Source organism: Capsella rubella, unplaced genomic scaffold (genome assembly GCF_000375325.1).
Source record: "Capsella rubella cultivar Monte Gargano unplaced genomic scaffold, Caprub1_0 scaffold_1, whole genome shotgun sequence".
In the NCBI taxonomy this organism is placed as follows: Eukaryota; Viridiplantae; Streptophyta; class Magnoliopsida; order Brassicales; family Brassicaceae; genus Capsella; species Capsella rubella.
The window spans coordinates 10,294,988-10,355,935 of NW_006238923.1; the positions used below are offsets into that span (position 1 = coordinate 10,294,988).

Sequence of the window (60,948 nt, forward strand, 5' to 3'; positions counted from 1 at the left end):
ATAGAGGCAGACTCAGCTATTACATAATTAAAGAATCAAAAAATTTAAAAATTTTCTTTTTTGGTTACTTTCTTCATAATCATCTCTGTACTTAAGATTTGTTTGATCATTCCAGGACTTTCTTGTGAGCTTAACTTTTGATGGGAAATAATGGATTACAGTTTCAGTTCAGAGAAACTTATTTCTTCCAGCACTCAGCACTGCATTTCTTGTAGCCTATTCAACTTGTTTTGTTTGGGAGCAAGACCATTTAGTAAATGAGCTCGTCTTTCACGGCCCAATGTAACCCAGACTATTGAGTTAGTGGGCCTTTTTCTTTTGGTTTCCGAAGCAACTTTTATTTCTGATGGAGTGATGTACAGTACCTTTTGTTACTTATTAAACAAATCGTGTTTGAAATATTAGATTAGTTTTCAGATGTATCTTTTAGTTGTATATATATATATTTAGTAAACTTTATCATTTGTAATTATCTAGAATTTGATGAATTCGACTAATGCCGCCTAAAGAAAATGAGCATTATTGTTTGGTTAATGTGATGCAGTATTAAGTTTATTTTCACTGTTAGCTATATATTATTAGTATCGTAATTTTTTTCTTTTTTACTATCTCTATTACTATTAGTTTACATTTTTCTCAAAAAAAGTCTTCTGCTTTAATTTGGATTCACAATGTGCAGCCACTTTATAATTCTTGTTTAGACATTTTATTTAAAAAACATGGATATATAATCATATACTGTATAACATAAAAACATCGATTATATTTTAAAATTTTATATATATATACAATATTTAAAAGGTTATTAATATATTGATGCGGTGAACCGGAAAATAATCTGATTTACTATCAGAATCGAATTTACAAACATTGTTTTTTTTTTATGATTTCACATATCAAGGTTAAAAACACGGTAGCTGTCCGAACAAAAAGCATGGTGATGATGTTAAGATAGTACATGTTTTAATCTAATGTTGGAATATAAACTAGATTTTGTAGACAATATATTCGCCCTGCCGTCCACGAATGATACATCTCCGACAGATATTTATCGGCCAAATTAAGCATATTCCTTATCAAAAAAATAATTTAAAAGAATAAGATGCCTCCGAAAAATCCGACAGAAATCTAGGGTTTCTTTCTCGATATCTAACACGAACATGCATATCCATTTGCATACGAGCGTACACGTAACGCGAGCATGTGCCCACTCAAGATTTTAATATCGACGTGTACATAAATTGTAGGCTGCATGAAAATCACGTGAAACTTATAAAATGGGACAGTGTGTTCCCATGACTTGATCAGCTTCTGCAAGTAGCATCAAAGGCTGCGTAGTCTTTCACAATTCATATAATCATAAACTCTAATTAATCATCAACGATGTTCATATGTTAAACTCAATATCTTGCACTTGAAATATGAACATGAACTCCATAGTGTTTGTCACTTTCCTCATCTTGTGGCCATTCTAGTATCCCTTTTCACCGGCTATGATATCTATGTATTGTGTCTAATAAACTTACACGTTTTTCGTTTCAGTTTTTGAGATATAACATTACTAACTTGGCAAAAAAATGTTTTGCAAAGTTTAAAATTACCAACATCCATACAATTAGCAACCAAATTTTATTTATTTGGATTATTTAAAACAAAAAAAGTCCTTCTTCTTCTCTTTGTTTGACATCAACAAACAAATCCTTTAAAAACTAAAAAACCTAGACGAAAAACTTGATCCATTCACATGGATTAGTCTTATGACATCCTGACTTTTCCTCCGTTCTAAGTCAAGTCAGTAGCTCAGATTGTTTTCATGTATAAGATTTATTGTGTCATACTATATTATGCTACAACTACCTGATAAGTACGTACAAAGTAGAAGTGAAGTAGCTAGTCGTCAAAATCCGTGCCGTCATATTTTGATTAGGCTTTTGAATGAGGTCATGAGCCACGTGATAGTATATGGGGTTAGGTTGGGTCGCATACAACCAAGGATTTTACAGATTTAATATGTAATTTTATATACTTAATTCTTACCAAATGAGAGCGTTTTATAAAATTAGAACACTGCAGTTCTTAATTAGACATGTATATATCTTTTACATTTAACATTTTTTTGGAGTTTTAATTCGTATAATGCATTCTCTCGGTTTTGTATTCAACCCATTTTCTTCATATTGTAAACAAATAATATCATCAAGATAGCAAGAGAACTGAACAAACCCGTTTAAATTCAATCAAATATAAATTTCAATGTACATATATATATATGTAAATGGGGATAAAATATATGTGGTATTTGTTTTTTGTTTTTAAATTTGCTGCCACCAAATAATTAAATATGTATATATATTTTTGGTTACGTTCTCAATAAAAATTATAAATTTTCCTGCGCCGTCTCAAATTGCAGAGTACACGAAATCTTATAGTCTACTATATGGATAGTGACGAATAACTCACAAGTACAGATACAATGTACACACACTAAAAATAGATTTTAGACAACCATATATAAATCCATTAACATACGATTTAGATTTATTTATTTAAATAAAAATAATTTCTTCTAAATTAACTTCCACAAGATTAATACTGGTAAACAATGAAATTATTCTGAATTTTAGTTTTAGGAAAAAAATTCATCTTAACTTTTTATTTGGATTTAAAAAGATTTGACAGTAGTTTAGAAAATACATAGTATTTGGAGAAGTTTAATAAGTTTTTATAGTATTAATTACCTTTTATATATAATTTTAATCTCTGTTTTCCATGTAATTAGAATACATAATAAGGCTTCATAGATTGCTGAGATAAATTTTATTTCTGTTTTGTTTTGTACATGTCAATAGTATATATGTATACAAGTTTCTGTCTTCATTTTAGTCGCACAAAAGGAAACCCTAAATGCGAGGATAGACATAGCAAATGCGGTAACCATTTGGCCAAAGAACTATGTCATTTCGGGATATATACTCTCTGGCCTCAGGCAAAGTCATTTGGGGATACTCTTTGTTAGAACTTAGATCTAACCGATCGAAAACAATAATAAGATAAAGAAATTTAGTACTTTAATTTCTTCTATAGAGAATTCGAACTGATTACAACTTTTCCTCTTTTGAAAGGCCAAAAAAAAACACCGGTTGAGCTACTATAGGGGTGAAACTGTGAAAGCATGCATCCAAATTCTGAATATTCTAAATTAATGTATTATATATACTGATCAAATTCAGCTGTTGAGATGCAATATTATCTTTGTATACCTAAAAATCTTATCATCAGGAAGGAAAAGAAAATATGAAGTTGAATAGTGTTACGTGTTTGTGTAGGCGCAATGGAATAGAAAAAGGGGGCAACGGAATCTTTGGTGGGTGTCGTTTTTGGAAATGCATGGGGAGAAAGGGAGAGAGAGAGCGACAAAAATCTTTGTCAAGAAAAACAATCTTTGTCCGAAAACTTAACCCAAAAAAAGGAGAGGATATATGAAAACCCACGTCATCCCATATTACTTCATCTCCATGCACCCTAGCTCTCCACGTACGTATCATTTAGATGCCGTCACCCGTCAGCTATTTTCTCATTTTACTTATAAATCGAAGTTATAAATCTTTATAAACGTTTTGTTCTTAAAGAAAATGACTTACTTCCCCGCACAGGTTTAGTGGTAAGGAAAATTTAGGGAAAAGTTGGACGAAACTAACTTAGATTACAACACAAAATTATTGTTGTGTACTTGTATGGGAAATCTATTAATTGGATTTTGGCTCAATTAATTTATTTGGTAGTCTAAAATGTATACCGTTTAATTATTCTTTGACATTAATTAGTTAGAGAGCATTTCAAACCCAAGAGAAACAATGTGATTTTGAAAAAAAAATCCACTCTTAAGTATTTTGCTGCACTTTTACTAGAGCTGATAGGATTAGGCGATAGAATTTATATAAAAAATGATTTACTTAATTAAAAATGTAGCATTTGAATATATAGTTAGGAATAACTAAAGTTAACGTAGAGAAAATTATGTAAAGCAACGATAAAAACAAAAAAAAAAAATATCTCATAACTATTTTGGATATTTATTTTTCAACTTTTGGATAATATTATACTTTATCCACAGAAGAGTCTTTTAATATGAATATTTGACACGTTTTTTTCTTTACTGATAGATAATTGGAACAGTTAAAAGTCTTTTGTTGTTCAATTTCTTTGAATTATAAACTTTAAACTCCACACACACATACATATATATATATATATAATCTTTATTGCTCAATAACTGTTTTCTTAATACTTTGCTTAAAACTTTAAGATTTGATCATATTTAGTCATTTTCTGGTTATTAATTCGATAGTTTTTTAAGCTGAAAGCTGTACGTCCGGTCACATTCTCACGTTATTCGACCTTTAGTGCAAGTTGGGGTTTCTCTTGCAGTTTGACTCATATATATATTTTTTTAAATGTACATATATATATATATATATATATATATATTTATAGGCACCCCACACAAAAATAACGGTCCATCGAATGGTCTATTTTCAAAAGGTAATTAATAATATTATTTCAGTATACATATTCATGCACATGCTTCATCAGTCCTCGCTCTGCTTTCCAACATTAGAGCAACCTCATTGCAGAGATTTAATTATGGTATCTTAAGAGTAGTTTATTAATTAATTGAATTAGTAGAGACTATAAGATATGATTGCTTGTTATATGTTTTTTTGGTTGATTAATGGTAGGTTCTTAAATATAGTATTTTAGGAAAAAAAATAATTATTAAAAACATAATAATATTATTGGATTATAAAAACTTTAAAATATACAAAACATAATAAGAATTTAATTATTAAAAACATAATAATATTATTGAATTATTAAAATTTTAAAACATACACGTATCTGTATCTTACCCTCTCTTCTATGAGAAATGAATTATTGTTTTTTTTTTATATTTCTTCTTCTAACCAATAGAAACGTGACATGTAGCTGTATCTTACCCTCTCTTCTATATCTTCTCCAAGATACGATATCTTGGTAATTAATTATGTTTTTGCTTTAAATTTTTTTGATTAATTAGCTAAGATATAACTTAAATCTCTGCAATGAGGTTGCTCTTATCATCACTACTACTTCCTTTTCGCGGTTGTTACATTTTTCGTATATGCGAATATATATATAAAAGCATTTTTATATATGGTTTTGTGACTCTACGACTACGACAGTGAAGTTTAAGTTTGTGACAGGAAAAAATCTAAATTTTTCTCAAGAGTCCAATGATTAAAGTTATCAAAGACACGTTGCCATCAGATTAATACGAACATATACAATTTAAACAAGTTGAAAAGAGCCACTCGATAAAAGAGTTTCTTTTTGGCCACGTATATATGTCTCTAATCCTCGGTATAACTAAGCTTTGTAACGCAAAAACAGTTTTTTCTTATTTGTTTTTTATTTTTTTTTGTGATAGGAACTAAAAAATATGGTGGTCTCAACTTTCAAGCAATAGGACTATATTTCTGACGACTGAGGCCTAATTATATCTAATGGTCAAAAACGAGTAAGGATTTGTCAGTGGTCTGAGTTCTTTTGCTTCACGTATCAATCGACAATTGGCAAGTTCCAGAGGTACGGGACACTTGAGGAGTAAGGACCATTAGACGCACAAATTGTTGAGTTGTCCATTTTCCATCCTTTTAAAATTTTTAATACTAGATTGGAAAGTAATCCGGTCAAAAAGCCTATGGGTCGTCGTTTTGGTTAACTGAGTTTGTCACATTTTTGTAAAGTAATATAATCGTCTTTACACTAATTAAGATAACTCATAACATTTAAATCTGAGGAAGATTAAGCACCCACCAAGTTCTTAAATAATCGTATTGGTTTTCATGTACCCGTCTTACGAGTGAGCAAATTAGATTACCCTACTAATTACTATATTAAGAGCGTACGTGTTTATATTTGTCTCATTACTGGTATAGAGTGTAGACATAACATAGCCTACCAAAGTATGAAGAGCTTAGATTGTGTTTGGTTCATATATCTTTCCTTAATTTCTTGTATGACCTAATTATAATGGTATATATATCTCATGTACTGGAATGCTATTTGCTTGGAAAAAATAGTTGAACACGATTTATAAACAATTGATAGGCTAGGAGGTTGTCATCCTCACAACTGATTTAACAAAACTTATGTATAATTATAGTTAGAGGCCACTACGCAAAGCATGACACATTAACATGTCATAATTTTTCAAAGATTCAACTATGCATAAACTCTACTAATTGGTTTTATATATATAACTAACATGTTTCTACTTATCAATTGCATATATAAATGAACTAATTTAAAGTTAATTATTTCAACTATATCCAACTTCCTTTAAACTCTGAACAAACATGTGTTAGTTGGGTTTGCAATAACGTCACTGATTGAAAGTTTTGGGACCCTATTCGTTGATTATAGAATTACATATAAGGGATATTCTTTGTTACACACAATAATAGTTATCTTTTCATTATGCTACTTTTTTGAGTCTTTTACGCATTTGAAGAAACTTGATTATGACCAGATGAGTTAGACAATCACAAAGCACGAAGGAGAATAATTAGTCGACATCAATTAAACTTTATATAATGCCACTAACCTGTGACGCCCAATGATCTATCATCTATACGACCATCTTTAACTTCTATAAGTGCCCATATCTTTTAAAATTCTCTATAGATACCCTCTTTACAAGTTTTTTTTAAAAAAATTATTTATATAATTCTGACTACCTAGGTATGCTTTTTCCTCTAATTTCGTTTGATCAAAAGGCAAGTGTCATACTTTGGTATATATACTTTGATACTTTGATCAAAACGTAGCTAGTATGTCTAGTTATATTTCCGATTCTTTTGAGCCTCTAAAATAGAAGTACGTACATACAAAGAAGAAGAAATAGTATAACTTATGTATTAAAAAAAAAAAGTCAAACTTGAATCCATGCAAATATGATATGCTCACCACCCTTAAAATATCAACTTAATTATTTTTCATTCCAAAGTTAATTACTACTTATAGCCTATGTTTCATTCGTTTAATATTACGTTTATTATGTAATGTGAGTAAATATATCGATGAAAATGTCAGCTGTATAGTTATTTCAATCATTTGTATCATTGGTTGACAAAAAACGAATTATTTGAACCATATCTAAGAACGACCCAACCCATTTAATTTCATTTTGTCGCATCCAACACACTTATTTGAGGGACCTTGATTAGTGATTGTCACTTATTATATTGTTTACAAATATATATGTGTTGGCACGTTTATATATATGTATAGTAGACTAGTAGTGACTATGTATTTTGTAATCATCACGTGCCTGGTCGGCTGATTATTCATTTTCCAAATGATTGAGCAAATTATGGGTAGTTGGATCTATTTGACAAGTAGTAGTATTTAGTTAAATTCACACTCGTTGTTTACACTTTACATCATGATCTAATTTAAATATCTCGTTTGATTACTACAACCAAAAGAACACGGCCAAGTACTATCAAAATTCTCTTCAGGATTTATGGAGAATATAGACCATAACTTACAGATTTTAAAAGTAATCCCGAAAGGAACTACATAATATATGCAATTAGTTATTTCATAAATTGACTAAGAATTTTTTTTTTAGCTTAGAAAACCCAATAAATTTTGACTTAAGAAAGACCACATTTTTTTTTCTTTTTTTAAAAAGACCACATTTTACTAAGCGGTGTGAATTGGGGCAACCTATCTATAAAACTAAAGAACTTACATTTGAACAGATAAGGTCATCATGTGCATGTACTCGTGTGACAAACTGACCATCATGAAAATATCATTCAAACAATGAACAAAAGAACGCAATAAAGTGATTAAAAACTTTCAAACTATCAATTTAATCTGATCGAGGCTCTAGAAATTGACCATTGTGTTTAATAATGAATTAAGCGTAATCTATTTTAAAAATTTTACATCATTTAGTTAAGAAAAACTAAAATTTATAGCCCAAAAATATGCATATATATGATCTCTTTATCTATGACTCTTCTCCGCATGCTCTACGGTTTTAACTTGTGGTCTTTTCCAAGCTTCGTTTTCTGATGTCAAATGTAATAGCTTCGCCAATGATTGATGTTCACTATTATTTCTTTCTTTTGCTTTACATATGTACCACACAAATTACAAAAATTATTAACTTAACCACACTCTCTAGTCTTCCTTAACTTGTAGTAGTATTGTTTGTATTACGTGTTAAATAGGGATCCAATAGTAAATGATAATGACTTAGAATCTTGCAAATCTATAGTTGAATTACGTACTTTAGCATTAGTTATAATAATGGTATTTAGTGAGATTCAAATAATGATGTCAGCAAGGTCTTAAGTTTAACATTTTACGGCCACTAAAAAGATCACATCAACAAACTATACAAATGGCGGCTAAGTATTGGACAAGATGTACCAGTACCACTCATGAGTGCCCCAAGTGAGGATTGATGATTTTTTTCTCCATTTCATCATTGAAAACTTAAGAGGAAAATATCTGATGTCAAACCAAACCAGCAGATTGGATGATAACGATCTTTTCTTTTTTAAAACATTTGCAAATTGTATGGGAAAAAAAGAGAGATTTGTGTATATCAACTTCCTTAAGATAATCATTGTTTGCTACATTTAAGACATGATAGAATTGATTAGAAGGTCAATGACCATCTCATGATATGTGATTATGGTTCAATTATTCAGCCAACCTTTTTTATAATTCTTTTTCTTTACGTCATCACAATTCACAGCTTCTTTCTAGCAGATGGCTTCCCTTTTAACTTTCCATAGTTTTATATCAAGAAAATTAAAAAGAATAAATGCCCTCATAGATAACCTTAAATGCCACCAAATGATTTGCTACATCATTATTGTAAAGAAAAGTCCAAGAAAACAAATCTAAATATATAGTATTATATTTTTTGTCAAGAAATAAATTCATTACTAATAGTTTCGAAGGCCAACAGTGCCTCTTTGGCTATAGAATCAGCGACTCACTCACTATAACATACTGATGTGAGATATCTTGCTGAATTATGAATGCAGTTAATGACTTTGATCTAGAATGTTCAAGATTTGAATTATAAATTTATAATTAGTTTACAATTGAAAATTAAAACTTACTTCATACATATCAGAAATTGCTAAAAGATAAATAAATTGACAACTTAGGATTACTAACTTTTTTTTTCCTCCCGAATGACTGATCTGTTGAACTCAAAAAATAAAATACATAGGCCGCTGGCCAAAAATATTGCGAAACAAATCGTGCAATCTTCTAGAAGCTCCTTTAACAAATAAAAATCGTCAAAAAGCTTATGAGTAGATTAAAGATTTTACAAATTGCAATACTAAACGCGTATGATGTATATACATATAGATAATGTAGCAAAGTTAGGACTTAGGAGAAGAACGGGCGTTCGTAATTTGTTTTTAATTATAGAAAGGAGAGTGCTATAAGAAATTACAAATTGTGTGCTAATGATTTGTAAAAGATGGGGTGCACCAATTATTTGCGATGCTACGAGAACGTGGACTTGAACAGAGTGAGGATAAGGATGTTTTTATTTATTTATGTATTTTAATCTTTTTATGATTTAAAATAAAAATAAAAATAAACGTGTAAGAAAGCTGGCCTTGGGCCTCTTTGATGTGTAGGCTTCTTTATTCTTCAACATCACCATCCTTACTCCTACGACTTCCCTCTCTGTGTAGGTAGGGAGGACGATATGTATCTTTTTTTCTTACTCATTCCTAAAACCATGAAGAAACAGTGGTGAAGATTTTATGAGTTAGACGTGTGATCTGGTCACTTTCATCGATAGATCTCTCTATACTAGTTTTTTTTTCCTTCCCAATTATTTTTAGACGTTGTTAAAAAATGTTTTTTTGAATTTTTACAATACTTTGGGTTTCCATTTATCATTTCCCAATACTTATCCAAAAAAAAAACAGAAGGGATAATGAGTAAAAAAAATAGATTCAAAAGATCTTGATTTATACAAATCTCAAGATCTTAGCTTTTTTGACCCAAAGATATAATCTAAACTTTTATAGGGTCACTGTGATCCTATCAAATGTATGATAAGTTCTTTACATGCATGTGCATAGGAGGGACCGAGTGGTTATTTGAACCAGAAAATTAGCTCACATAATTATCCTAAAATATATCTGTACAAAATCTGAAAGTAGTAGTCTCTAAAAAAAAAATCCTGAAAGAAGATAATGTTTCCACAATTCCACCCTTTTTCCGACTTAAAAAATCTAACCGAACCAAAGTAACCAAACCAAAACTTGAAGATGCGTATCCTTACATTTGCATATTATATGGTCTAGAGAGTACAATTATATGAAGTTTAAATTTAGGTTATAGAAAATATCTGAACCCTAAGCATCATATGGTAATACTACAATACTTGAATACGATCGCATCAAAACCAAAAACCTAGGAAAACACATGAGTTTATGACCTTAACCAATAACCACCATGCTCTTACTAGTTATATATTATTAAACAGAGTAGACAAAAAGTAAATTACTGCACGTCGGAGGGAATTAGCCTTGGTCTCCAAGTCTTGCCCACCGATTTTATGTCGACTTCCCACTGCTTTAACTTAAAAAAACTATAATATTTTTATAAAACCATATTAACATTTTGATAGACTCGTATTTCAATAAATAGTGTTTCCAATAATGTCAATGTTTTAATGAAGATTGGCAAGTTGCAATAGTTTTATTCTAATCCTGTGAAACTCACTCACCGTCTAGTTAACAATCCTGTTCAAGTTAGCCTCTATTTATAGAAGGACGTTAGAAAAGAAAACTATAAATAGAAGACTTGACGGTTGGGTCTTATCTTCAACAATATCTACTTCTGAATATATTTTCTGTAAAAGCATTTGGTCACTTTCGTTACTATATTATCGATATTCTGTTTCTGGTCACATTTCTTTTATTTTTTTCTTTACAAGAAAATATGAAGCTAGTCTAAGTAGCTATAGATGTCAATAAACGTAAAATAGTGTTTTGTCTAATAAGAATATATATATATACACTTAAAAAGGGTAGTTTTCATAATCGAAAGACTATATATGTTAAAGTCGATCACCGGAGAATCAAGATCGGAGAAGAAGAGAGAAAAACACCTTTTATTCATGTGTTAAAAGTTTGTTACAAATGCTTAACGATAACATTTCAGATTAACTAGCTTATATATGCTAATTATCTTTACAATATTAAACCAACATTAAACCGGTATTCAATCTCAATAACCGGAACCAAGTATCCTAATATCCTCCCCTCAAGTCTTTAGCTTCAATAAGTCTGAATTGTGAAGATAAAGACTTGACAATGACATCTGTTGTAGAAGATTGTAGAATGGACCTGGATGAAGTGGTTTTGTTAGAATATCTGCATGTTGATTCTCAGAAGTAACATGTAGAGTCTTGAGTTTGCCAGACTTTATCTGATCTCTAACAATGTGACAATCAATCTCAATGTGTTTAGTCCTCTCATGAAAAACTGGATTCATTGCAATGTGTAAAGCTGACTTGTTATCACAAAACAATTTGGCAGAACAAGTGACTGTCACATGTAGATCCTTGAGAAGCTGTTGTAACCAGATAAGCTCACAAGTAGCATTTGCCAAACTTCTATATTCTGACTCTGTACTACTTCTGCTTGCTACATTCTGCTTCTTAGACTTCCATGAAATGAGTGAAGTACCAAGATACATGCAATACCCTGTTATTGATCGCCGTGAATCCTTGCAATTTGCCCAATCTGCATCAGCAAAACCATTGAGACAAATCTCTGAAGTTGCAGAGTACATAAGTCCTAAACCCGGATTTCCTTTTAGATATCTGAGAACCTTGTGAGCTGCTTGAAGATGAACATCAGTAGGAGCAGAAATGAATTGACTCAACTGATGAACTGCAAAAGTGATATCTGGCCTTGTATTTGTAAGATATAACATCCGACCAATCAGTTCTCTGTAGGCTGTTGGATTCTGTAACAGAGTACCAAGATCTTTAGTCAAATGTAGATTAGGATCCATGGGAATTGAGCTTGGTTTACATCCCAATAAACCTGCATCCTCCAGCAAGTTCTGAGTATACTTTCTCTGACAAACAGAGATACCCGCAGATGATCTAGCTATTTCTAAGCCTAAGAAAAATCTGGCTGGTCCTAGATCCTTTATTTTGAACTCAGATCTCAGTAATTCTTTCAACTCCTCTACTGCCTTATCATTATTACTAGCTATCATTATATCATCCACATACACTAGGACTGCAATGAAAGCTACAGAGCTAACTTTGACAAAGAGAGTGTTGTCAGCATGTGACTGTATATAGTTAGCTCCTAACAAGACCGATGAAAATCGTTTATACCATTGTCGTGATGCTTGTTTTAGGCCATATAGGGATTTTCTGAGTCGACATACCGGATTAGAAGGCAAGACAGAATCTTTTGGTGGAGTGTAACCTTGAGGCAAACTCATGTATATCTCCTCATCAAGCTCTCCATGTAGAAAGGCATTTGAAACATCCATTTGAGTGAGACTCCATCCTTTTGCAGCAGCAAGAGCAAGTATATACCTGACACTGGTTAACTTTGCAACAGGTGAGAAAGTGTCAATATAGTCAAGCCCTTCCTGTTGTGTAAAACCCTGAGCAACAAGCCTAGCTTTATATCTTTCCACTGTGCCATCAGGATTGTACTTAATGGTAAATACCCACTTACAACCCACCACATTCTTCCCTGGTGGTAAAGATTCAATTTCCCAAGTTTGATTCTGTTCTAGTGCAGTCAATTCCTCATTAGCTGCACCTATCCATTTTTCTGATTTCATAGCTTGGCTAAATGTTTTTGGTTATGTTTCTGTATTATAAGAGCATATATAGGAAGTATATAAAGGGGAAAGTTTATCAAAGGATATATAAGAAGAGATAGGATATGGAGTAGTATGAGGTTTAGTATTTGGGATAGTTATATTTGTAGGTGATAGTAGAGAAGAAGGATGATCTGTAGGTGGAAGTGAAGAAGTAAAAGGAACCAGAGAACAATGATACTCAGTCAGATAGCTAGGTGCTTTAAAGTCGATCACCGGAGAATCAAGATCGGAGAAGAAGAGAAAAAAACACCTTTTATTCATGTGTTAAAAGTTTGTTACAAATGCTTAACGATAACATTTCAGATTAACTAGCTTATATATGCTAATTATCTTTACAATATTAAACCAACATTAAACCGGTATTCAATCTCAATAATCGGAACCAAGTATCCTAATAATATAGCTTTTTCTTACATAAAGCATAACTTTATATAAGAAGAAGATTGTGGAAATTGTTGAAAACATTTTTGAGTCAAATAAAATTAATTAAGAGGAAACTACGACCCGTGATTCTTTTCTACCTTTGTCAACAACCCATACGCGTGAATACGTGATTAGTCAATGTAAAATGCAAAAAGGTATGAAAGACGAAAAAACATATATATAAAAAAACAGGACCATACTAATACCATTTTCTCACTATACCAACTTCGATTTCATAAACCCATATAAGAAAATAAAAACAAAAACTCCACGCTGTATTTCCATGTGTGCGAGATACAAGAATAGACTCGACATGCAAAATATATAAAATCAATATGACTAAAGTAATCATCATATAATATTTGGAAAAAAAATCATAATAGTAGTAGTAATATTTTCTTTAAAAAAATCGTATTTTTTTTTTTCTCCGTCCTTCCCCACATACCACTCGCTATAAATGCCAAGCAAATTAGCTTTCCTCGATAGTTCCTAAATCATAACTACAACTCTTCTTCTTCTTCCTTCCTCTTCAACCATTTGCTTTCAACCTTCTACAACTTCTTTCTTCCTAACAAAGATTTTGCAACTTTTTAAGTGTGAAACAAACAAACAAAAACCAAACATGGTGGTTTTGCCACAGCCAGTCACTTTAGATAACCACATCTCCCTAATCCCATCATACAAACCTGTTCCGGTTCCGGTTCTAACTTCACATTCAATCCCCGTCGTGGACCTAACCGATCCGGAAGCTAAAACTAGGATAGTAAAAGCCTGTGAGGAGTTCGGGTTCTTCAAGGTTGTAAACCATGGCGTCCGATCCGAACTCATGACTCGGTTAGAGCAGGAGGCTATTGGCTTCTTTGCCTTGCCTCAGTCTCTTAAAAACCAAGCCGGTCCGCCTGAACCGTACGGTTATGGTAGTAAACGGATTGGACCAAACGGTGACGTTGGTTGGATTGAGTATCTCCTCCTCAATGCTAACCCTCAGCTCTCCTCTCCCAAAACCTCCGCCGTCTTCCGCCAAACCCCTCAAATTTTCCGGTAAAATCTCATAAAACAACAACATACTATATATATAAAAAGGTCTATTTTCTCCTAAAGATATCATCACTCCTTTTCTTGATACATTTCAAGAAACAGAGCACTCTGTTTTTTTTTTCACGTTTTAGATAAGTAGTAGTACAACTCCGTTGGAATCTAAACGTTTTGAGTGGTGTTTGAACGAACAGAGAGGCGGTGGAAGAGTACATGAAGGAGATAAAAGAAGTGTCGTGCAAGCTGTTGGAGATGATGGCAGAAGGATTAGGGATAGAGCCAAGGGACACTCTAAGTAAAATGCTGAGAGAGGAGAAGAGTGACTCGTGCCTGAGACTAAACCATTACCCGACGGCGGAGGAAGAGGCGGAGAAGATGGTGAAGGTGGGTTTTGGGGAACACACAGACCCACAGATAATCTCAGTGCTAAGATCCAATAACACGGCGGGTCTTCAAATCTGTGTGAAAGATGGAAGTTGGGTCGCTGTCCCTCCTGATCACTCTTCTTTCTTCATTAATGTTGGAGATGCTCTTCAGGTCCCTTTTCTTCTCCTTTATTCTTTTTTATTTATTATGTAGACAAATCTTCATTTACTAAAGTTTTATAAGTTTTTCTTATGTATTTAGGATTTGATTTTATTTCAATTTGTTTTTCTTTTGTTAATGAAAGATTTGATGGTTTGTGTTTTGAAACATTCCCTGCTGTTTTATTTGGCTGGTCAATTTTTTTTTCTTTTTCTTAAAGAATATACTTTTTTTTATCTTATCATATATACTTTTATTTATCAAATTAGGTAAATAGTTTTTGATAAAATTTACTAGTTTTTTTGGTTGCTATATATCAAGGCCAAGTGATTGAGATCGGTGTGGAGGGTCGACCAAAATTCTCACATGGGGATTTCTTCTTCTTCTCCTCTCTTCTTCTTTATTTATATATTTATATTTGAAAATAAAAGAGATGGTTTCAAAATCTTTTTTTTCTTGTGTGTACGTCTAGAAAATCTATGTTAGCCACTGAGCCTCACGTGACAATTACTGTTACACGATTGACATGTATGCAATATAGTACTTTTTTATAAGTGGCATTTCAAAAGCTACCAAAAAGTATAATATAGAATGTCTTTTATCCTAAATTTCAAAAGTCGTCCCCATTTAACAATACTTGGTGATTGCAGGTTATGACTAACGGGAGGTTCAAGAGTGTTAAACACAGGGTCTTAGCCGATACAAGGAGATCAAGGGTTTCAATGATCTATTTCGGTGGACCGCCATTGAGCCAGAAGATCGCACCATTGTCATGCCTAGTCCCCGAGCAAGAGGATTGGCTTTACAAAGAGTTCACTTGGTCTCAATACAAATCTTCTGCTTACAAGTCTAAGCTTGGTGATTATAGACTTGGTCTCTTTGAGAAACAACCTCTTCTCACTCATAAAACTATTGTATGAGAGAGTAGCCATGATGATCCTTTGTATCATAGAAAGAAAAAAAAAAAGAAAAGTCATAATCACAAAAAGATGGAAATGGATAGCGTTTTGGATTAGTTTTTTTTTTTTCTTCTTAAATCTTATTTGGTATGTTTTTCAGTTAGGTACAAAAGCATTAGGCTTTGCTCTTAGAGTTTGACCCAACCAAACCTAACTTTTGTATCTTCTCTTTTTTTTTTCTTTTTACCATAATTTGTTTGCCTTTCTTGGAAATATCAATCAGTGTTTATTTTTGTGTTATTGATTTTTTTCTTTCCATTTCCCAAATCAATTTCGTTGGTTTAAAACAGAAGTGTTAAAAAACTACTAGTGTGTTTTAACATAAAAGTTTTTTCACTTTATGTCCTCAGTATGTCCTCATGCAAACCAGTTATCGTTATTTCTCTCTCTCTTTCTCCTATTTTAGTGGACTCCTGGCCGTTAGACTAGAGCTATGTACTAAACCATTCTCTTGCAAATAGATTTATGATGACCCAAGGAGTTGATATACGATATTGCTATCTGTAATTGTTGACATTGTTCTGGGAAAAGGACTCAATATTTTCTTTTTACTATCAAATCGCTTGTGCATAATTTTGTTAATATGTTATATGTAACCACTTGGCGAGTGATCTTCATAATCGTCAAGTTTCAACTATTAAGATTTTTCTTTTTCAAGGAAGGACTTTACTGATTAAGAAATATTTATTAAAAAAAGAACAAAATTGGGAAATAGACTCGGACACTCGGTTTACTATAGGAAATCACTCTACAAAATAAGTAAAATACTTTTCTCCTCATCTCGTTCCCAACACCTTCAGTTCAAGTGCCAACGAAGAAAAGAAACACTAAAGCATTCTTTTAAAATTCATTGACTTGAGTGTGAACATATTATTATTAAGTTGAACATTTCGAGACATTATTTAAAGATCTAGAAAGACGATTAAGGTTGAAACATTTTATTTAAGAAAATAACGATTGAAAAAGTTGACATGAAAAAAGGAGAAAAACTGTTTTAATTAAACTAAAAAAAAAGAAATAAGCATTGGGGAAAATAAAAGTGGAGACCACAGAGGAAAAAGGAGAGACAGGTGCTACGTGCTACGATTCTTACAGCTTTTAGAACTGTACCAAACGTAAACAGAGACTGTACAGTTACTGTCGTAATGTCGTTGGTTACGAACTTTTATTTAGACACCAATACCCATTTTTGATTTTTCATTTATCTTGTTTCTTCACCAACATATATCATAATCTCTTATATGTGACGTATATCTCTTTTAAAAAAACAAAGATTTAAAGTAGTATGCATATATATAATACTTAAGTAACATCTCATCGAAATTAAGAATTGATCGTATTCAATTTCAGTTTGTAAAAGAAGTCTGGTTTGAACAAGTTTTTGAAACAGCAAAAATGTTTTGAAACCGTTGAGTATAATCTTCAAAACCATTTTTTATTTACATGAACCAGTAAATATATATAGTATGACAACAGTTTTGGTCGTCTCTTGTCAGACTCAGGTAGTTTATTATTAAATATCAATCGAGATATGTTTCATGCTATTGTTTTTTTCTTTTTTACTTTTATTTACTTTTAATAGAATCCTTCTACACTCACCAACCCTAAAATTATATAGGTAAAATAGTTTAACATTTTATGTGTACATAAATTGATATGAGGGTTACATTACTTTCAACATACTCAGTTTAACAGAGTTGTGGTGGTTGTACAATGGTAAGATTGATGGGTCGACTGTTCCAATATATCCAAGATAGGGTAGCTATTGTACTCTCCATTTGACAACTATATAGATGGTCACAAAAACTTGATATTTTGAACTGTTTGGATATTTTCAATAAAAAATTCCGTAGAAATAAAGATTAAAATGATGCATATGTAAAAGATTTGTTTTCTCGATAGCGAGTACCACAGTCAAGATAAATAGCGAAAAAAGGAGGTTTAAAAAAGAGTTTTTTGTTTGTTCTAAAGATAAATTGTGAAAATATTGGATATTGTTCAATACTTCAATTGCTTAAGACAAATTCTATAATAATAAAAATATGACATGATTTCTGTTTTAATTTGTGAAGAATTTTTATAAAAATTTGAGACTAAACTTTCAAATCTTACAAATTCTTTCTATTTACACGTTTTAGTGCTTACACGGCTTCTTAAATAAATTAACAGCGAAAATATTAATACCTTCAAATAATAATGGTAATAAAACCAAAGTTACCACTGAGTCACTTGACCATAACAATTTATAGGTTTGTAAATGATTCATATCCAAAATATGCAAGTGTAAAAAGAATGTGTAAGTGAATTTTCTTGCACGTTAAAAATTTAGAAAACAGAATTTTACCCAAATATAAAACAAGTGAAATTATTTTCAATAAATGGAAAAGAGCACGATGTGACTGCATGCAGCTTTGTTTATTGCAACTTCGGGTCCAAAGCCAGCTCATGTTGGTCCCTTCTGTCTGTAGATTTTGCATTTCTTCAGTGTCTGTCTATATGGAAATATCTATCTGCACCAAGAAAAATTACACTTCGGATAACTTTTATTTAAAAATAAAAATGGAAAGAGTGACATTCCTTTTATATTATGTACGAAATTGTTTATACATTTGAAGTGTGATTCTCACTTTACCAAAATATTTGACAATTTTACACCAAGCCTCTCTATGGCTCGCCTCCATCGGCAAATATTATGATTATCAACATGCTAATATATAAAGTAGTATGGTTTTAGCGTATAATTAGAAACTTCATCTTTTGAAAAAGTATTTTGAGCAGTGACTACTTTGAAAATGGTCATAGAAATATAAATTTTAAAAACTTAATCTCTTTGATTAAAGTAAATTATTTCTTAGGAAAACTTAATTCTAAACTGGTCATCCGATCCTATTACGCTAAAGTCCTAAACCCGGTAACCAGTCCTCAATTTCTGTCTCATGGACAAAGCTTTTTTGACATTATTGCGTAATGTCTTTTCCTTTTATCGAAACCTTTTCACATTCTTTGTATAGAAGAAAAAGTTTAGGGCTTTCTAATTATAAACACTTTTCACAAATCAATCTTTTTATGTGTTCCTAGCTATCATCTCTTAACAAAGCTAGTCTAGACTGGTTTGAACTTTGAAGTCAAAAAAGAAAACAAGGTTTCCATCTAAACAAAACCGTCACAAAAAGAAAAATGAAATGACAACATTTCGATTCTTTCGTGAGCGAGTGGCCCATCACTATTATATAACCCATTTACATATTTAGGAGTCAACCCATTTCCTTAGAAGCCACGTTAGATGTTTGATCCTTCTCTCATTGAATAAAAATATACTCCAATTTAAAACTAATAAAAAAAGCAAATAAACATATATGTCAATCAACTTATTAAAGAACGTGAATTACGTAAAACCAGAGGATCAAAGCTTGTAAAAATTGTGACAAACAAAATTTCTAAATAACAACAAAAACCAAAAAAAGAAAAAAAAGAACAGAGAAAGAATCAAAAACAAGGAAGAACCAAAACAAAAAATGGCGTATCGGAGACGACAAGGGATCTCGAGAGCGTCAACGTTCAACGATGACATCTATAACCAATCACCTGATCATGATTACGGTGATCTCAAAGGTCACTCCAATGGCGGATCCTTCAGATCTTCTCAATCTTTCTCTTCTCATTCCTCCCTTGCCGCTCAAGCAATCCGTGCCTCCTCTCAGGTCTGATCTCTCTCTCTCTTTCTCTCGTTTTCTCATTTCAAGAGGTTACGTTCCCTGCAAGTTAACCTAAAAATCGACCAAATCTCAGGTTCATGGATTCACGGCTTACGAGGATAAGAGCGAGAGTCGTGGATTCTGGGGGATCCTAGCTCAGAAAGCTAAATCAATCCTGGAAGACGAAGAAGAGCAGCAGCAGCAACAACAACAACAACACAACGACGTCGTTCTCGAACCCTCGAACCCAACCATACGCAAAAGCATAGACAAAATCACAACATCTCTGAATCAGATCGGAGACAGTTTCGAGAAAGCGTTCGAGGAAGGTCGTACGATGGTAGCTTCTCAAATCAGACGTAAAGGATCAGATCTAATCGATTCAGACAACAACAACAACAACAACAGTTATAACCAATCCTCTGGATCAAGCAGTCCATGGCAACCGTTAACACAGCCAAAACCGCATGAGTCTCAACTCAAAGCGTCACGTGACGTTGCCATGGCTACAGCAGCTAAAGCCAAGCTTCTCCTCCGTGAATTGAAAACGGTTAAAGCCGATTTAGCTTTCGCCAAAGAACGTTGCTCTCAATTGGAAGAAGAAAACAAACGGTTAAGAGATAACCGGGATAAAGGTAACAACAATCCAGCTGATGATGACCTAATCAGGCTTCAGCTTGAGACCTTGTTGGCAGAGAAAGCTAGATTAGCTCACGAGAACTCGATTTACGCTAGAGAGAACCGGTTCTTGAGAGAAATCGTCGAATACCATCAGTTAACTATGCAAGATGTTGTGTACATCGATGAAGGTATCGAAGAAGTTGCTGAAGTGAATCCTTCAATCACAAGAACGCTTTCGATGGCTTCGTATTCGGCTTCTGAACTGCCATCATCAGTCTCGCCTTCGCCTTCTTCCCCTGCCTCGCCTTCTCGGCTTTCGGTTTCTACCGACATTTATCCGGTTTTGGTTCAGCAGAGTTCAGCTAGTGATGTTATGGTCGAGAGCCCTAAACCTATTCGACCACCTTCTTTGGGATACACAGATGATGGTAAGAGACCATCGTCACAACTCTCTGTTTAGAATCGATGAGAGTTTTAATTACTACCGTTTTTGATTATGTCTGTTTTGGATACTTGTTTGTTTAGTTACAAATCTTGTTCTTGATTATAATAACTTGGTTCTTGATTGATGAACATCTTTTTGCCTTCTACATCCATATAACGTATATCTTTTATTTCCAATGGAAGTTTTGGAAATACCGAAATGAATAATAAAATTGTTCGAGTTTCACGGCGTAACGGACTCTTTTTTTTGTTCTTATCAACTTACACGTAGCCACGTCTTAGAAGTTGGACCTCGTCTCAGTGTAAGATTAGGTGCCAAAATCTGATAATTCAACCCCTTTGAGAAGAAACATCTCAGATCATGCAAGATTTGATCAGCTTAATATAAAAAACAAAGGCTTCTAGTTGCTTAGGAATATTAAACAAAAGTTCGAGTGCTTACTTATAAACAGCTAATATCCAAAACAGAAAATGCATCATTAGACTAAACTCCAAAAAATATTTCACTTTTGTCAAGTTCTTTCAAAGATAGGGTAGGGTTACTAGAACATAAACGCAAACTTGCTAGGTTACAAAAGACGAACTTGAGAATGGTAACACTTGTCAAAGGAGCTTCATAGTCCTTTCAGAGGATCTGTTGCTTTGCCAGACCTAGCATCTGTCCAAGCTTTGGCTATTGTCTTCTTCATTTCTTCATCTCCATCCTCGTACATGTTCTGTAGTTTTCACACATCAAACAAAAAAACATAAACAATAATGAGAAGATGCACAAACATATTCCTCAACCTCACGGATTAAAAGAACCATACCTTCATCATGCCCATAATTCCAGCCATTGGGTCTTTCTCTTTCTCTAAACTCGGTTTAAGCTGAACGAACCAAAACAACATTTTACCATTACTTATAGTTTCCACCAGATAAATAGCTCCTTCACCATGACATGTTGTTCTTGAGTTTTCGGTTGCTTACCTTATCTTCTTTGTGGTGTATATCAAGCCAGTTTCCTCTGGAAGACTTGAACATTGTGATAACTATCCTCTTAGGCTTAACAAGCACTTTACATTTCTCTGGCACAATCTCCTTATGCAACTTCGGGATCGCACATCGGTAATTCTTCCCTTGTACATCATGGATTTTGATGTCCAAAGACATTGGCTTGAACTCAGCTTGAACATTGTCCTGACCAACATCTTCCAAGGATATGTACATCTGTAACAAAAAAACGATGAAGAAACAAGAAAACCTCATTAACATACAACAAAAACCTTCACTTGTGGGGTTAAACTTAGTCTACTCTTAAGATTTAATAAAAGGTTATACCTTGACTTTTTCATTGTCTTGATCCCAGCTGAATGTTCCAAGAGTGACATAGTTCACTACCGGAGAAACTGGCTTAACCGAAGAAGAAACTGGTGCAGGAACTGACACTGGGACCTCTGGCTTCGCAATTGCAGAGTCCCTTAGCTACAAACAAAAGATTCAATCTAATCAGAAACCCAAGTATAGTTTTTTATAAAAGTTTAACTCAAAAGTGAACTCCTGTCTCCTTTTAATCATCAAATGACAGCTAAATCCAAGTTCCAGATATTCACACACACACGTAAATACAAAGAATGAAACAGTTGTTCTGTAAACCCAAAACTAATCCTAGTTCTGTTCCATTTACAGATAAGAGAAACTACTTAACAACATAAAAATTGCAAGGATGAGATTTATGGCGAAAGAAAAGGGTAAAAAGTGTATTTAGTACCTTCTCCAAATTGGAAATCTCGGAATTAATGAGATTGAGAACACGAGGTCTCTTGGCTATGTTCTGGAGTTGTCTGAGTTCTACCAAATCAAGCCCTGCCTCTTCCGCCATGGATATAAAACCTTAGTGAGCAGCTTTGTTTTTCAGAGGATACGAAACGTAGAATCTGCGCAGAGAAAAGTTGGAGTTTTATATTACAGAGAGACACAAAGTGAAGCGAAGGGAAGGAGAAGAGAGAGAGTCTTGTGGAGGAAACTGGAACATACTAGAAGAAGCCCTTTTCATTTCTATAACTTATTGGGCTTTGTTATTTCTTACCGAGCCAAGCCCATTCGATAAAACATCACCTGGAATTTTGGGTTTTTTTTTTTTTTTTATCAACCAAGTCCAAGTAAGTGAAAATGCCTATTTCAAACTCAACAAAACAATTTTAACAGTGCATTTTTTATTTACGATCAAATCCACAATTATTCCAAACTAAACAATTAAAAACTTCAATAACCTACTAATGTACACAATCCCACATGTTCATAAAAAATTAAAATCTAGTTAAGACTTCTTAATCTGTAAATAGTATTATTCTCCTTCTAATATTGTTTCTTCGTATTTATTGTTTGTGTTAATATTTTAGACTTTTACCAACCAGTAGTGTCAGGACAATGTCATTTACACATTACGTAGTAGTAGTACAAAGAGATTTGAACTATGAAGAAAACAAAGAGTGTAGGTTAATTAGTTTGTCTAAGTCTTAGTTTAGAAAAGGACTAAAAACTGTAGTTGTTATGTGCTGTTGTGGTACTGTGGCACACAAAGCCTGTTTAACTCTACTCAGATTAAAATGTATATATATTTTTTTTCTTCTCTTTATGCGTTTTAGAGTAACTCTTTGGATAAAAATAAACAAAGATAAACAACTCATTATTCATCGAGCCACACAAAAAAGGGAGAGTTTGATTGTCGCCATTTTTAGATTGGTAAAGTATATTGGTGCCCAATTAGAAAAACTTGGTTTTTAGCCAGATTGTTTTAGATTTATTATTTTTGTTTAGAAGTAGGAGATTCAGTGTTACAAATGTAACGATTTTATTCTTGCATTATATATAAAGTCGCCAAAGGGACGATCCATGTGCTTAACATGGAGTTGAGGTTGATTGACATCTCTGTATACCTAATATGAGCTTAACTTGTCTCTCTTACGAATTATTCATTCAATCATGTGTCCATCTACAAACAAAACTTCTCACTTTTCTCTTTTGAATTATTCTATTCGATCGATGAAAATATTTTTGAATTGGACGTAAGCAAATGCACATACGTACCTGGCGTGATTTGTTAAGTAGTCACAATAGTAGTATGATTGAGAAACAGATTCTCCTGCAACATATATGATCTTGTATTTCTAACTACATAAATTTAAGGCAAAATAATATTCTGACCTCTCTCATTTTCATATGATTGTAAGGTAAACCGTGATCGATGAGTTATAACAAAGAGCCAGAAAGGAATAGGAAAGTCGATGAAAATATGCATTATTTAAAACATATTGAGGTTAGAAAAACAAGTAGCAATTGAATCAAGATTTTAAAAAGCAGAATAAATCGTAAATTTTATATAAAAAAGAGAAAAAAGCTTCTTTGAAAAGGGACGGCCAAAATGACTATTGTCAAACTGCTGACGACTTAAAACATGGTCGTGGAATAAAGTTGGGACCGTCCATATCTACTTATATGCTTCCAAATAAAATAAGTTTAATTTACTTTAATTTTGATAATTTGTTTTTACTTCTTACGTTAAAGCTAGTAAGGGAGCATTATACTCTCGTCCAAACAAAAACAAAACTAATAATATAGATAGATCAAATGGTGATTGAATTAACGAATATCCCACAAACATGTATAGAGTACACAAAGTTCATACAACATACATGTGTCATGTCTGCGTTTATGAGTAGTGTCATGTGAGTGCACGTACGTACATATACCAAATATGCAATTTATGTATAATGCATGCATGTGTGTGTATAAAGAGCAGACAATATAAATATCGAATGCTGACGGTGAGATGAAAAAAGGAAGGTATCGTATGACCAAGGTAAGGTTTTATGGATTCCACGTCCAAAAAGATACTAAAAGATAAAAGAGCCTTCACCTTCGGTGTAACCAATCAATAAAAAAAAAATCTGATATCATTATATAATCTGTACTTTAAAGTTATGTTTGTTAGAAGTGTTGAAAAAACGAAAATATTTTCTGTTTAGTATATAATGATTTTTATTTTCTGCTTCACGTTACCCATAGTAAACTAGTAGTATATACACGAGTTATATATTTAGAGTAGTTTCTCTTCCTTACTGATATATAATTCATATGTACTATGTCGTATATAATATAAAATAAACCATATTTACATGAAATGTTGCAATGACATTGTATTCCTTCAATTTAAACAAGAAACACGAATATCATTCAGTTATGAATCAACACGAAAACTAAGTTACACACGTTTACTAATAAGACAAATACTAATACATTTCTATAATATGAATCGTCAGTTTTTTTGTTTTGTTTTTATACATTGGATTCGTTTTGCAGTAGTACTACATCCACTTCTCAAGTTAATTAATTTTCTGATTTGTGTTGTCTTCAAAGAATCATCTGAGACACTTTTGAGAATAGTTTAATTCTTCTCGTTGAAAAAATGAACCGCATTAGTGGACTGATCTCTCTATTTACAAATATATTATAGAAGCTCTCTCTGAATTTCCTTTTGCTTCTAGTACGGTCTTCTAATTAGCATTTGAATGGCCAACAAATAAAGGCATGTCCAATATATCAACTGTTGCGTTCCCTTCTTTATACCCTGTTTAAAAATAAAATACGAACATTCAATATATAGGTAATAATGAAGACCACGAATTTCAATTAATCAATGTTTTAAAGAAATCAGATGGTGTGGATAATCATAAATATCACACTAGATAGTGAGTACTAATCATGTCACTCCAAAGAAATATATATCTAACTTTATGTATAGTTTATTAAATCTTATATATGTTTTAAAATAAATGTTTTATAAGAATATGTTCTAGAAAAGCCGAACTTTTCAAGTATTAAACGTCACAATTAGAAGAAAAAAACGTCACACTTCACTTCTTGTAAAAAATGTTTCTCAATCAAAGCCTTTTCTAAAAGATTTAAATGTGATATTTTTAAAAGAACATATAAGTAGAGATATAGTAGAAGAAACAGAGTAAGTAAAGTCAATGTTGAACATACCGTGGAGGCAGAGGAAGTGAGGGATATAATAGAACTTGAAGTAGATGATGATGATGTTGATGATGAAGATGATAGTAAACCTACATTGTAAGCCATGGTCTCATCAGGTTGATACAGTCCATAGTTTCTCTCAGAGGTTGGTCCTGGTTTGAGGTCTTCATTGAAGAGAGCGAAGAGATAAACATCAAAACTCATGTTTGGTCTCAATGGCGTTCCTTCACTCTGAAGTTGTCTCTTCAGAAGATTCTTGTTATAAACCGCTGCGTTGGCCGGGGTGGCTCCAACCTCATCTCCATCACCTTTAGACGGCCACCCTGTCTCCGAGACCCCAACTTCAATATCTTTATAGCCAAGCCTCGCCATGGCAAATATCACAGCGTCCACTTGAGCGTAGAGCATGTTGTCGTAGTGGTACTTTGTGTAAGGGTCAACCATTCCAGGGTTAGGGTTGAAGAGGACGTAGTCTAATGGGATCTTAGTTGGCGAATCCTTGTAAGCGAAGTAAGGGTAAGCGTTGATCCAAAAAGGAGATTTCGTGTTACGCAAGAAACTTAATAGCTGTGTCATTACGCCGGCTACTTCCGGCCTAAAACACCCGGCGGAGGGAGGGTAAGATTCTTGAAGGACCGATAGTGAATTTGGTGTCGATACTTGAATGTACTTGTCTAGCCCGGTTTGGACCAAAGCACCATGAATGCTCGTCATTGCAGGCACAAGATATCTGCGAAACATAGAAATAACAAGGTTGATGAATACTTTTATTTTCTGAATAAGAGGACCCGGAAACAAAACAATATTTAAATCGATCTCAACAAGATAATTTGGGTTAATAAGGTAAATCTTGAATGTGCCAAGATTTGAAAAGGAGAACAATATATAGGAATGTTATGTAACAAACCCTATGAGGCTTGAGTCATCGTCAGTGTATAGTTCGTTTCCGACGGCAATACCGCCGATCTTGGTGGCCGGAAAGTATGGTTTTATACGGGTAGTAACCCACTGGAGAGCTTGTTGAGGGTCGACTAAGTTGGGAAGCATTTCATTTTCGACGGTAACGAAGATCTCGATGTTGGAATTGGCGAATGAGGTTAAGACTCGAGGGTTTGTGTCGTAGATTCTTGTCTTATTGATATGGAGTGAGCTCAAGAGTTGTAGAACTTTGTCCGGTGGAGGAAGATTGTCGCCAACTTGACCGTAGTTTATGCCAAGAGAGGAGACCCTTTGAAACAACCATCCATGTTCTGCGGAAAAGAAAAATGTAATAGAAATTAAAACAATGTAATGAACAATTGAAACTGAGATGATGGTTATTTTATTTTGTGTTGTTAGGCAGAAATAAGCAATTATTAGAAAAAATACCTAAGAAAATTAAGGAAAACAGAAGAAGAACAATAGAGTTGGTCATGGCGATTCTGCTAAACATAGAAATGGCGAAGGAGAGAGAGGCCAAGGAGATAAAGACTGAGGGAGAACGAGAAAGTGCTTGTAAGAGAATCAATGCAATGAAATGTGGGGATAGATATAGGAGATGAAGGATTGAGAGAGATATGGGACCAAGTGTAGGGAGAAGAATAATTATAAAATTTATAATTTAGAGATAAATAATAATACTTTACACTGCCTGCCTCTTTTCATTTTGTGAGACATATATAGGGTCGTCTTCTATAGTAAAGGGTATATGATTCATTTGTAATAAAGAAGTAATGTATTATTTTCATTTTACTCGTTAATTTAGTAATGGGAGTAGGTTTGGCAAATAGGTTTATCTTATGGGGAAGTCTACTGTAAAAAAAAGATAGATAGTGTTTGTCAAAAAAACATTCTTTGTGAGGCAACATGGGTTTCATAAAACATTTTGGACCCAAGCCAAAAAAATAAAAAGAATGACATCTTAGATTGTCTCTTTCCAACACATTGCCAACTATGTCAGTCCAAAAATAAAAATAAAATTGAAAAAGTGGCCTAAAGAAGAACACTTTTCTTCAGAGAAAGGCAAAGGTGGGAAAGATTGAATTGCCCACTATAATGGGTTTTTAATCTTAACAATATGTCTTTTGGCTTTGGCTATAGAAATTGGAGGATCCCAAATTTGGGAGTTGGGTGAACGAAAAATTTGGAAATATAAAGAGTAGAAATCACACCATCATTATGATAAGAAGGATAGTGCTCTTATCTTCAAGTTTAAATATATTTTTTTTCTTTTTGCATCTTGTGAAATAAAAGTTCCTTTCGCAATTGTTTTTGTTATATTGTTAGAATTATGTTTCACATCAAATTATAATATAATCTTTATTAAATGTGATAATCAATCTAGGTTAGGCTGGAATTTGATTTTAGCATACGCATGTGGCATAAACTAATTGACATTTCAATTCAGATTTTATAGTTACCTAAACGTTTATTTTAAAAATAATTCAGAAAAATTCAAATATTAATCGATTTAAAAAGGTCCATCAGTAGTAAATGCTAAACATAGTCGATATACGAATTTACAGCCTAATTGGCCCCAACCAATAGTGTAGTTGTTTAGTGCAATTTTATTATTCTCGACACAAATTTTTCTCATGAGTTTGATATTAAAACATTGAAAACAACGTTCAAGACTTTAACTATGCATGCACTGGGGGATGATTGTAAATTTGTAATCCAACTTCATTTTGTTTATAAAAAGGTTGAATTATTTTTGCGAGATTTTTTGGAAATTTGGGTTGTTGATTTTCTTATAGAACGACTTACTATATCGAATTCTGATTAATTTCTGAAATTATATATATATATATATATATATGTTAAATAGATCAGAGATCTGAAAACATATGTAAAAGTTGCTTTATGAAATTATGCAAGAAAAGTGACCCAATTTTTATCTTTACGTAACTATCCCAAGAATCTAGTAACTTTTGGAAGATGAATTCCACTAACCATACTTGTTTATTTGTTACACCCTTAATTACATATATACACTAATACACACAACAAAACATTACTTTAAAAACTATATACAAGAACGAATATGCAAGTGTACTTGTTTTGGGATAGGACAAATGAGCTGATGCTAGTGGTGCGCTTTATGACATCTCAAGATTCCTCCGATCTGATTTTATCACACTAATCTTTTGTTTTCCTTAATCTCAACTCGAGATTCTAATGTAATCAAAGTTATAAATTAAAAGTAAAATAGGTTGTTGAATCATTTAGCTAATGGAATATTCTATGCGTGAACTTATACCAAGTTTTGAATCACATGCATGGTTATAGCTTGTTTTCATTGTCATTGATAACAAACAGAAAAATATTGTGTTAACATCTAAGCTCTTTTATAACTTAATCATTAACTCATTATCAGTAGTTATATTATTCCCAAGCAGAGTTACAACTAATTTAATTAATTCATAACTCTAACGGCATGAATTAAGAATCGAAAGAATATTATTTCTTGTGGCCTATTTTCTCTTGTTTTATTAGAAAAAATCAAATAATATATTTAGCACATTTTAAAAATATATTGTCCTGTATTTTGAAGAAAAAATCTTAATTTGGTTTGTTTATTTATTTTTAAGTACGAAGGTTTTCTTAACTTCGACGACTACAAAAGAAAGTATTTTTACCATTATTTTTCAAACTTTGTCCAATAGGTTTGCTAAGGAGATATATATATGGACAAGATTATTTTGTTGGAAAACAAAAATAACGAACATTGCTACTTATGGGATAGATGTGATGGATGGCTAATGAATTAGTGAGGTTGGTGGTTATGACTTATGACAATTATAAAAAATCAGCCAAACGTAAAATTTGACGTAAAAAGAGAAAAAGAGAGAGCAAGAGATTGGTCTTTCCATCGGAAAGCAAAGAGAGAGCACATGTTTGATTACTCAACAAAATAATTGATAATTATGTCACTAACAATCCACTAATTAAACCTTTCGAGTTAAGTAATATGGTTAGGAATCAATCTCTGGCTCTCTTTTTTTCCATTCATATGAAAATTGTAACACCTCTTTGTTAGAAAGTAGAAACCAAATAATTCATAAAAGTTGTATCTTATTGAACATAGACACACAAATGTCACATTGACGCGAATTCCCAAACCTATGGCATACATCTAATCTCATATGCAAATTAACAGTATTACTATTTACTTACATAACGACTTACGTAACATCTGTATATATATATATATAATTGAAAGAATATATGTCAAGATAATTTTTACATCAAAATATCTTTCTAAATTTAGAAAGTTACATCTTATACGTCTAACATTAAAATTAAAGTGATTGAAGGCGTTGGGTGGTTGCAGCTTTCTGTTTTTCTTTTTGGGTAAATTTTTAGAAAACCAAAATTAATTAGATCTTACGACAATTGGAAAAAAGGAAAATCTTACGACAAAAAAAAATGCAAAAAGTAAATTTTTAGTATTTCAGTTGGAGACTATATGAGATTTTTCTTTAAAAACAAAAATTTTAAACTCACGCAAAACCTATTTCTCATTTAAATGTTACTAATCCAAAGATTTCTAACATTTTAAATGAAAGACTAAGCCAAATTTTGCTTAAATGACTAAGCCAAATGTTACTAATCCAATATAGATAGTAACATTTGAACCTTTCTAATTTGTTTTCGTAGAAATTTCACTAATTCTAGATATATCTTTTCTTTCATGGTTGCAACCTTGAAAATTTTAAGACACGCGTCTGCGTCAAAGTGTGCCACATCAATCGGATTGAATCTACTAAGGCTAACAAGATTAACTCCATGATAGAAAGAAATAAAAGATGTTGTGCTTGACTTATATAGAGAACATGATTCCGTGTACTCCCTGTGGTTACTTAGACCATGCATGGTGCTTTTAGTAGATTTATTGTTATTTTTTAGAAGTTGTTTGAATAAGAATGGCCCTTCTTTTAATTTCTTCAAAATTGTGTGTTAAAATAAAGTCATCTAATTACTATTATATTCATGTCAGCATGTGATCTGATTGGTAAAATGATTTTTTTTTGAAAACTTAAAGCTTAAAAAAAGTAAAAGAAAAATAGCTTTAATGGTTTAAATAAGAAAAGTTAACAATGTGTACTAGAGAGAAAACAGGAGTATGATAATTAATATCAATACATGAAAACATTGTATCCATGCAGAATTGTACTATTTTCATAAAAGTATTTAGTAGCGAATACCATTAAAAAATGATTAATAAGCAAATTAAAAAGAAAGGGAAGAAAAGAGAAGAAAGCATATGCTTGTGTATCTTCCATTGCTTTAGTTGCAGCAATGAATCTACAAAATCTAAAGAGAGATGAGACCAATGTAGTCAATCCATCATATTCTATCTTTCCCATATGCTCGAATTAAGTTTGTATGTTGATAAAGATCCCAACCATTACAACTTGAAGGATATATACATATTGTCATATCTAACTATATTTCCTTCTTCACTATAATATTTTTACTTGAATACTAAAATCAGGAGATATAACTCTTCAAATTATAGCTTTATATGCTCAAAATTTACGTTTTCATCATCTATTAAAGCCAAATTAAAAAAAATATATGTATATTAAAATAGAACTTTATGTATTTTAATTAATGTGTTGTTGACAAAAAAAAATTATGTTATGCACTTAATAATTTTAGACATCAATAAAAAATGGAAGATATAAAACAAATTCTTAATTTATAGCTAAATACTCAAGTTTTTGCCCGTTAAAAAATCCGTTTTATAATTGTATACTTAATCAGATGCTATACATATTCTGATGATATATATACATAATTTGAGCACTCGTTAAACCCAAAAAAATAGATGCTAGATCGTAATTTATATATGCATGTATATTTTATTAAATTAACTTAGTGAGGAGGATCACCATTGGGAACATTCTTTAGTGAAAGTACAATAGCAAAAAGGAGATAAACAAAGATAAGGATTATTTTCAGAAAAACAAATTGAAATGTCTATACACAATAGACGAAAGGCTGAGTTAGGGGAGGGAGAAGATGGGAGATAACATGTGCATGTGCATGTGTGTGTAGTGTTTTTCCAAAGGCATGTTTCTTTTTCATTTTGGGTCTCTTTAAATCTTATTTGCTTCTTTAACAACTTGGGTTTTATAAGACAAGAAGCTGGAGTAGCTGGTTAGATTCCATCATGGTATATATGCAAATATATATATTACCAACTATTTCTAATTTCTGCCATATTTAAACAAGTTTTCGATAAAACAAACTATATAATTATTTATATTTACATCAATCTCTAACTAGACTTTAACCATTACAGCACCAGATGGGTTTTTGGACTATCCCTAAAGTCAAATGAAAAATGCAAAAATTAAATAAAACAAAATATAACTATAAATATAATGTTTCACTGCATGGTTTGTGTGATGACTTATCAAATCACCATCAAATTTCAGTAGCCAAAGTCTGGTTTTCGTTTGAATAACTTCCAAAAAAGGTAAGCATTATGAGAAAATTAGTACTCTGTTTCATTTTTAAAGATGTTTAGGATTTTAGCATATAGATAAAAATCATATTAAATTTCTTTATGTTTCCTTTTTCACATAAAAGTAAAACGTATAGAACAATAATTTAGCGTGACCTTAATATTAAAGAAATTGATTTTTTAACGGTAAAATTTGATTTGGTCTTCTGTTAAATTTTTTATACCGTGGATCACTTGTATCAGCTTTAGTAGGCCTGGCCAAAATAACCAATAACCGATTAACCGAACCGATTAACCGAATCAGTTCGGTTTCGGTTCGGTTTCGGTTATCTTCAAATAACCGATTGGTTATTATAAGTCTCAAAATTCGGGTTCGGTTCGGTTTCGGTTACTAACCGATAACCAAAATAAACCCGAAAAAACCGAATCTATACATATGATATATGATTATATGTTTACCTTATATGTTCAATTGAATAGATGTTTGGTTACTTGGTTGCTTTGGAGGATACAATAGGACTCAACAATCTTTATTTCATGGGAATGGCAAAGCTTTGGTCCGATCAACTTTGTTTTACTTTTCTCTCACTCTTATCTCGGCTTAAACTTAGATTTTCTTTTGTTTTGTTTTTCAAACTTAGAACTATGTCCTTCTTCTCTTATCTCAACTTAGTTCGTAGTTAGACTTGGATGTCTCGTTTCTTTCCCTTTTACTCACTTGGTGTTATAATTTAAGATTTTTAACGTTAGCAAGATGAGTTTGAATTCACAGGAATTATCGGTTAATTCGGTTAACAACCGAACCGAACCAAAGACTAACCGAACCGAACCGAACCAAAATTTCTAAAATATCCGAATGGTTATTATATTACTATATCCATACTAACCGAAACCGAACACAACCGAACCGAAACCGAATGGTTAACCGAATGCCCAGGCCTAAGCTTTAGTACATCTTGAACTGTATAGGTCATGTCGGCTGGATAACTATTGAGCAACATTTTAGTTAATCACTTAGATGTTTGATACATAAGTCATCGACAAAAATATCTACATAGTATATAAATTACAAAGATGGGCAAGCAACACTTGAACTATAAACATATCCTAGCTTCTTCTTTTTCTTGAAACTTTTAACTTGAATGTTCATATTTTCAACAAAACAAAACTAGTAAACAAATACCGCAACGTTATGACATTATCATCACAGCCTTAATATATGATCAGTGTTTAAAATATTTATCAGAGCTATTCTTTTTCATAGCTCGATTCGATAATCTTTAAAAAAAAGAAACAAAAGCATTTTTGCCATCGTATAAAATAGAGGCAATATGTTTATACTTTGGATTATGATTTGAGGCTATGAATGATAAGATAACTAGATAAGCCAACGAGAGTAATGAAAAGCAAGAATGCTTATTGGCTTGATTAGAAGCTCGATAAGATTGGATTTCACCTTGGACGCTTTTTAATTATTTTAGGTTTCTTTTAGGCTGTTATCCATTTTCGAAAACAGTATTGGTCCAACTTGATCATATATATTACTATATGAAAATTCAATTTGATCATATATGAAAAATTTAGAGTGTTGGAATAATATAATTCATAAGTATACTAAGAACAATAATTTCAGTCCATGTATTTTATATAACACTTTCGGACATAAGTTATAGTATAGTACAATAGTACAATAGTACAATAGCATATGGTACAATAGTATAGTACAAACCTCATTGTATTTTCTAAGACATGTTTACTTATTCATACAATATGGTTTCACAAACATCTTTGAAGAATCCACACCAGCCAGCTTCCTTTAAGCAAAAAGAATCTGCGAATTCGATGGAGTTATATCTGCATAACGCTCTGGTGACTTTACAACCTCCCACCTCACACCAAACTTATTCTCCAACCTCCAAATATTCCCAACCGCAAGATGAAGATTCCGGCCAACCACATATACTCTGTTCCCATAACAGTTCACCGCAAACGGTCTACAAATCTGCTCCGGCAATTCGGGACCGTTAATCGTCTCCCAAGAATCTGTAACCGGATCATAAACCTTCATCTTCATTCTCTCTAGTTCTGACACTATGAACAACCGATCATATATCACTACACTCGTCCCGGTCCATCCTTCTCTTAACCCCATTGGCATTGTTTCCCATTGATCTGTCCTTGGGTCATAAACTTGGCCTCGAGGGGATACAAAGAATGGCCATAACCATCCTTCTGTTACCAAAAGCTTCCCATTTAAGACTGCTGTGTCGTAAGACGCCATGTGTGCGACCATGTTCGACACTGGCCGCCAACTACCATCTGAAGGGTTCAAAACCTCGGCAGAATCGAGCTCAAATAAATCCGCAGCATTCCCACCTGCTGCATATATCATCCCGTCGATGACACCGCTAGCGAAAAACGACCTCGCGGTTATCATTTTGTTCGTGACAGTCCAATGATTCCTGACCATATCATACTTCAACACCACATCAAGAGGGCAATCCGAATCCGAAACCATCCCTCCACACACAAACATAGAACCTTCACGAGGCATCGAAACCAATCTGAAGCCGTGAGGACACACTTTGTCTCTACAAGGCATAGCAGGGATTTCGTGCCAAGTGAGATTCCTCAAATCCAAAACCTTCCATTGGATCTTCCCAGTGCATCTACTAAACCCAACCACGAATAGCCACGGGTCTTTAAACCCGAACTCCTTACGCTTAGCGAAAAAGGTCTCTTTAGTACCAAACAAGAGATGCCATCTCTTGCAAACGAATCTACTCGATTCATGGCTTTGGACTGGAACCCTTAAAAGACAGTTAAGCGCAACATCGTCTGGTAAACCAGGAATCAAAGGTTCTCCTCTAAGAGACAGCTCTAAGTCCGATGATCTATCGAACAATGTCGACTGAAACGTTGCAGCTACTCTAAACTTTGGAGATAACGTCATCTGAGAATCACCAAGCTTATGCACAGCTGCTCTTTGAGATGAAACCCTTACCCTCTGCATCTTCTTCTCCTTTCAACACTCAAAATTTTCAACAGATTAAGCACTCATTTGCATTAATTCCAGATTCGAATGATCAGTAATTACTACTAAACACAGTGAGAAAAGTTCAAAGTTTCCAACTTTGGTTCCTCTACCTGAAATGAAGAATCAACAGCATCATCACTAACACTGAGACTAATCAAATTCCAGATTCTCTAATAGAAATCGATTGAACTAACTATAAAAATCCAAATTCGAATTCATTGAAACAAACCCTAGAAGAAAAAAGGGGCAATTGAAGAAAAGGAAAGAAGAAAAAAAGACAACGCCAACAAGATGAAGAAACAGAGAAGCAAGAATCGATAAGAAACAAGTGATCGAAGCTAAAGAAACATAAAGAAGACAAAGATGAGATATTTTTCATATTCTTACAGCAGAACACGGCGGCGATAGATAAACACACACACTCTTGTCTTTTGCTTCGTCGCGAATCTTTCAGCTCTTCCTCTTCTTTTTTTTGGTAATCGAGAAGAAGACGTAATCGTTTTGGGGAAATTATAATATATGCTTTTTCCTATTGATTATACATTATACAGACTTATATATTAAAAATGTGTATGTGTACGTATATCAGTGTATCCCATTTGTTCTATTTTTAAGTAACTGCCGCAAATCTTTTCTGTAGAATCTGTAGATCAGTAGATGTCTTTAATGACAGTTCACTTCTTTTATTAGTGATTAATTATCTTTCTTATGAAGTTAATAAAGAATGATTAGTGCAAAAGTATAGATTAACATGGGAAAGTGGGAATATCCGAATAATTTGTTTTGGTGGGTAATTCTATTAAAACGGGCTTAATATTGGGCCATTGTAATATTATTGGCCCATTCAATAATGGGTCTTGTTACATTTGGTGTTACAAAGGTAAATTTTAATATTTTTCTTACTAAAAATCTCAAGTTTCTGTTTTAGATAACTAATTCATTTTATTTTATTAAGACGGTGTGCAACAAAAGTGATTTTTTACAATCAAATACATAGCTATCCTGAATTATTTTGAGAGTAGTTTCAAAGATAATTAAAAAAAAAAAAAAGAATTTGACAAATATAGTAGAAATAAAGTTGGGCAATTCCTCTATAGCCTTGCGTGAATATCAAACCAGTCCATTAGGGGAGTGTCATAGCTATAGTCTACTTAACTACAAATAGATACGAGTTTACCATGAAAATCGGTAATGCTCACAAATCTTGATTCATTTGTAATCGAAGAATATTAGACTATAATCAACTTATATATATAGACTACTAGTTTGTGTTAGTTAGGTTGATATTTCACCATCCATAATTAAGTATTTCATTTTGTTGATGGAAAAGGGGGGGGGGGGATAAAAAAATAAGATATAAAAGATAGAGTAATATAGTATGTAATGTATTATAACTATCTTCACATGATTTATAATGAATCATTCCTAAAAAATTCACATCTTGTCTAAAACTAAGAAGGACAATTCATAAAATTATTTCCGTCAAACTCGAAGATGTTCTTATTTTTTTTATATATTTCGTCCAGCGAACACATTATAGCCTTCTAATAAATTAATTATATATTATATGAAATATATGGCCATCTTGCTATTTTCGGAGATATTTTTTTGGACGAATCTTTCGAAATTTTATGCAAGTAGGGAACTTCAATTTCTTTAAAAGAAAAAATAAAAAGAAGATGCATGCGACCAATACAATCAATGTGTTGATTATGACCATTGCTTGGTAGGTATTTGCCGTTGGTAGTTTTTCCGGTGAGAGTTCACCACCATAGGATTCTCTCAATTATTTATAATGGACAAAAAACAAATATATATACATTAAATGGTTTTTTTGTATCTTCGATTACTCAATCATTCAGAATTTTCAAGTAATCAAATCAGGAAATGGTCACAAAAAGATATGCATAAAGATCGTTCCATGTGCCAATAGTATCCAATATCGGAATTTTCTTGAATAATGCATGTATATGTCGGATTCTTGAATATATATCTAAATGATTTTGCCTCTTAAAAGAAGTAATAGATATAGACATGAGATCTTTTCTAATGAAAAGTTGTAATGATATATAAGTTGGTGAGATTTAATTTATTGTATCAATTTGGTCTTTATAATTAATACCGTAAGTCCATGTGGCTAACCGAATTATCCCGTATTTTGGTGTGTTTTTGGCACTCACCATGTGTTAACATTTTTGGCCACCAATCTAACGTGTGTATACATAATAAGAGTGTTCAATTCTATATACAAACTAACTCAATTCAAATCGAATAAAATAAAATATATAAGTATAATAATCAAGTTAGAAAATATAATACATTTGACGTGGTTTTAGTTTTCTAGCTGTTGCAAAAAGACCTAAGCATAAACCTTTTATTGGATCCCTATATTTGAACTAAATGGCTATTATAATAACTTCATATAAACCAGATAATTAGATCAAAACCGAGTCTATTACCTGATTAAAAACTTTGATGCTAGGCCAAATCTGATATATGGATCAAGCAATATCATATGACTGTCGTCTGTCGAATGATAACTTCTTAAGGACCTATATATAATCCAATCAAGAGTTCAACATGTCAACTGTGTAATATTATGAGAATTAGGGTTCTAAGAAATAGCTCATCAATACTTCTCTTTGGTAGCCGGGAATTGTCGTAGTTGCAACAGTAGTTCTCTAACATAGAAGCTCATCAATACTTCTTTCTTGCTACATAGATAATAGATTGTTAGATATTATCATATTATCATGTGTAGTAAAATGTTTAATGTGTTCTCCGTACGTATACTTGTATAGCATATGAAATATTCTTTTACTATAAAACATATATGATCACATATTGCTATATATATTCTACAATGCAGTTGCCACTAGCTAGGCCTAGCTATAGTTGTGTATTTAATAAGAATTATCAGGGTAACTTTAGGGTTTCGATTGATGAATTGTAAACATAACTAAACAGTGAAACAGTTAGTAAGATTCGATCAACAATGCCGTGAATGAGATAAACGAACTAAGTCGAAATAGTGAAGCCAAACGAACTTAGTCGAAAAGACATCCACTACGAACAAGAAAAGGTGAGAAAAAAGAGATGAAAACAAAATCTATGTCATGAGGCACTAAGAAATGAGTGAAAGAGGCCTTCAATATCAACTTTAGAAAACATAGTACAATTTGTCTCCAAACGATGAAGCCACTTGTTGGCTGGTCATATTCGCACCAATGAGATTTCTTTTACTTTGAAAGCAAATTTGGCCAATGAGATCTCTTGTTTTCTTACGAGTTGTCTTGCCCAATCCTTTTATTTCCATCTTTATGAACTTTTATAGTCAATTACTCAATATATGTATAATTTTAAACTTCTGTTGTTTAACTAGATGTACTAGAGCCTATACCATTACTAACCCTAATTTTTTTTATCGAAGAAAGGGTAATAAAAAATCTTCTCAAACTTATAAGAGTATAAGTTATACTGTATAACCCCTAGATACAACTAGTTGTCATTGGCGTTAAAGATTGAATAGAAGTAAGAAACCCTCCCTTAAACATCTTATATTGGTTTACAGTGAAGTTTTCACAATACAATATGGCATCAAATATAGAGGATCAAAACATTCCATATACAATTAAGGACAAAAGATAGAGAACAAATCATCAAAAATACAAAATAACATTAATATAGTGTGGAAAAAAAGAAAGAGACAGTGCATGACATTATGTATACAGAAACTACTGATTGAAACTAACTTTTCAAAGTTGCTTTCAAGTCCACCTAAATTGGAGTGATTCAGACATTGGCAGTATCCAGTGCAAAAGCAAATTTGAATGCCTCTCTGATCACTGATATGATCTGTCATGTGGTTTACTCATAAAGAGGTCGACAGAACTTGTAAACAACTTGCATATATATATCTACTATATGTGAATGATTTTTTGGAAATGCTTCACTTGGTGCGGAATGTATAAATTTTCCATTCATTCTTTATACTTTTTTGTAAATTAATGGATGTCTTCTATAATTGATTTCATATTATTTTAGAAACACGGATGATAGTATCATTATTGTTTTCGTATATTGCGAAATGATATAAGGAGCAGTAATGCTAGGCGTACATAACCGCTACTTAAATGTTAAATCTTACTGCAGGTATATGACCAACATTACTACAACCAAGTTTTACTGACGTATTATTGGTGTAATGTATATTTAATCAAAACTATGGTTTAAAACATCTCTTTTATCATCATACTTGAAAAAGAAAAGAAAACAAAAATGAATCTCGTCATCTTTATAGCATCCTGTCAAGATAAAGCGAAGAAAATGATGGTAATTAAGCATCTAGTGAAGAATTTATATTAGCTTGGAATTTTCCCATGTAACATGTTTTTTGGTATTACGTCCGTAGTGATCTGAAAACCACATAAAAATAACTATTCAAAAACATATTGGCTATACAAGAATCAAAGGGTTATGAATGTGTATATATAGCAAATGGACATCGTACAAGTATGTTCCTACTTTTACCAAATTTGTATAAAGTTGGGTTTGCATCTCAACTAAGAACCAACGGGACTTTTATTCAAGTACAAATTACCTCTTGCCGACCCAAAAATTGACCCTACACATGATTCCCAACTCTAATGTAATTTTGCTACGACGACAGCTTTATATACATCTACTTGCACCACTACACATGCACTTCTACCTATCTCTATGCATGTATCAATGTCCATTCAGTTGCATACTTCACCCTCTTGTCAGTTCATGATCAGATCGTGTAGCTTCATTAATGTGACAAAACATATCTGCATCTGCATGATAGGATATAATCATAAGTGTAGTGACTAGTGACTCATGATCAAGTGGACATGGTTGGCTCTTCCATGTTACGAATCTCACGTCGAAATTAAAATGTGAAGAGATCTTAAGTAATATATAAATGTCATGAGTAGATCCACTTCGTATCAATTTGTTTCGAGTTGAAAATTCAAAAGATCTTTCACTAAACTGGAATGTATAAATATGATTTTGTGATATACTTGTGTTGGTTACATGCATCAATTGTAATGCATGATAATATACAAGTTGTGCAGAGAAAGTAATATGAGCATTGTAAACAAGCGTTCATATAACTGAAAATTATCTGGGAATTACGGTAAATACATATATTTTCACTATTTAAAAGCGTTCATATTGGTCAATCATGCATGATTGAAGGATACTAGAATAATATTTCCTCTCTTCAATTTTTTGGTGTTAGTATCCCAAATTTTGTATATCCTTTATCAAGTATTCAAAACATATGTAAATCTTTACATCATGTGTGATGTTTTTGGTACCACTCACTTAAAGTTTTCTCTTATTACAAATTTTAGTTACATTTACAAATAATCACTCATGGACAAAACAAAAGGATATACAAGAATCCCACTTATTAAATATCGTAATTCTATAATATAAATCTGAAAGACAAAACAAAAACAGGGAGTAGGCAAGAAGGGAAAGGTAGGACAAGGGTGTTGATATACGACAGTAACATTAATCTCACAACTTATTCATCAGCACACCTCTATTGTCTCTACTCTTATTATAAGTTTCCTCAACGTGCGAACAACATCATATTACATGCCAAAATATAAATTTATTTTGTAACCGCGAAAAAACACTTAAACATAGAAATGGTGGCATATATACTATATAGTATAAAGATTCAGTACAAACTAACAAATATAAATTACCCAACCACGCAGAAAAAACTTATGTTTTAAGTATAGTACTTTAAGAAGATTCACCGAAACGACGATAGAATAAACGCCGAAAGGCATAACTAGATCGGTTACACATAGAATAATCATTCTAACATTGCAACATATATATATATATATATATACATAGTTGGTTATGTTTAGTAAAATATTGACAAAATTTTGGATATGTTTAGTAGAATATTAATATGCAAATGGGAATTAAGTTTAGAAAAGGGCCGGGGACATCAGATTCATGCACCCATCTTTCTAATGACTTTCTGTCTCCAAAGCTTTTATGTTTATCGTTCACATTTACAGTAGTTTTTAAAATAAAGTTTTGGTTATTCAAAATTACTAATTTAATACGTATAGGGTTTTAAATGTATCTAGGATGTATTATAATTGATAATAAAATAATTAGTTAACTTGTATTGTAAGGACTATTCCACAGTTTATACAAGGGCGTGGACGAAACTTGACCATAATACTGAACTGAGATCCTAATATATATGTATTGTACATTCTAAATTCCAAGCAAAAACCCAAAGTTATTTGAATGTGCCTCACAAGTCATAACGAAATATATATATAGTATAAACGAAGACATGCATGTGTAAGATATGAAAAAGTTTTTACCTTAGAAAAAAAGTGAAATAAGCATATCTAACTCCATATATTAAATGTGTAATGGTTCTTCCTTGCAATTCAAACTAAAACATATTTAAAAGAGAAAAAAAAAAGAGACTTTGGGTTTGAAATTTAAGGATGATAAAAGAAAAAAAAATATATATAGAGAGAGAGACCCAAAGACCAAATAAGTAGTCACGTAGAAATTTTAGTCGAGTGGACCCAAAATTGCTAGTCTATTTTCTGTATTTCTTCTGCTAATACGGCCCACCTGCCCAACATAATTTCACGTGGACCGACCAAATTTATGAAAAATTCTTTCTAATATATTATATCAAGAAATTATTAGTAATCTTATAATTTGTGTGACTAAACGACCAAATTAATCCTCAGCCTATCGTCTCTGTTCGGAGATCGTATGAGAATTCTCATCCGTTTATTTGATATTGCATTAGAGGAGTCCGAATTTTCGACAAGGTAACCAATCTATATGTCTCTAGGTTAACAAAAGAAGAGTTTTGTATAGTAGTTCATTAGCATTAGGATCATTAGTTTGTGTTATCTTTTTAACTATAACCATTTTACATACGTACTTATATTGTTACATATGCATGGGTCTAAATGTGTATTTACATTTATAAGTATGATCCTTTATTAAATATTTTTGATCAATATTTTAAAACAACCTTTGTACTCGTTAGATCTTCATGTGTACTCTAAAGTCTAACAAGATTTGAAGATCTTCACAAGTTCGCACGCAGGTGATAGAATCGAGTTTTCTCTGGAAGTTCTCACGCCCGACTCGTAAAGGAATCAAAGGTATATATATTTATCGTCTGTTGCGTGTCGATTTATTGTATGTTTTGTAAAAATAAGTATAACATTAACATATACTTCAAAAATTATGTTTGTTATATACGAAAACATATAATTTTTTTCAAGCGATATTAGTAATTTTCTTTATGTAAAAGAAACGGACATATTCAATGACGTAACCTCGCGTGCATGGTCAAAGTAATAAGTTGAGAAATAAGTATATTTTACCATGCAAAGTCTATTGTGATTCATTTCAAATTGGTTTAGAAGTACTTTCGGCATTGTCTTGGACTCTCATAAAAAAAATTTTAAAATACTATAATATTAAAATAAGTAATACCAATTTTTCTCTTATTTTTTCCAAGTTAAAATAAATAAATAAATAAAAAACGAAATTATTAAAATATTTTAAAGAGTCCAACCTCAAAGCAAAGTCTATATAAGCTCAAACTCTATCTCTCTTCAATCCTCAAAACCTCTCAAATCTTGTTTTTAGTTTTTTTTTATAACTCTTTAAGCTCTCTCATGGCTTGTTCTTACGTATTAACACCAAACCCAACCAAACTCAATCTCTCTTTTGCACCGTCCGATCTCGACGCTCCTTCTCCGTCTTCCTCCGTTAGTTTCACCAACAACACTAGAACACAAGGACGCCGTAAACTTATCTCTTCTCCAAACTCCTCCGTCTCAGGAGACAGTACTCCAGCTCTACTGAATTTCCCAAATTACCCTTCTCCGAACCCCATAATTCCCGAGAAGGACACTTCACGTTGGAACCCTCTCCAACGCGCCGCCTCCGCCGCTCTCGACTTCGCCGAAACCGCATTGCTTAGACGCGAACGTTCTAAACCTCTTCCTAAAACCGTTGATCCTCGCCATCAGATCTCCGGTAACTACGCTCCGGTTCCGGAGCAACCCGTTAAATCATCTATCTCCGTTGATGGCAAAATCCCTGACTGCATTGACGGCGTTTACCTTCGTAACGGCGCTAATCCACTCTTCGAACCTGTTTCTGGTCATCATCTGTTCGACGGTGACGGTATGGTTCACGCCGTTAAAATTAGTAATGGAGAAGCGAGTTACTCGTGCCGGTTTACGGAAACCGAGAGATTGGTTCAGGAGAAACAACTCGGTTCGCCGATCTTTCCTAAAGCCATAGGTGAGCTACACGGCCACACCGGAATCGCGCGGCTGATGTTGTTTTACGCACGTGGTTTGTTCGGTTTATTAAATCACAAAAACGGAACCGGAGTTGCTAACGCCGGTTTGGTTTATTTTCACGACCGGTTATTAGCTATGTCCGAAGATGATCTACCTTACCAAGTCCGTATCACCGACAATGGCGATTTAGAGACGGTCGGAAGATTCGATTTCGACGGTCAGTTAAACTCCGCCATGATCGCTCACCCTAAAATCGATCCAGAGACGAAGGAGCTATTCGCTTTAAGCTACGACGTGGTTAAGAAACCGTATTTGAAATACTTCAGAATCTCGCCGGACGGTGAGAAATCGCCGGACGTTGAGATCCCTCTCGCCAGTCCGACGATGATGCACGATTTCGCGATCACCGAGAATTTCGTCGTGATTCCTGATCAACAAGTTGTGTTTCAGCTCTCCGATATGATTCTCGGGAAATCTCCGGTTAAATACGACGGAGAGAAAATTTCCCGGTTTGGGATTTTGCCGAGAAACGCTAAAGACGCGTCGGAGATGGTATGGGTCGAATCACCGGAGACTTTTTGTTTCCATCTATGGAACGCTTGGGAGTCACCGGAGACCGACGAGGTAGTGGTGATCGGATCTTGTATGACTCCGGCGGATTCGATCTTTAACGAGTGCGACGAGCAGCTCAACAGTGTTTTGTCTGAGATCCGGTTAAATCTAAAAACCGGGAAATCAACGCGAAGAACCATAATTCCTGGTTCGGTTCAGATGAATTTAGAAGCGGGTATGGTAAACCGAAACCTTCTGGGGAGAAAAACCCGGTACGCGTACTTAGCGATAGCTGAACCGTGGCCTAAAGTGTCAGGATTCGCTAAAGTTGATCTTTCAACGGGAGAAGTTAAAAACCACTTTTACGGCGGTAAAAAATACGGAGGCGAACCTTTTTTCTTACCTAGAGGGTTAGAATCAGACGGAGAAGATGACGGTTACATAATGTCGTTTGTTCATGACGAGGAGAGTTGGGAATCGGAGCTACAGATTGTAAACGCCGTTACGTTGGAACTAGAAGCAACCGTTAAATTGCCGTCAAGAGTACCGTATGGTTTCCACGGCACGTTTGTGAATTCGAGTGATATGTTAAACCAGGCTTAGTATGAAGTAAACCGAAACCGGTTATGGTTTGGTTTATTGTGCAGATGCAGATTTTATAGTTTTTATTTTAGCAGATAAGATATTTTTTTCTTTTGTGAAGCGGTGGGAAGCCAGCTTGAAGCTTGTGTAAGTAGAAGTTTTGCTTGCTCAGCTGGTTTCTGTTGCATTTTTTTTCTGGTGTATTAATATAAAATTCAATTTTTGTTAATTAAATAACTTACTCTTAAGGTTTTCATGTTCATATTAATCAACACTAACACTTGATCATCAATACAACAGAAACTACACTCGTAATGGTTTTGAAAACGGTATTTAGTTTTGAGCTATTCAAAAAAATGAATTTTATGGCCATAAGCTTTCTAGTATTTCGTGTTGTAAGGAAAATATCATAAGAAAGACTCTCAAATGATAAAATCTCGTGGAAGGGGAAGAGACAAAAGACTTGTGAAAAGCGATAGTGATTGGTGAGAATAGTGACAGTTACTTGGCAATTGGCATAAAGGGTCGTTGTATGTCTCGTGGGAACAAACATAATTAGAGTAAAAACTGTAAAACAAAACTAATTAGCGATAAGGTGAGAATGGTTTGCGATATATATAAGAAAGGTGTTAGTGAAAGTAGTAAGCGGATCAAATAGAAATAACCGTAGTTCAAATGAATAAATCTGCGTATTAGATACATTTAGCGGGCTATAAATGTCACATTATATAATAAGATTGATTTGCTAGTCATGCAACACGTGAACATCGTAATGGCACTTTAGAGCCATATGTATAATGATAGGTCTTTCCGAACAACAATATACAACAAGGTCACATTACCCTAATCTGCAGATAAACGTTTTGGGGGCAGCGATAAAACGATGGTTTACCACACAACACAAAGAAACAAGACGTCAAACTCATTGCTTTTGTACTGCATGCGACAAAACTCATAAAGTTATCAATAACGTCGGGTCAAGTTATTACATTGAACAAAAAGTTGCCCAAAAAAAAAGAAGATGAACCTTATTTACATACTACGATCCTTTTAACCCCTTAACCCTCGTAATATAATTAGAGAGCTTACAGTAGTCCTTCACGTACCAAAGAAAACATCATTCAAAGAGCTAGCTATCATATGTGGTACATATCTAGACTGAATCATCAAGGAATGGATTCTTGCCATTAGTATATATATTCTAAAAATGAAAATTTCTTAAAACATTACAAAATAAAGATACATATCGATCGTGTCATGGACCCTCAAACCAAAAGATCATTAATGAAAAGGCAGATTGTAGCAAAACTCACCATAAATATATTCATAACGACTTGGAGAGTAAGGCAATCGAAATAGCTGTATCTATGCGGGGACAGTTTGTGCCGACCATTGTGTGAGTAAGGAAGTAAGGACCATCTTCACTCATTGGTCACCTTTTTTCTCAAAAGATGAACTTTCAATTGTCCCTCTCCAAAACTGTTGTTTTTTGTTTGTTTTTTCTTTTAAACAAAAAACAATAAATTGTCATGTTTTGTACTACTCCGTTACAAAACAAATGTGCTTTGATTTGGAAGAAGGAACGGTTTCTTATATTTTCTTTCTTCCTTTTTTGTAATACCTTTAATTAAAAATCATTCACCAGCTAAAAAGTATTTTTATACTATAGTGAAAATTAAGAAACCAGCAATATACGTCTCTTGTCCAAGTAAACAAACTAGTAGATTCTAATAACACGTTTAAGCATATTTTAATGCCACGTACGCGAGCATGAACTACGTTACCTACATACTTATAAGAAGGAGAAAAAGTATTGAAGCATTCTAATATCTCGGCTGTCAATTGAATGATCTGTGCATGTTTAGCATTTTCCAAGAACAAAACGCCGTCCATGTGACATATATAGATTGTTATCTTATTTTTGGGTGGGTTTTATCGACGAATTATTCATTGTCCGATTCATTTATAGTTGATGAGCTTTGAATACTTTAAAAAACCGAAAATCTCGAACTTATACCAAGAGACTAATTTGGAAGTCGCAACAGTAAAATCATTTTTATACCAAAAGATGCTATAGAATGAAAATTTGGGTTGCCAAAAACATTAGATATATAACGAGGTTGAAACGATAAATTACGATCGAAGAGCAACAAGACGAAAATAAAATTTGATATATATGGATAAAGTCGTGAATTCGAAAATGAAAAAAAAAGTCGTGAATTTGACATGTGATATCCACGTGAATGATGATGGGAGGAATGGTAATGAAAAAAACCGAACGCTCGATTGATTAATTTAAACCACTCATGCAATTAAAAGGGTTTTTAATTTGTGTCGAAATATTACGAATATATAGTTCATGGCGTACGCTTTGACTATATTGATAGATATATGCAGTTTGTAATTTTCCCCTTCAACAACATTGATGTAAGTAAATAGTTGTGATAGGATCATGATCCAATGAATGCAAAATAAGAATTAAGGCCATAAGGTGATCACATCTTTGCTTGGATTTGAGACAATGGACATGTGTCTTTTCCTGGAGTCTTCGTCAAAGGAGAGACAATCGACTTTTTCGCTCACGATGATGTCGAAGGAAGAAACAATAGTTCGATTGATCAGTTAATTTTACAGTTGTGTTACTTTATAAATAACTCAAGAAAACACGTTCAACTTTGTATATTAAATCGATTTACGTAATTACTAGGAAACATCCTATATATATTAACCAAAAAAAATACAGAAAAAGAAAGATAATTAAGTTCCATAAACCTAAAAATATGAAAATGTATACACATTTTAAATCTCCAGAGGTACGTATTAATTTTTTCTTATGCATGTAGTATGAACACTAAAAGAAAAAAATGCATTTACTCTGTACGCCAAAGATATCGGGAGATAACACATGACGTCAAAGTGAAGACGGACTCTGTTGTCTCAGACCAACATTGTCCATATTTAGTGGCAGACGTGTCTCTTTCTTTGACTGCTGCCTCGTAAACAATTTTATCGCAAGTAGAGATACTAGATAGAGTATACTATATACTAATAGAATACTAAAAAGTCATAGTGCTCTTTAACGGGAATCAAGAGAAGTCATAATGTTTTAAATTAGGGTCGTTGTGTTCGGATAAAAAGTCAAAACGGGAGTGTGTTTATATGTTGGTGGCGTCAGCTTTCCCCGTAATTTCATGGACTTGTGAGAGTCACACACTCGTTAGGACATCTTTATTGAAGTATTTTATATAAAATATTTTTTTTGAAAAAGTAGGGATACTTTAACCTCCATTGAAAATGATCTAAGTTAACGTAAATTAAAAAATAAAATTCTGTAAAAATTAGTCGGATATTAAAATAACTAATAAATCCGACAAAAATGAAAAAATCAGAGGTTAACTAAAAGTTGATAGTTCATAAACATGTAGTAGTTATTTTTTTTTGGTATTACGTGGAAAATGATGGATCAAACACAAGACATGGAGCAATGGAATGTCTCATGCATACACTGCATATATACATAAGACTACATTCATCAATGAACTCGATCATATATTTACAATATATATATATTAGACAACAGATTTTATATATTCTTCGGCATGTGGATCTAACACGTGTTAGTAAACGTGGCAACAGCTTGTTCGACCTCATGCTCCATAGGGGCTTCTTTGCACCTGGACTAAGAGGACTATAGGTCTATGTCTATGTGAACGACGACCCATGCATATACTAGTTTGCTTGCCTCTTCCAGCTCCCATTGTGGCTCTCTTATAGTATTTTTAATTTAAATTATTAATATATTTTTAGTAGTTTAATTAGGTGGTTGAACGAAATCTTTGTCTCTTATGTAAGTTTAGACGAGAGGACACGTGACACCGGAGAGATTTGCCACGAATCAAGAGGAGAAGCAAGCAGCTGATGTATCTAGACTTCCAGTGCCCTGGGAACTTGAGTTTCTCCTGGATCAACACGACTACATTTTATAAAATATTTACGGAGAGAAAAAAAAATAAAAAAGCACAAAACAAAAGCTAACAATATTGCAGTTACCAAACGATTCGAACATCCAATGTAACTAACATTGTGTTTCTCATTTCGAAATAACCATCAAATTTGTCATATGGTTAATCAAACACAAACGTAAATTCACATAATTCAAGTATAGTTTCTTTATAAAGATATGGCACCGGTAGTGTTCTTAAATTCGATCGGACTCCCACTTAATATATAAGTTGAAATACATTTCGCAGTATGATTTAATTAAGTTCATTACTCATTTTTGGTTAATTTAAATTTTATCAGTATAATTTAATTTGGCAGAGATATTTGTCTTCAGTTTTGTTTTTAAAATTGTAAATCACAAGAAAAAATATATCAATTGGATTCCTGTAACTGTGGTTTTTTTTTTTTTTTTGGATAATTTAGAATTTTTGCACATGATTTATGATTACCCAACAATACTTTTTTCTATTCTGTTTGGGTTTTGTTAAAAGTATCAAACAAAATTTTAGGTCGACAACCTTCTAGACATACGTTGTTGACATAGAAAACTCATTTGTTAGTAAAACAATATGTCAGAAAAATATGACAACAAAGAATAAAGAATAAAAGATACGAAAGATTTTGCGGTTTGGCCCTTGCGAAAAGGTCGGGCTGTTTGAGCTCTTACTGTCTTCTATGAACCAAGAAGAGACGCACACACACACAAATTTTATGCATTTTTATATAAAAGCTAGGGTTTCATATATATGCACCACTGATACGTGGACGTTTTACGGTCATGCATATAGACCCTGTTACTATTGTATAATTTTAGAAAACGAATACAAACTCATAATATCAAATTTTTAAAATATAGAAATTTTAAAACAGAGAATACAAACTCATATATGTGGCGCATGGGATGTGTTCTCGTGGCAGGGAAATTAAATGTGAGCCTGTGAGGTCTCAAACTCGTAGCGTATTCTCTATTAACCATCTCCCCCTGGTCTCACGTCTGTTCCCCATTTCCTTCGAACTTTAAATAGCAACTTCATTTTTCTATATATTATTTTATCACAAAATTGTAGATATTGCTTCCATTTTGTTGTTTAAATAGAAAATATCTACTCTACTTTTTATTAACACATTACATAATTTTGCTTCTATAATTTTTAGAAAAAATAACAAAAACAACACTCGATCGAGTATTAGTTTGTATGAGAGTACACACTTTTTATAAAATGAAGAAAAGTTTAATACTAAATCGTTATTTCTTATCTAACAAGGGAAGTATTAGTTAGTTTGATAAAATAAAGAAGGAAAAAAAATTAAGATGGCATCCCTACTACATGCATGTAAACTCAATTTGACCACAAATGATTAGTATGTCGATATGCATGTAAACTTGAATTGACCATCGATATTATTATATTTTTTTTTTCTTTCTATGATGCTTTTGTGTAGAGTTTAGTCTTTAGTCAAATAGTTTGGAATCATTCGGCGAATGATATCAGTTTCAAGCTTCAAAGATCACATGTTACAACATGAATAAAAACAAAACTGATCAACTCCTTTCGCGGGAGAATCAGACGAACCAAACAAAAACTTCAAACTTAGCTAGCTAGAAATTAGATCCAATAAAAAGCTAATGGCAAAACTCATAATAAAGTTCATCCCCTAATTAAAAAGTGGTAAATAGATACTGTAAAAATTTTATACATTCCAAAACACATATAAAGTACTCCACATGAGATAATTAAAACAATTTTAAAAGCTAAAGTACATATATCACTAATATGATATCGAAGCCATCTATTATGTCCTCTCTTAGTCTTTTATTTTCTTAATAGTTACCATAATTCATGTTCCACTAGCTAGTCCATATAGCGTTAAAAGAACAAAACGAAACGAGTTGGGTCACATATGATATGGCCTAAGTACCATGACGGACAATAAACAAAACATTAACTTTGAGAGCCGGGCATGTCCTTAAACAACATGACATGTATTTTAATGGGCCTTTGGTGGTCCAAAATAAACATGTTCTCATCATCTCTGAAGATCATACCTCCAAACTCCCCATGCGTGACAAGATATTGATTTGAATGTCCAAATCCGTTTTCAATGAAATCTGAATGAATGCTTGATCAAGTTGTGGTAGATTTTATCGACCCTTGTAAACTTTCAACCAGTGATTAAAAATTAAACTCTACCGTTTATTAATGCAAAACTTGAAATTATTGGCAATAGCTGTGGGATTGAATGCTTGTATACATGGTTATGCATGTTCTTGAGCAAAACTTGCATACTCTATCTCACATACGCATTGATGTTACATTAGACTTTTACTTTACATGTTCTCTTATCATATATATCAATTGTGTACCTAAATAAAAGATTTCTGTGTGGTCATTATTATATATTGCACATTTGCACTAAATCTAGGGCATTGCATACAAAATAGTTTAATCTTTTTCACCTTAGTCTCCTAGCTTCTGTGCTAACTGCAATGTTATGGGTTCGATTTCTAGCTAATGAGAATATATATTCAGATAAATGGAAGCAAATTTATCAGAGATATATATATATATATAGGGTTACGTTTATATATGTAAAGATATAATAGTCGTTGCCCAATTAATATATTTTGAGTAGAAGATTTCATTATAAACGTGGTGTAGTCTATGGTGGATTTGTGGCTCAGCAAAACTATTAGTTGTGAAGCCATTCATGTAATCTTTCACTATAAAATACCTTCAAACGATGATGAAGTTAAGATAGTCATTTGTAATTGAAATTTAAGTAACCTAATTGATATTTAATGGGAAATTCGTGGCCTCTTAACTCCAAAAGAAACTCTTTCTTAGTTTTTTTTTTTTTTGGACAAAAAACTCTTTCTTAGTTTAACATGACAAAACGAACCAATAACTTACGAGAAATGGATATATAATAGTCTTGATTCTTTAATGGATATGCACGAATATTTGAAGTGACTTGTGTTTAAGAATCAGAATTGGAGTGTACACGAATATTAACTGATTTAGCTGATGTGTGTGTTAGTTTCTTCGTCCGAATAATTAATATATTGTTGTGGTGTGTGAAGAAATCAAGTTTTAAGTATCAGAAAATCTTAGCAAAAATATAAAATTATTGGTGAATTTTTTACTATAACTAGTTTCAATTGTTGCACCTAAATCCTTACCACAAGTGGTCGTATTCATGATCTTTTTGAAGTTCTCTCACACCAATGATAGTTTTATTTCTTTCTCTAACACACACACCAACGATAGTGTACATCATGCACTCTTTTGCACTTAAGATTTGGGTTCAACATGATTATTATCCACAAGTCTTGACTCTACTCTAGAAGATGGTAAAAAGTTTCAAATGTTTTTGATTGGTCGTGGAAAAGTATCAAGGTAGCTTCAAAAATCAAAACAATGGTTTATGTAATACGTGTTACTTTCTCTATGATAACGATGAACTCAAGTAACCTACCCGATAAAAGAAAAACAAAACAAAAGAAGAGAGATAGAGATGTGGGTGGGCAGCTTTATTCATGATCCGTGATTGAGTGCAAAGACAAATTATAATAATACTGTTTCTTGTCGTAAATAATAATGACAAAAAAATGAAATCATGAAATCACTATTAAGTCAACTCCAATGGCTTTCCCCACCACCGCACGTTCGTCTCTCTGTCCACTCATTGACTCCATCTCCTCCCACAAAAACCTTTTTTCTCTACCTTTATCGTACGCCTTTTCTACTAACTTGCTTTCCACCTCATCTCATTAACTTACACCATCTTTTTATTTTATTTTTATCATTACCCTATAATTTCTCCAAATCATTTCTTTTTCTTTTTGCCCAACTTGCTAATACAGTAGTATATTTTCTTTTTTGGTTGTTGTCCTTATCACAAAGTGTCAATGACATCACACTTTTAATAAGTTTTTTGTATTTTAATTTTGCAAATACATAGTTTCTAATTTGTAATTAATTTCCCTCTTAGTAAAGTCAACTAATTTTAACATTACAAGTTAAGAAACCTGAAGTATATTTATTTATTATTTTGGTCAACTAAATTTGAAAATTACAACCTGGTCATCATATATATAAACCAACTAAACATAAATCAAAACGTTGACAAATAAGAAAAAAATAATGTAAAAATTAAAAACGTCTATCAAAATTAATTACACCAAAACTTACAACCAGGGGTCCAGGGTCATCATATATATAAATCAAACAAACATAAATAAAAACGTTGACAAAAAGGAAAAAAAATTGTAAATTAAAACGTCTATAAAAATTAATTAAACACCGAAAAAAAAACCAAAAATGCCTTTTTAATTTATCTTTGACAATTGATGTTTATTTATACACGTGGCAACTGGATTTTTATAAGTCGTCGGTGGGCCCGGCCCAATACAAACAGTTAGAATAAGATGCCAAATAGTCAGACCTGAGATTATTCACAAGCAAAAACGTCATCGTTTCCAAAAGACCGAATCCAATTCTCTCTTCTCTCTGTGTATATATTATGTAAAAAGATTTATAATATATACGTGTGCTTTTGTTTTTGTTTTGTGTTTTTGAAAAACAAAGCAACACACACATACACACATGTTCTTCGTTGCTGCTTCGTTGGGTTTATAAGCTTTCTTTTTCTTTCTTTTCATTTCTTGCTTTTCCAAAAGTCAAACCACAAAAATATATTTACAAGGTTTGTTTCCTTAATCTGTTCGATGGTTTTATTTCTTTTCTTGTTCTCAGATCTGTATGTTCTTGATTTGTTTCTATGTGTTTGAATTACGAACTCTGTTTATGATTCTTGACTCTTTTATTTTCTTATTCTCTAGATTTGTAAACATTTCTTGATTTTCTTTTCTATCTTTTGTTTAGTGTGACTAGGAATTGAACATGGTTTAAATTTGTATCTATCTAGTTTGTTGTGTTCGATCCAAATTCAGACAATAGAGTAATAAGGTTTTGGTTTAGGAGAGAACCTGTCAAGATTCTATGATCTGTTTATAAATTTCATCGTAATTTTCATGTTAGATGAACTTATTAAGTTGTTGTAATCATATCATAAGTTTTTATATTAGATTAAAGTTATTGAGTTCTAATTTTTTACTTTCAGCAAAATGGAGAATCTACCTCCTGGTTATCGTCCCAATGTTGGTGTTTGTCTAATCAACTCGGATAATCTGGTAACATTTTATATCAATTTTAGTTTAAGCTTGTCTTATTTGATATTACTGTTTTCCCATTTGTATTAGTACTGAGTTTACTGACCATAATTATGATTAACAGGTATTTGTAGCTTCTAGATTGAATGTTCCTGGAGCATGGCAGATGCCACAGGTGTGTGTGTGTGTTGCTCACTCTCTTTTGATATGATATATTTTTTGCGAGTTTTCTATATATTTTTCTCTGTTTCTATGTATTTTTGTTGCTTAGAGAAAACGTAAATGATGATCAAGAATTTGATAAAGAATCTTGAATATATGTTACTAGATCGACGAACTGAAACTGTTTGTGATTATGGTAAACCTTGGCTGTTATAGGGAGGCATTGAAGATGGGGAAGATCCAAAGTCAGCAGCCATGAGAGAGTTACAAGAAGAAACTGGGGTCGTTTCAGCTGAAATAGTCTCCGAGGTCAGTTAAGCTTATACAACACTTGATATAATACTAAAACCAATATGAATCAGAAATTTTACAAATTTTGGTTCTTCAATGGCCAAAACAGGTCCCAAGTTGGTTGACATATGATTTCCCACCTGCAGTAAAAGCAAAGGTAAACCGTCTTTGGGGCGGTGAATGGCACGGTCAAGCACAGAAATGGTAAGTCTTACGATACAGCCTAGTTTCGAGCCAAAGAAGAGAATATGGCTCATTTGTGCTGAAACTTTAATGAATCCCATAGGTTTTTAGTGAGACTGAGGAACGATGAGGACGAAAGAGAGATCAATCTAGCGAACAATGAAGCGGATTCGGAGTTTGCGGAGTGGAAATGGGCGAAACCGGAAGAAGTAATAGAGCAAGCTGTGGATTACAAAAGGCCAACGTACGAAGAAGTCATCAAGACTTTTGGTTCGTTCTTGAATGATACAGGAAGAGCTGCTAAATGTAAATCAGCCAAGTGGTAATATAAGAAAACAGAAAAAGCAATGTTTGTCTTTTTGTAATTTTTGTAAACTGTTGGTTTTCTTCTTTTTGGGGGTGGGTTCTTTTTAGTAGAACCCTTTTGGAATGCAAAAGCTTTTTCACTAGGGGTGTTTCTTTTGTAAATTGGTTGGTTATTGGTACTAGAAGGTTTTGGTTTTTGTTCTTTTTTAACATGGGGTTATTGTAATAATGTCTTTGTTTGGATTCAGAAAGAAATAAGTTGTGTATGTGTTCATAACTAAGTGTAAAATAGAAATCTAATATTTAAATGTTTTGTAGTTAGCACCATCAATGTAAAGATCTTTGTTTGTTTGGAAACTAAGTGTAAAGAAAAATTCTAAGGGCTTATAAAAAGAGTGGGAGGTAAACAACAAACGAAACATTCAGAGTTACAAAACCAAAGACGAAACATTCCAAGACGCGACGAAGGAGATAAACTTCAACAAAACCAATTCCACTTAGACAAATTCTTTAAAAAGCTAAACTAGAGAGAAAGGAAACTGAGAGGTAAATGATAAATAATGGTTCACTGGATTAGTATGATTTCACTGGCAAAGCTGCTCAACAGCAGTCACGATCTGAGCCGGTTGAACCACAGTCCACTCCTCCAGTGTACCAGCGTATGGTGTAGGAACGTCCTGAGAAGACAAACATACCACTGGAGCATCTAAATAGTCATGAAAGTTCTCGTTGATGGCAGCTGTAAGACTTGCCCCAATCCCACCGGTTCTCATACACTCTTCCACGATCAAAACACGGTGTGTTTTCTTTACTGAGTTTCCGATTGTGTGAAGGTCGAATGGCTTCAGCGACCTGATGTCGATAACCTCAGGGTCATACCCTTTGTTCACCAGAGTTTTTGCTGCCTGCATCACATGGTACCTCATACGCGAGTAAGTGAGGATGGTAATGTGTTCCCCGGGTCTGACCATCTCAGCTTCTTCAAGGTTACAGATGTATTCTTCGTCTGGGATTTTCTCCTTAAGATTGTAAAGCAGAACATGTTCGAAAAGAATCACAGGGTTCTCGCTTCTTATTGCGGCTTTCATCAAGCCTTTGGCGTTGTAGGGAGTCGAGCAAGCAACCATTTGGATCCCAGGGATGGACTGGAAGTAAGATTCTAACCGCTGTGAATGCTCAGCACCAAGCTGGCGTCCCACTCCACCAGGCCCACGGATGACAACGGGAATCGTGAACTGACCACCGGATGTGTAGTGAAGCATTCCACAGTTGTTGGAGATTTGGTTGAAGGCGAGGAGGAGGAAACCCATGTTCATACCTTCAATGACGGGTCTTAGACCAGTCATGGCAGCTCCAATGCCCATACCAGTGAATGCATTTTCACAAATAGGAGTATCGAGAACCCTGAGGTCGCCAAATTTATCAGCAAGACCTTTGGTTACCTTGTAGGAGCCTCCGTAATGGCCTACATCTTCACCCATAACACATACATTTGCATCCCTGTCCATCTCCTCTTCCAAACCTTCCTGAAGAGCCTCGAAAAGCAATAGTTCATGTCTGCAGGTTCAAATATATGAAAAAGTTTGGTTATAATCGTGTTGTGACCAACAACTACAGAAAAGCAGAGAGCACATAAAGGATGGAAAGTCTCATGAATTGTGAATGTAACACAAGCCAAATCAATTGCAGATTATGTCGAGACAAAATGCTTTTTTGAAATACTGAAATGTTCTGGGGCGGATTAGCATGTGTTCATGGGAATGAACTTAATGGTTTAATTAAAAGGTCCAAAACATCTAGCATGATAACTACAACGAAAGGCTTCAATAGGAAGACTATGAAGCAAAGACATGCAAAACACTCAGCTTTTGCCAGCATTATCAACTATCAAATTCAAAACTAGCATCTCTAGAGATATGTCTTATATCAAGTTCTTTTCAACAAAGACTTGGGTTTTTTGTCTAATCTAGAACTGGCTAAGATTCTAAATCACCACACTCAATAGCACATAGTTTAAAACTTCCTTGTCTCTAACCATCTTTGAATCCCATTACCATGTAACAAAAATATAGAAACACTCTAATAATTCAGAAGCAATATATTTTCAAACAAGGCAGAGGCAAGGGAAACCAAAGGCATTGATGAGATCTAATCCGAGAATTGTACAAGCAGTATCTAAATCCTTCAATCAGCTCAAAATTGAGTAATAATCCAATTTGCAAAGAGTAAAAATGTGAAAATACAAACCCAGTGCTCGCAGATGTGTCCGCCTCCTTCGTCTACACAAAAAAGGAACAAAGGCCGTGAAATCATTACATATTCAAAGGACGAGAAGGAGAAAAAAACCCTAAGAAAATACAAAATCAAAAGAGACAATTTACCGCAACAGCAGCATTTGCAATCAATTTCTGAGAGTGACCAACTCTGAGTCCAGAACCAAAGCTCTTCTTCTTCTTACTCGCATCAGATCCAGCCACAATATATCTCTGACTCCTCACTACATCAAAATCAAACAACGAAAACTGCTTTTTAAGATCTCATCACAAAATCAATCAGAATCGGAAGCTCCAAAACAATTCAGAGAAATGTAGATAGATCGTCAATCAAAAATTTCGAAATCGAACCTGAAAGATTAGTGCGAGAAGGAGAGACGAGTTTCTTGGAATCGACGGGATTAAAAGTAGATAACGCCGTAGCAGCTCCAGCTCCATGGATGATCGAAGACATTTTTGCACAATTTTTGAAAACACTTTAACTATACAAGTGTTGCTGTGTGTTTATAAACAGAAATGGCGATACAGTCACCCAAGCGGAGTAATCGAAGAATTAACAAAACAAAACAATAAGTTGTGAAATTGAATTGCTTTTGTTTTTTTATTTATAAAATAAAATCTAAATTGTGCAATCAAATCCACATGTTTACTTTGTTTTCATCGCCATGAAATGATGAAATATATCTGATCTATATGTAACCATCTCTACTGTGTAATAACCAATAAAAACATGACGCGTGTTGATTTACAGCGAAAGTGACACGTGTGTATGTTTGGTTTGGAGAACACATAGTACTCAATGAACAAGCTTGCAGAGTAATACTTCCTCTGTTTTGATGTTTTGGAAAAACATCTATCCTATTTAAAGGGGAGCACTTTTTGTAAGTGTTGCCAAACAAGATTAAATCAAAATAATGAAATAAAATGTGACCTAAACCTATAGCCAAACAGAATTATTGACAGATTTTCAAATGAAAAAATATGCTTTAAAATAAATAAAAAATCAAAACTAATAACTAACCAATATTCATGGAAACCATAATAAATTTGTTATCATAAAATGTGGCCTATTAAATTCGAAATTTTATATTTGTAAACATATTTTAGATTTTTCTAATACATTTTACCTAATTTAAACAAATATATTTCAAACTATTATAATATTTTAATTTTTGAAAGTGTTTAAAATAAATTGATATTTATAGTATTAATTATATATACGTAAACAGTTTAAATTAGGTAAATAAACGTTTTTGATATTAGGTAAACAATTTAATTTTATTTACAATCAATTCCACCTCATAATTAATCGCACTTCATAAAATTCTTGATCTTTATTTCTATTTAATTTATATATATACACGGAAATAATATAGATTTTTTTTGGTTGGTATGACGGAAATAATATAGATTACAATAATGAAAATTAAATATTAATCATTATCCAAATTATACTTCAAATATTTAATGCTGATTTCAAAAGCCAAAATTTTGAGGAAAGAATTGAAAATACAGTTTATAAAAATCAATAAGCACATCATTTTAAACTTATATTTCTGTATTTTAGTAACGTAACTACCAATTCAGAAAAGATTTCATAACATCAACGAACCATTAGGAAATCTATACATATTTTCTAATAGACTTTTATATTTATTTATAAAATATAGATTTTCTTTTTACTATATTCGGATTGTTACGAGTATATTCCTATTTTCAAACTAAATTTTACGTGCTTAATGAGATTGTATAAAAGATTTCTTCTTATCAAACCTTAAAAACTATCTATAAATTATCAGCCGGTTTTGTTAAGTATAAATATTGTAGTGATATCTTTAATCATTTTTAACTTACCAAATTCTCTCGCCATCTCTAGAGAGGAAAACGATAGCAAAAAAATATGGCTACACCTTCTGGTCACCTACCTCAAACTACTCAAATGTCTTGGTGCAATATGGTGAATTGGAAGAAACCTATTTAAGTCGTTCTTGCTAATTAATTATATTGTAAGTCTCTACATGAGATAAGAACTAATACTCAATTATATCTTTCATTCCACTTACTAATCTTATGTATTTTAATGTTCAAAGAGATCAAAAATGCATCACACAATGAAGAAGGCATATGTCAAGGTGCTTAAGAGTAAGTACTATGGTTCATGGATCAAACAATTTCAGGGTACTAAGCATAGGCACATTTTATAGTAAAAAAATCAGGTAAGAAACTTATTTTAAATAAAAGATTATTTGTTGGTAAGTGTTGCTTATACTAAAGTAACAAAAACATTGAAGTGACTAATTTGAGGTTTGGATAATACCAGAGAAGTCTTGATATGAGTTCTCCTTGAACCATTAACAGAGATTTGTAATATGAGTAGTCTTAATTACTGTTCGTCGTTCATATATTATCCATCCTCATCAGTTTTTTTTTGGGAATTTTGTAGATAACATTGAAAGAAGCATCATGGGACAAATGTTTTTAGTTGTTTTTCTTCTATAAATTGTATTTGGTTGTAAAATTTTTATATACTAATGTATGATGATGTCTATGTTTTCATCCCACTAAACAAACATTCAAGATTGAAACAAGAGAGTTACCTTTGTTGAAGAACGCTAATTGCTATCGGTATTCTCACTTAACTTTTTGTTTGGAAAAACAAAAGTATTGTTATGGTTTATGTAAATGAAAGCATTGTGACCAAAAGATAATGAACATATTTAATCTATACTATAAACGTGAATCAAAAGATTCAGCAAATTTGTTTTTACTCAATTGTCTACTTTTTCTTCAGAGAGTGTAGTAATCCTGTTTTGCTATTCCTAATCGCGCGTAGCTCTACGAATTGAAATCTGGATCTAAACTAGAGCAAAAAAGCAACAATTTAGAGTAGGAGGCACAAGCTGGATTTCCATAAACAAGAATAATTAGCAGAGGCATTTTAAATGCATATAATCTTAACGCGGTTGGATTGGGACACAAAGAGCAAATATAGATTCCAAACATATCAATAGCATCTACACTTATATCGATGATATAGTTCTATGTTTTAAAACATTGACCTATTTTCTATGTTTGATTAAAATATACAATCTCAAATAGGTAAATTATTATTAAAATAGTTATGAGATGGAAAAACTTGAGATATTAGAACGCATAGGACTGGGTTTATGTCCCGGAATAGAGAAACCACATTTCTTTTACCATTTGTTTTAACAATTCTCTTTAACAAAACCAAATCGTATCTTTATTTTTGTTTAAAATGATTCAAAAACGAATCAAATACTAAACTGGTATGGATTTACATTATAAATGTTAATAACATTCCTAAGAGTTACGTTTACGTAATATTTTTTAATATTTAATAATAAATTTTATTTTTGAAATCAATTCCGCACGTACGTGCGGGTCCGAATCTAGTTTTGTTTTAAAAAGACTGATTTTATAGATCAAAAAACTAAAACTATATTTTCACTTTATGATTTTCTCATATGGTAGTTATCTAATAATTTATATTTTATATTTTTATCAAAAAGTAATAATAAATTAATTTATTAATAAATAATTAATTTTACCTTAATTTGTGTAAAAAAGCCAAAAGGTCCAAAACCAACTTTTTAATTAGAGAGGGAGTACCGTATTTTCATGTATCTTTGTATACATTATGTGATATTTTCATATATATAAGAAAATGTGATATTTATTAAAAAGTACAGTAAAACCTTTATAAATTAATAATGTTGGGACTACACTATTTTATTAATTTATAGTGATATTAATTTATCTATAAATTAATATTTATTATTTTATAGTGTAAATTAATAATTATTAATTAATAGTAGAAGTTTTAACTCTTAAAGTTTTTTGAAATTATGAAATGGACGATTTACAAAAATAAGAT

General features: G+C 32.6%; 9 protein-coding genes across 9 annotated transcripts in view; 4 read left to right on the forward strand and 5 right to left on the reverse strand.

Annotated features, from left to right (window-relative positions):
- The window catches only part of LOC17898360, a 1,587-nt gene extending 1,163 nt beyond the window's left edge, over positions 1-424 (reverse strand). The window contains 1 exon segment of the mRNA XM_023777281.1: positions 1-424. This exon segment is cut by the window's left edge and continues 513 nt beyond it. The gene's annotated coding sequence lies outside the window, so the exon portion shown is untranslated.
- Positions 425-13,881: 13,457 nt separating this feature from the next.
- Positions 13,882-16,142, forward strand: LOC17897766 (gibberellin 2-beta-dioxygenase 2). Its single transcript, XM_006305196.2, has 3 exons — positions 13,882-14,424; positions 14,613-14,955; positions 15,594-16,142. Exons 1-3 carry the CDS (start codon positions 14,006-14,008, stop codon positions 15,861-15,863), a joined length of 1,032 nt encoding a protein of 343 aa, XP_006305258.1. The 5' UTR covers positions 13,882-14,005; the 3' UTR covers positions 15,864-16,142.
- Positions 16,143-19,374: 3,232 nt separating this feature from the next.
- LOC17898059 lies at positions 19,375-20,785 on the forward strand. The gene is made up of 2 exons (XM_006304965.2): positions 19,375-19,603; positions 19,692-20,785. The coding sequence occupies exons 1-2, from the start codon at positions 19,418-19,420 to the stop codon at positions 20,676-20,678; spliced, it is 1,173 nt and encodes a 390-aa protein (XP_006305027.1). The 5' UTR covers positions 19,375-19,417; the 3' UTR covers positions 20,679-20,785.
- Positions 20,786-21,045: 260 nt separating this feature from the next.
- Positions 21,046-22,631, reverse strand: LOC17900438 (calcyclin-binding protein). The gene is made up of 5 exons (XM_006305537.2): positions 22,413-22,631; positions 21,983-22,126; positions 21,632-21,871; positions 21,472-21,531; positions 21,046-21,378 (listed from the first exon to the last, which is right to left on the reverse strand). Exons 1-5 carry the CDS (start codon positions 22,521-22,523, stop codon positions 21,277-21,279), a joined length of 657 nt encoding a protein of 218 aa, XP_006305599.1. The 5' UTR covers positions 22,524-22,631; the 3' UTR covers positions 21,046-21,276.
- A 2,247-nt stretch (positions 22,632-24,878) lies between these two features.
- LOC17897791 (glucan endo-1,3-beta-glucosidase 11) lies at positions 24,879-27,157 on the reverse strand. Its single transcript, XM_006304879.2, has 4 exons — positions 27,047-27,157; positions 26,586-26,928; positions 25,688-26,408; positions 24,879-25,271 (listed from the first exon to the last, which is right to left on the reverse strand). Exons 1-4 carry the CDS (start codon positions 27,108-27,110, stop codon positions 25,185-25,187), a joined length of 1,215 nt encoding a protein of 404 aa, XP_006304941.1. The 5' UTR covers positions 27,111-27,157; the 3' UTR covers positions 24,879-25,184.
- Positions 27,158-33,747: 6,590 nt separating this feature from the next.
- On the reverse strand, positions 33,748-35,670 carry LOC17900268 (F-box/kelch-repeat protein At1g30090). The gene is made up of 2 exons (XM_006307650.2): positions 35,557-35,670; positions 33,748-35,279 (listed from the first exon to the last, which is right to left on the reverse strand). Exon 2 carries the CDS (start codon positions 35,143-35,145, stop codon positions 33,949-33,951), a length of 1,197 nt encoding a protein of 398 aa, XP_006307712.1. The 5' UTR covers positions 35,146-35,279; positions 35,557-35,670; the 3' UTR covers positions 33,748-33,948.
- Positions 35,671-42,890: 7,220 nt separating this feature from the next.
- LOC17898403 (probable 9-cis-epoxycarotenoid dioxygenase NCED5, chloroplastic) lies at positions 42,891-44,880 on the forward strand. Its single transcript, XM_006306999.2, has one exon. The coding sequence runs from the start codon at positions 42,891-42,893 to the stop codon at positions 44,679-44,681; it is 1,791 nt and encodes a 596-aa protein (XP_006307061.1). The 3' UTR covers positions 44,682-44,880.
- An 8,339-nt stretch (positions 44,881-53,219) lies between these two features.
- On the forward strand, positions 53,220-55,054 carry LOC17898263 (nudix hydrolase 25). The gene is made up of 6 exons (XM_023789124.1): positions 53,220-53,369; positions 53,787-53,856; positions 53,960-54,010; positions 54,214-54,306; positions 54,398-54,492; positions 54,575-55,054. Exons 2-6 carry the CDS (start codon positions 53,791-53,793, stop codon positions 54,795-54,797), a joined length of 528 nt encoding a protein of 175 aa, XP_023644892.1. The 5' UTR covers positions 53,220-53,369; positions 53,787-53,790; the 3' UTR covers positions 54,798-55,054.
- Positions 55,055-55,180: 126 nt separating this feature from the next.
- Positions 55,181-57,604, reverse strand: LOC17897316 (pyruvate dehydrogenase E1 component subunit beta-2, chloroplastic). Its single transcript, XM_006307627.2, has 4 exons — positions 57,402-57,604; positions 57,159-57,274; positions 57,025-57,056; positions 55,181-56,334 (listed from the first exon to the last, which is right to left on the reverse strand). The coding sequence occupies exons 1-4, from the start codon at positions 57,502-57,504 to the stop codon at positions 55,362-55,364; spliced, it is 1,224 nt and encodes a 407-aa protein (XP_006307689.1). The 5' UTR covers positions 57,505-57,604; the 3' UTR covers positions 55,181-55,361.
- Positions 57,605-60,948: the final 3,344 nt, after the last annotated feature.

Coding starts and splice junctions, on each gene's coding strand:
- LOC17897766 (XM_006305196.2), top strand. CDS start 14,006: ATGGTGGTTTTGCCACAGCCAGTCACTTTAGATAACCACATCTCCCTA. Junction 14,425..14,612: donor CAAACCCCTCAAATTTTCCG/GTAAAATCTCAT, acceptor TTGAACGAACAG/AGAGGCGGTGGAAGAGTACA. Junction 14,956..15,593: donor ATGTTGGAGATGCTCTTCAG/GTCCCTTTTCTT, acceptor TGGTGATTGCAG/GTTATGACTAACGGGAGGTT.
- LOC17898059 (XM_006304965.2), top strand. CDS start 19,418: ATGGCGTATCGGAGACGACAAGGGATCTCGAGAGCGTCAACGTTCAAC. Junction 19,604..19,691: donor CAATCCGTGCCTCCTCTCAG/GTCTGATCTCTC, acceptor ACCAAATCTCAG/GTTCATGGATTCACGGCTTA.
- LOC17900438 (XM_006305537.2), bottom strand. CDS start 22,523: ATGGCGGAAGAGGCAGGGCTTGATTTGGTAGAACTCAGACAACTCCAG. Junction 22,127..22,412: donor AGATTTCCAATTTGGAGAAG/GTACTAAATACA, acceptor TTTTGTTTGTAG/CTAAGGGACTCTGCAATTGC. Junction 21,532..21,631: donor TACACCACAAAGAAGATAAG/GTAAGCAACCGA, acceptor TGGTTCGTTCAG/CTTAAACCGAGTTTAGAGAA.
- LOC17897791 (XM_006304879.2), bottom strand. CDS start 27,110: ATGTTTAGCAGAATCGCCATGACCAACTCTATTGTTCTTCTTCTGTTT. Junction 26,929..27,046: donor GTTTTCCTTAATTTTCTTAG/GTATTTTTTCTA, acceptor TCTTTTCCGCAG/AACATGGATGGTTGTTTCAA. Junction 25,272..25,687: donor TCACTTCCTCTGCCTCCACG/GTATGTTCAACA, acceptor ATTTTTAAACAG/GGTATAAAGAAGGGAACGCA.
- LOC17900268 (XM_006307650.2), bottom strand. CDS start 35,145: ATGCAGAGGGTAAGGGTTTCATCTCAAAGAGCAGCTGTGCATAAGCTT.
- LOC17898403 (XM_006306999.2), top strand. CDS start 42,891: ATGGCTTGTTCTTACGTATTAACACCAAACCCAACCAAACTCAATCTC.
- LOC17898263 (XM_023789124.1), top strand. CDS start 53,791: ATGGAGAATCTACCTCCTGGTTATCGTCCCAATGTTGGTGTTTGTCTA. Junction 54,011..54,213: donor GAGCATGGCAGATGCCACAG/GTGTGTGTGTGT, acceptor TGGCTGTTATAG/GGAGGCATTGAAGATGGGGA. Junction 54,307..54,397: donor CAGCTGAAATAGTCTCCGAG/GTCAGTTAAGCT, acceptor TGGCCAAAACAG/GTCCCAAGTTGGTTGACATA.
- LOC17897316 (XM_006307627.2), bottom strand. CDS start 57,504: ATGTCTTCGATCATCCATGGAGCTGGAGCTGCTACGGCGTTATCTACT. Junction 57,057..57,158: donor TTGCAAATGCTGCTGTTGCG/GTAAATTGTCTC, acceptor TTTTTTGTGTAG/ACGAAGGAGGCGGACACATC. Junction 56,335..57,024: donor GACACATCTGCGAGCACTGG/GTTTGTATTTTC, acceptor TTGAACCTGCAG/ACATGAACTATTGCTTTTCG.